The following is a 72,089-nucleotide window of genomic DNA, read 5'->3' on the forward strand; positions in this document are numbered from 1 at the left end:
ACGACATTAAATGATGATACAAAGTCAACTTTTGGATTGCTCATCTCCAGGAGAGTACGCAATCATACAACAGTTAATTCTGAGACTTTGGTTGCTGTTTTCTCGTAAAATGTTGGATAGTATTTCCAAGTATTGATAGAAAAAAGGTAAAATGCTTTTTGGTTCTTCACTTTTTGTGATGCCATTCTCCTTCACGTCCCTGTTCAATGTTAAAAGATCCATAAAGCTTTCTATTAAGTAAAAAAGTTTGTATTAGAGAAACAGAGCTGAAGATGTAAAAAATGGCTTAAAAGGAGAATAACCAAGAATATTATTGATCAACTCAACTCACAAAGTTGCAAGATACATGAATTATATACACAATAGAGTAACTGTGAAAAGAAACTGGCTAGAACCCTTTAACAGAACTTGTTATTTACAAAGTTAGTCCTAATGCCCATCTAAAGATAGAGTATGGATTTAAACAAACTCATCTTGCTTAGGTTGATATGAAAAGGGTGAGAGAGAGAGATTTTGTAAACATGTCCGAGAGCCGATGATTAGAGGAACGTAAGAAGAATTAAATATGTTTTTGTTTTTTTAAATTTTATTCAATTTATTCTTTCAATTTTGAAAATGTATGAATTTAGATCTTTGAATCAAATTTTTTAAAGTTTATTTAAATTTTCAAACATGATAGTATTTCAAATGTTTACACTTTTAAATATATTTTCGTTTCAATGTTAGCTAGCTGATAAACATGTTTGAAATGTCAAATAAACTTAACACAATTTGGTTAAAATGATTAAATTCACAAATTTCTAAAAATGGAAAATTAAATTGGTCCAAAATTTCAAAAAGGAACTAATTCTAATTTCACTTAAAAAGTTAAAGAACCAAAAATACATTTAACCCGAAAAAGAATAATGAGACCTTCAAGTACCTTGAATCGAATGAAGAAACAATCCATTTCTATCTTTTTCCACAAAAGGATTTTGATAATTTAAAAATATTTATGATAAAGATAATTTGGGACAAAGTTAGTCCTAATATCCATATTGAAAGGCTCTCTGCACCATCAATGCTTATTGTAACAGCTTATTACTGAATCGTTGGGTTGTTCTTCGAGACCCACTCTGACTCACTAGGTTGACTCGTTCGAAGTTAAGGGTTTCTAATTCGCCCCTAGACGAATCTCAATTGTTCTCAAGAAACTGAATCACTGGGTATTGCTGGCCTCTTAGCTCTTGCGAGTGATAAGCTGGTAGATGACTTAGCAAACCGCTCTCGACGTCACTGTATCACTTCTTTCTTCAATAGTTGTTGGTCAGTTTCTTCTTGGGCTCGAGTTTAGCTTGTTTAGTCCGTACTTATTGTGATACAATGTTAAGTATCACCATTTGTCAGTAGTCTAGCACAAAACCTTTGGACCTCCAACTTGTCTTTGGCATTTTGATGCCATCATAATTCACAATCTTTGTTACTCGAATTTTTCATCTTTATAGTGCTCAACACAATCAATCCAAGGATTTTAATGGTGTATTGGTTTCTGCCATCATCACGTTCTTTCTTTTTCTCTTTTATTTTGTGCCATAATTATTAAAAAAAGGAAAGAAAAAAAATGAAAAAAGTAAAAAAAAAAAGGAAAAGATGCCTTTGTTTCAGCATTGTTTCTTGATTATTTTGTTTGATTTGTTCTAGCTCTTTGTTGGTGGTAACTAGTGACCTTAGTCTCCTTCAATAATGTGCGTTTAACCTTGAATGTTGTAGCATATTCGATGCTCCTCTTGACTCATATCACAAAGTTACAAGTCTCCAAAGGGCAGCCATAATCAATTGTCACTGCCACAGTCGTCTCTACCATAGTCAGTCGTCGGTTCCATAGTTTGTCGCTGCTACCACAGTCAGTTGTCACTGCCACAATCAGTTATCGTCACTACTACAATCAATTATTGTCGTTGCCACAATCAGTCGCCACTGTTGCAGTCTGTCGCCGACATCCACAGTAAGTCGCCACATTTTCTTCAGAGAAGTTAAGGTTAAGAGTGCCTCGAGAAGTGCATGAGCTGTCATTTCCACCGTTTGCCGTGAGGGGAAATATCTTTCAGCCACTGCATGCCCCCATCAGTTGCATCTCTTGTGGAAAAGTCTTTTGAAGAGCCAGATCTTTCACCTTAATGTTCTATCATCGATGTGCAGTTATTTTTCACTGTTCATCGTGAAGGGGAGAAAGTTTTAGCCACTGTAGGCCCCATCAATCATTGATGGTTGTTTAGTCCCTGTAAGTTTGTTGATGTTAGCCTCTGCATGACAGTTTAGTCCCTGTAGGTTTGTTGGTTTTAGCCTTTGTAGGCCTCACATCTATTACTGATGGAAATCCAGTTCCTAAAGTTTTGTTGTTGTTCGCTGCTACTGATGGCAATCCAGTTCCTGTAGTTTTGTTGTTGTTCGCCACTACAGGCCTTCATTTGTTGATGGCAATCTAGTCCTAGTCTTTGCAGGTTGTTGTTGTTTGTTGTTGCAGGTTGTCATCTACTGTTGATGAAAATCTCACTTGTCATCATAGTAATCATAGTTGAAGTTTCGCGTTTGTCCATTGTTGTCCAATATTATTCTCCATATGTTGCTGAGGAGTCTCTTGGACTACACTGGTTTGTGTGTGTAGTTTGGTTTATTAACATTCTCTCATATTGAGTTTGTCTATTCCAAAATCGATTCATACAATCTATATGATCCAACTTGAGGAAGTGTTAAAATGTAATGTGTGCTTATCATAATTAGTTAGATTAGGAGGTGCTAATTATTAGGTTAAGATGTGCCTAACTATTAGGTTAGGAGGTGCCTAACTTCTACATGCACAGCTATGTAAGTATAGTAGTAAGTTGTAATAAGTTTTATGGAAGAAATATAGATTTTATATAATTTCATGTTGTACAACAACAATGATAGTCAATTAGGTATGAGGGAGGCTTTCTTATGGTTACTCGTGCAATAGACTCTGGCTGGAAATTGATCAGAATTCAAAGATGCATCATTATCAGAGACAAAAACTTGTCATGTATATGTGTAATAGTAATAGGATTCGTGTAAAATTATATAAAATTGTGAAATGTTGATCTATAATGTCGTTGACAGTATAGTGTATGGTAAATTAGAATCGACTTTGTCATACGGGAAGTGTGCCTCATAAGAAGTAACATTTCGTGATATGAAGCATTATAAAACATAACCTTTAACCCCATTTTTAAGACCCAAAGAAACACATTTAGAAACTCTTTTGTCAAACTTAGTAAAAAACCTAAAGAAACACATTTAGAAGCTCTTTTGTCAAACTTAGTGCATACAGGGATGATAGTAGAAGCAAAAGTTAAACAACCAAACACATCAGATCTGTGGAGTCATGGATCTTGTGATCCATGAAATCACCATTCTATTACAACGCTTTCAGGAATCATGTAAATGGTGAGAGATTGGAGGACAAGGAAAATCATTGAAGATGAATCTTTCTTTATTCTTGGTTTCTAAAGCAACCATCATTTCCCTTTCCTATTGATAATAGTTGTTTTTGTTAAATTATATTAATATTTAAGATTGGTTCATGTAATTTAAATTATAATTTTGATGTATAGATTCTAATGTAATGATTATTAGAATATAATATATTAAAGTTATAGGGATTATTTTAGAGTTATTAAAATTAACCCCTCTCTTCTCACTTCAATAAAGGGCATTGGTATTTTATTAAAGTTGATTAAATATCATAAAGAGGGAAAAGGTTGGACTACGGTTGACAAGTTAAGTTTCTGAAAAGAAAAAAAGAAAGGTTACGTTCTCTGAAAAGAAAAGAAACTGTGACATCCTTCAGAATTTCTATATCATCAAGAAAGCATTAAAGAGGAGTAAGAGAAGGGAGAACATTGACAGGAAGAAATTATACAATGGATCCAGGTAAGTTCTTTTCCACTGTGTATGAGGGAATATTGAGTATCATGAAAATTCAAAATCCTGTGTGTTTTTCATTCAATTGAAAATTAAAGAATTGCTTACAAGTGGTATCAAAGCCAGGTTCTGAATTTTATGATTCTCCATTAATGGTAATTTTTTCAATTTATTGAAACCCTAATTTTTGAATTGTAAAATTTGGGGATTTTAAGTTTTCATATGTTTAATTAATTTTATTGGCATGAAATCCAAGCCGTAGGGTTTCATGATATCAATTTTTTTTATTGATGAAAGAAAGTTCAATTCACTTTAACGTGAATTTTACCCTGGAAGCCGAAAGTTTAAAAGCAATTTTACTGTTGCATGATTGTTTCAATTCATTGTATCGTGAATTTCGAAGCCGCAAATTTTTTTTTTATTCATTGTTGCATTAAAGCAACTTTATTGTTGCACATCTTCAGCCGCGAAATTCCATTTTGGAAGCAACTTTATTGTTGCAGTGGAATTCCATTTTGGAAGCAACTTTATTGTTGCGGCAGTATTTTACTCTTGTGCTTATGTATTTTTTAACATTGTTGTGCATTGAATGTGAATTAAAAGTTTAAAGGTTTCAAATGCTTTTAATTTGAAAAGTGTATGGTATAATTTTTGTTTAATGAATTATATGTAATTATTTTTATTAATCTTGGATGAAGGAAATTCAATTAAGTTGAATTTCGGGTCCGTTATAATTCTAATCAAAATTAAAAGTTTTAGCAATTTCGCTGTTCTTTTAAATTTCTTATGTTATTGTGAAAATTATTCATAATATAAAGGATGTTAAATTATGAATAGATATAGAAATTAGTCATTGATATAAGGATATTATGGATTGCCTAAAGGTGAACCATTGTTTAGAATTGATGACATTAAACTGAGACATTTCATGTACTTAGTAAATATGTTTGTATATCCAAAGATAACATACATATAGGCTTAAGTATGATTGATTGTTTATTAAAGTATATATGGAATTTGTCAGTTTAAGAATCACCCAAAGGTGAACTTAAATGAATGACTTAAATGATTACCTATCAGTTTAAGTGTCACCCAAAGGTGAACTTGAATGTATGACTAATGTAGTAATTTTTTTGAATCCATTAATTTTATCAAAGCATTAATGTATGAGTTTGTGTATTATTTCCAGCTTACATGAATTTATCAGGTTTGAGCAACAATGTGGTCAAGTTTAATGGGCTCAATTATGTTGATTGGTCAGAACAAATCTAGTTCCAACTGGGTGTGTTAGACTTGGACATGGCAATTATGATGGATGAAATGCCCGAAGCCATTACAGAGACTAGTACAAGTGATGAAAAGTCTCTTTATGAGGCTTGGCATAGGTCTAACAAGTTGTCACTAAACTTGATGCGCATGTCTATGACAGAGAATGTAAAGCCTTTTATGCCTAAAACAGAAAACGCAAAGGAATTCATGAAACTGATCAAGGAGTACTCACAATCAGACATAACTGACAAGTCTATTGTAGGAACTCTTATGAGTGAGCTGACTACCAAAAAGTTTGACTGGTCACAACCCATACATGACCATGTAACTGGAATGGAAAATATAGCAGCAAGATTGAAGTCTATGGGAATGGAGGTGAATGAGTCTTTTCTAGTACAATTCATCATGAACTCTCTTCCTTCTGAATTTGGCCAGTTCCAAGTGAACTATAACACTCTTAAGGATAAATGGAACTTTCAAGAAATCAAAGCCATGTTGGTACAAGAGGAAGGGAGATTGAAGAAAATGAAAGATCATTATATCCATCTCACAACTCATGAAGGTGCTAGCTTCAGTAAAGCTAAATCAGGAAAGAAGAACAAGAAGGACAAAGCCCCAATGAAAGTGAATAAGGGTAATATCCAGAAGGACCATAAATGTTTCTTTTGCAAGAAAGTAGGTCACTTCAAGAAAGATTGTCCAAAAAGAAAATCTTGGTTCGAAAAGAAAGGTACTTTTTATGTTTCTGTAAGTTTTGAAGCAAATATAATTGAAGTGTCTAATAATACCTGGTGGTTGGATTCTGGAGCTACCACTCATGTTTCTAATATTATGCAGGGATTCCTTTCAATCCAGCCCATAAAAGGAACTGAAAAGTATTTATATATGGGGAACAGAATGAAGGCACGGATAGAAGGAATTGGGACTTACAGATTGATTCTAGACACTGGTTATTGTCTGAATCTTGAAAAGTGTCTCTATGTTCCTGGTTGTGCTAGGAATTTAATTTTTGTTGCAAAGTTGGATTATTTAGGTTTTAACTTTAAGATTGAAAATGGTATTTTTCATTTGTATAAACTTTCGTACTATTATGGTTCTGGTACATTATTGGATGGTTTATATCGTTTAAATCTTGATGTTAATTTTTCTGAATCCCTGTTTAATGTTGAACATGTTGTTGATAGAAATTGTGGTGCAGGAAAAGAATGTTCTGCTTTCTTATGGCATAAAAGATTAGGTCACATATCCAAAGAAAGGATGTTGAGGTTAGTAAAAAATGAAATTTTACCTCAATTGGATTTTGATGACTGGGATGTATGTATTGATTGTATTAAGGGTAAACAAACAAAACACATATCAAAATATCCCGCCACAAGAAGTAGTCAACTTCTTGAGTTAATACACACTGATATTTGTGGTCCTTTTGACATTAAATCCTGGAGTGGTGAAAAATATTTTATCTCCTTTATTGATGATTTCTCACGTTATTATTATATATATATCTATTACATGAAAAATCTCAATCAGTGAATGCCCTTGAGGTATTCATAAATGAGGTGGAAAGGCAATTAGGTAGAAAAGTAAAATTGGTGAGATCTGATAGAGGTGGTGATTATTATGGTAAAACTGATGAGAATGGACAATGTCCAGGTCCATTTGCAAAGTTTCTTGAAAGTCGGGGTATTTGTGCACAGTATACAATGCCCGGTACACCACAACAAAATGGTGTAGCAGAAAGGCGGAATCGTACTCTTATGGATATGGTTAGGAGTATGTTAAGTCATAGTAATATTCATTTATCTTTGTGGATGTATTCATTAAAGACTGTTGCATATCCAGTTAACAGGGTTCCTAGCAAAACAGTTTCTAAAACTCCTTATGAACTATGGACTGGAAGGAAACCCAGTTTGAGACATCTTCATGTTTGGGGTTGTCCGGCAGAGGTAAGGTTATATAATCCACATGAAAAGAAGCTTGATGCAAGAACCATTAGTGGTTACTTCATCGGTTATCCTGAAAAATCAAAGGGATATATATTTTATTGCCTTAACCATGGTACAAGAATAGTTGAGTCTGGAAATGCTCGGCTCACTGAAAATGGTCAATTTAGTGGGAGTGAGGAATCACGAATAGTGGATATTCAAGAGCATACTGATAGTGTTTCTACATCTAATGTCTCTTCTGAAGTTGTTATCCCTCTTGTTGTATCACAGTCACATAACAAGCAGAGACAACAAGTTAATGTTCCAATCCCACAAAATGAACATATAAATGTTGAGCCAATTGACAATGAGCAAGTCACAAATGAGCAAGTCATAAATGAGCAATTGATAGAGGAACCACAAGAAGCATCATTAAGAAGGTCTGTAAGGGAGAAAAGACCTGCTATTTCGAATGATTATGTGGTTTACTCTGTTGAACATGAATGTGACTTAAGCATTGATGAGGATCCAGTCTCTTTCAGACAAGCCATGGAAAGTAATAATTCAGAGAATTGGTTGAATGCTATAAAAGAAGAATTGAAATCAATGGATGACAATAAAGTATGGGATCTAGTTGAATTGCCTAAGGGTTCAAAAAGAGTCGGTTGTAAATGGGTCTTTAAGACTAAACATGACTCAAAAGGCAATATTGAAAGGTATAAAGCTAGATTAGTGAACAAAAGTTTCATTCAAAAGGAAGGCATTGACTACAAAGAGACCTTCTCTCCTGTTTCTAAGAAGGACTCTTTGAGAATTGTTTTGGCTTTAGTGGCTCATTATGATTTAGAGCTTCACCAAGTGGATGTAAAGACCGCTTTTCTGAATGGTGACTTAGAAGAGGAAGTTTATATGGACCAACCAGAAGGTTTCACAATAACAGGAAAAGAAAATTTGGTGTGTAAATTGAAGAAATCAATATATGGACTGAAACAAGCTTCCCGACAATGGTATCTAAAATTTAATGATATCATAACTTCATATGGTTTTGTAGAGAACACCGTTGACCGGTGTATATATATGAAGATCAGTGGGAGTAAGTTTGTTATATTGGTTCTATATGTTGACGACATTCTTCTTGCTACTAATGATGTTGGTATGTTACATGATGTAAAGAAGTTTCTCTCTAGCAACTTTGAAATGAAAGATATGAATGAGGCATCTTATGTGATAGGAATAAAAATATTCCGTGATAGATCACAAGGATTGTTATGTTTGTCTCAAAAAGGCTATATTAACAAAGTGTTAGAGAGATTCATAATGGAAAAATGTTCTCCTGGAATAGTTCCAATTCAAAAAGGAGACAAGTTTAGTCAAATGCAATGTCCCAATAATGATTTGGAACGAAAGGTCATGGAGTCTATTCCTTATGCGTCAGTGGTTGGGAGTTTGATGTATGCTCAAACTTGTACTCGACCAGATATCAGTTTTGTTGTTGGAATGTTAGGCTTATATCAAAGTAATCCCGGAATGGATCATTGGAAAGCTGCAAAGAAAGTTCCTAGGTATTTACAAGGTACCAAAGAATACATGCTCACCTACAGAAAGTCAAATCATCTTGAGATGATTGGCTACTCGGATTCAGACTATTCTGGATGTGTGGATTCAAGAAAATCCACATTTGGTTATGTTTATCTATTAGCTGGAGGAGCAATTTCTTGGAAAAGTGCAAAACAATCAGTCATTGCTACTTCCACCATGGAAGCTGAATTTGTGGCATGCTTTGAGGCCACGGTTCATGCTTTGTGGTTGCGGAACTTTGTATCGAGGCTTGGCATTATTGACAGTATTGCTAGGCCGATAAGGATTTATTGTGATAATTTTGCAGCCGTCTTCTTCTTTAAAAATGACAAGTACTCAAAGGGTGCTAAACACATGGATTTGAAATACTTGTCGGTCAAAGAAGAAGTGCAGAAACGTAGAGTGTTAATTGAGCATATTGGTATGGATTTGATGATAGCAAATCCGTTAACTAAAGGTCTATCGCCCAAAACTTTTATTGGCCATGTTGAAAGTATGGGCATTATGGATAAGTTAATATTAACATAATGATGTTATCTATCTATATGGATATGTATAGTTATATGCTTGTACTGTCATGACACTTGTGAATTCAATTAAAGTTATGTTTCTTTTTATTCTATTGTTATCCACATTAATTTATATACATGTATTATTGATTATGGTAACATGTTATATCTCTTTTAGAGACATGAAAGTTAAAAGATTGATTAAAGTTATGTTGAGTTGGTTTGATTATGTGATACATGGAAGGAATCTTGTCGTTCATGACTTTTGCCCGTCATGATCCGATCATTTCAATTCATATAAGGATGATGACTTGATAATTCTAATGAATGGTGCGCACTTAAAGTTTAGTTTTAGATCTTCAAGTCGTCACATGAACCAAGTGGGAGAATGTTAAATTATATTAATATTTAAGATTGGTTCATGTAATTTAAAGTATAACTTTGATGTACAGATTCTAATGTGATGATTATTAGAATATAATGTATTAAAGTTATAGGGATTATTTTAGAGTTATTAAAATTAATCTCTCTCTTCTCACTTCAATAAAGGGCATTTTGGTATTTTATTAAAGTTGATTAAATATCATAAAAGAGGGAAAAGGTTGGACTACGGTTGACAGGTTAAGTTTCTGAGAAGAGAGAAAGAAAGGTTACGTTCTCTGAAAAGAAAAGAAACTGTGACATCCTTCAGAATTCCTATATCATCAAGAAAGCATTAAAGAGGAGTAAGAGAAGGGAGAACATTGATAGGAAGAAACTATACAATGGATCCAGGTAAGTTCTTTTCCACTATGTATAAGAGAATAAGATCCTGTGTGTGTTTTTCATTCAATTGAAAATTAAAGAATTGCTTATCGTTTTCGATAAGAAGCGAAGCAACAAGAACAATCGCTGAGTGTTCTCTAGGATTCATAATGTCATTTGGGGTTGACTGGGAGAGGGTTTTGGCTAAGGGAGCATGCGGAAGATGCAGAGGTATTTTAATCGGTTACCATATTAGAGAAAGAGAGCTTATGATGCAAAGAATGACTTAAAGGAGAATAGCCAAGAATATTATTGATCAACTCAACTCAGAAAGTTGCAAGATACACACAAAAAAGTAACTGAGTATAACCATTTAACAGAAACTCTTATTTACAAAGTTAATCCTAATAGTTTGAAAATTTCAGTTCACGTGATTGTGCAAAATATAAAATTGTGCAAGCGTCCCCACACAGAGAAGAAGGGAAATTCAAATAGAAATAGTTGTTTGGGAAAAGAAAATCAATAATACAGAGAATATATTTTTACTTATAAAATAAATTATTATTATTATTATGATTAATTTAACTGTTTTCATAAATAATTATGGATATTTAACTCTTCTTTTACTCTGTATGTATATTTGTTTAAGAAATTAAAAAGAAAAAGATATACATTTTTCTATAATTTTAAAAAAATGGAAAAATAAAAAATATAAATAATTATTTTTATTCATATTTTTATTATAATTTTACGTTTTATACTTTAGAAATTGTAAGAACTATGAGGTATTAGAGTATATAAATGTTTTAAAATATTGAGACCGACTATTTTATTTTAAAATAATAAATAAGTCGATTTTATAAATAAAAACTTCATACAGTAATCTCATTACTTAAAAACACTTCATCTCTCTAGAACTCGCTCTTTAAACTCTCTCTACCTTCTCTCCACACTTTCTTCCCCTCTGATCATTTATTTGACGATCAGGAAGTTCCTATGTGATCACTATTGAGTTGTCTTCAATATCCACCAAAGTAAGTTTCTATCCCTTTTTCTCGGTCTATCTTGGTATTTGATATACGTATCAAATTTGTCCTACATGTATAAAGTGTGTTTCTTCTTTGATTCTTGGTTAATTATGGGTCCTAAGATTTCATCCCAACTGTCATCCCGTCAATTGTAAGCGTTTACCTAAAATTCTTCCTGGTAGGAGTGTCGGTCGAGTAATTATTGGACTATCCTAGTTTTCCCTAAGATAAGGGAAGCTAATTTGCTTTTCATAATTGTAGTAAGATGTTTGTAATATGCCATTTGGTGTGCATGTGATTATATGATTATTAGTGGTGTGAAATTTGAAAAAAATATGAGTAATTGCCCTTTTTTATGTGTTTTTTGAATAATTGTGAATGTATGATTGTAGCATAACTTATAGTATGATGAAATGGAGATGTTGTTGAGATAAAACTGTGTTATTATTGATAGTTGGAAGAATTGAGGATTTGATGTATAAATTGAAGATTTAAAGTGATGGATGTAAAATAACTTTATATCTAACTGAGCATCTTATTAACTATGTAATGTTTTTACTATGGTTTCTGTAGTTGGGATGTTACAAAAATTATTTTTCATTGTAAGAGACTGGTATATAATTTAAATTTGATTAAATTATACTTTCAATCCTTTAATTTTTTATGTTAAATTTGATTTTTTATTTTTCTTGAAAAAATCAACTTATTTAAATTTAACAGAAAACATGAAAGGAGTATAATATAATTATTGTGTACTTCTGTTTGATATTCTTAGTTTGGCATAAATTGAACTTTATTTAAATATTTAAAAATAAAATGTCTTCAAGTTAGAAAATTTACCTAATAAGTTTTTTATATATAAGTAAATTGTCTTATCCTATATTACTCCTACCCATTCATTTTGTTTCCTTTTCTTTTCTCTTACTCCCTCTTTTTCTTTAAAATTTTTCTCACCTTTTTCTCTTAAATCTTAAATTGACGAAGTATTTCTATCAAAATTAAGTTTTTATTTACTTTATAAATTTATTTATTTTTCAATGATTTGACTTTTAAATAAATTAAGTTTTTATTTATTTTATAAATTTACTTTATAATTTTTTTTCAGATGATTTTATCTTTAATCTTATTAAAATCAATTGAGAAAAGAATCTTCCCAACTTGATTCATTATATACTAAAATTTAGTTATATTTAGATATTTTATCGTAGGTCTTTTGAAAATTTGTGTAAAGGTTTCAACTATAATGTTATTGAGTTTTGTTTCTTGAAACATTATTTAAAATGCTTTTAAGTTGATACTTTATTGATATATTGATAAGATGACTAATGTTCTTACTAGGCTTGGATTTTGTATCGATAAGACATGTGGCAAGATCAAAAGAGAATAGTTTTGTCGTAGGTTGTGTTAGTTTGATAAGGGAAGATCCACCTACACAAAAATCTTTCTAATACTTAAGTCAATATGAAAATAAGAATCTTTTTTAGAGTGTAAGTGAGAAAGTACTAGATTGTTTAAATAAGTAATACTCCCTGATCGATCTTTCTATATCAAGTTTGTGTCAGTGTCCATTGAATCAGGCATCTAGGAAGTAATGACAAATAATCACCCATAAATGAGAGGAAACAACACTTATTATATGACTTAAATCTTCATTATGAGTGAAGTTGCCAAACTTTGGTGCATTAAGCCTCTTTACTGGGTGAGTAGGTACAACAACATTATGCATGTGAAGTATAGAATTCTACTGAATTGAGTTTTGATTGTGATTTAGATAAGCATAACATATTTATATATCTTTCATTATGATAGTTTATGAAATTGATATAAGCCTAAATATACATACTTGAAGTTAAGAGACCAAGATTTTATATAAAATAAGTAAAGAATGATGTTTGAGTAAATTATGGTTTTTATTAATCATTTGAATTGTTTAAAATTTGGTTTGATTTAGTTGTTGAGACTTTTTTTTCTTTTTTTCTCAAGTGAGGAATTTTTGCTCAAGTGAAAATAGAGTGAAGACTTAAATCTTAATTTCTATCCTATTTTTTCTTGAATATCATATTTTTGCTCAAATGAAATATTTTTTACTCAAGTAAAAATATCATTATATGAATATGGTTCTCAAAATTGATGAGAATTGTGTGTACTTGTGATCATTCGGAATGATGTGTGAATTGTTGTTTGATTTGAATATTAAGAATTGACATCTATGTTGTAAGAAAAATCTCAGAGAGTTTCGTTAATGGTTTGAGCATAAACTAAGATATAAAGTGACTAAAAGATAAAGAAAAATTATTATATATTGTGATATATGTAGATGTACGACTTAAGTTGTATTAAGTATTGAATATTGGATTAGATATCAGTTTTTTAGTAAAATTTACTTATAACATATTTTATGGAATATATAATTGATATTCTACTGTTTAATATCTTGATATATAAATTCAGGTATAATCTATATGGTTGTTGAATATTAGATTTTAAGTTAAAATCAATTGGTGTAACTTAATAATTTATATATATATATATATATATATATATATATATATATATATATATATTCTTAAGATAAAAATTATTTCAATAATTTATCTTTATTTCAATAAATATTATGAACAGATGACTGAACTATGTACATAAACATATATAAACAGTCGCAAGAAGAATAAGAGAGATGAAAAAGTTTTATTTCATTTTAATTATTTTTGTATAAATATATATATATATATATATATATATATATATATATATATATATATATATATAGTGTGTATATTAGGTTGTAATACATTTATTATTATAATTTTTTAAGAATTTATAGTTTAGTTGATAGATTATTTTTTAGGATATTATATATGAATAAGAATTTTAAAAAATACTAATATAAGTATATGAATAAAAATAGAATAATTTTATAATATCGAAATATTACAAAAATAACTTTATATAATAATAGTTGTAATAGATTAAATTATTATTTATAATTACTTAAGTAAGCCAATCTGTCATATTCATAAAATTTTATAAGTGACTTAATTATTTTTTAATTGACTAACCAATTAATTTAAAAGTGATTTATTTAATAAATAAGCATCACCCACCTAATATAAATCTGACGTAAAACAAACCACAATAAGCCTTCGATGATTCGTCTTATAAATGTGTCCACTCTCGTTCACATTTCTAATGATACACGCAAGTTTTGCTTAGGACCCGAGTGATTTTTGTAATTCAATAATTAGAAGATAAAGTTTAAAATTATTTAAGAATAATAATTTGTCTTTTAAGTTAAAATAACTTTTTTTTATATATTTTTAAATCATCATCTCTTTAATATTATTTTCTAACTTTTCTTTAGTTAGTATTTTTTACCAATATATATAAATAGTTAAAGTGTTCTAAAATTATTTTATATAATTCACATTTACATAAAATCCCAAAAAACTTTATATTAAAACCGTCAGAATCTATTATGTCATTCTTGTGTTAACTAAGTATTTTAACTAGAAATAACATTTTTTTTCTATTTCAAAGATCATTATAAGTGTTAATGAAAAATAAGTGATCACACTAACAAATGACAAGTATTATTCTTTTTAAGATTTGTGTAAGATATAACAACTCTCAGATTCAATAACCTGATTAGATCATAATGTTCCAAAAACACAATAGAAATTCTTTTTATATTTTTATCAAAGTTGGTATATAACAAAAAATTAACATAACTAGTGTATTTAGAATTTGTCGAGATTAAACTTTAACCACTTCATTATTCTCATGCATTTTAAATTATCTCAATTTCATATTTATGTAAAATCATTTCACAATAATATTCAAATATTATTCATAAAACCTTCTTTCAACAAGTGAAATCATACAATAATTTCAAGAGTCTAAAATTATTAATGAACCAAATTCTATTACTATATACAAACATTCACTAAGTATTTAATTTCAAGACTAGTTCTAAAGATATTTTTCAACAACTCAAGAATCCCAAATCAAACATGAAAACGATTCACATCAAACATTAAACTTGAAAATCAAATACTACAAAAACACAATATATATATATATATATATATATATATATATATATATATATATATATATATATATATATATATCACAATTTTACATAAAAATTCAATTTTATCTAATATCGGCAAATAAAAATAATTCTCTATGGTAAAGAATCTAAAATTTTAAAAAATTAAAAAATAAGAAAGAAATTTGAACCATAAAATAAAAACAATTTTTCTCCAATATTTTTGACAAGTGCTTTATACTCCAATTTTACCTATCATCGGCATCTTTAACCAAAAATTATGTTAGATGAAAGTTAACCCAAATCACAAATCTTTTTTTTTTCTTTCTATTTTCTTGAGTATCAAAAGACAAATTATTTATCAATTATTGTCGACTACTATTATATTAAAATTAATGTGTTCAATTGAATAGATTTTTTTAAAAATAAATTATGTTAACGAATAATTAATTTTAATTACAAGTTCACTAAATTTATTGATAACACGTGAAATGATTATTGAAATTTATAATCTCAAAATATTTATGAAATGTTGTGTTTTGAATAAATATTTTGGTATATTTTTTATAATTAGTAAAAGTATTTTATGAACTTTCACATAAATTTTTAATTTACCTCTAATTGAGTCATCTACTTCAACAAACAACAATCAGGTCAAGTTGAGTCAGATGTAAAATAGAAAAGTTATTTTAAGTAAACAATTGTTAAAGCATCAAAGTAATGAACTCGTGTTGAGTTCTAAGGTCTTGTTTACTTGAATAGATTTGAGGGAGAGTGATTGACAGGATTTAAAGGTAAATTTTTTTGTTGTTTATTTGAGTAGATTTGGAGGTAAGTGAGAGTGAATTTGAAAGTAAAGTTTGTGAGAATTAGTGTAGGATTTTATTGACGTGACACAATAAAAAAAATTACATTCACTCTTATTTACCTCCAAATTCACTCAAATAAACAACAAAAAAAAAATTATCTTCAAATCCTCTCAATCACTGTTTTTCAAATCCATTTATAGATCATGTTGAATATATATATATTGGTTTTGGATATGTGGAGTGATATTGGAAAAGAAAATTAAATAATTTCCCAAGAACAAAACAACATACATAATTTAAAACAGGTAAATAATAATAGACATGTGATACTGGAAATGGAGAAAGGGTAAGAAATTAAAAGTATATATTTTAAATAATATATATATATATATATATGGTATTTTAATCTCAATCACACTTCTAATTTCTAAATCCTGTTTTATTTCTTTCTTATAAAATGGATCCAAATAATTATAAATAGTAAGCTTATTATTATTTGACAAATTGTTCAAATCCTTCAAATACTATTACAAATTCTTCAAATCCTCTTAATATTTCCCCAATTACCATAATAAATTTAATGCCAAATTTTATTTTCCCTTCTATTGAAAATTCACAAAAATGTATGAAAACTATAGACAAAGAAAACGAAACACCTTCAAATCCTATCAAATTTTCAAATATCAATACTATGAGGAAAAAAATATTGTCATCACAAAAAGTTAATGAAATATAGAGAACCTAAAAAATGTTCTAGAATGATATAATATACTACCTCAAGTTTGAATTGAAATTTTATTAATTTTGAGTTTTATGATTAATATTGAAATGGTGTATTTCATTTTTAATTTATTAATTAGTCCGTAAAATTGTTTTATATAATTAATGTTTGAATTTTCATTAATTTTATTTATGGTTTAGTAAAAAATAAATTTATTTTAGTAAGAAAATATTTTTTATTTATAATTATATTTACATCAAATAATGATTTTGATTTATATTAAAAATTAAGTTTAAATATTAAAATATGAGATATAGTGTATATTATGCTAAAAGTAGATGAAGATCTTAAAATAAGCTTTTAACATGGAAGAGCAAAATAATAAAAACCTGTATATCCTATTAGGAACAAAATAAATTGCTAAAAAGCAGTATTTTGTTAATAGATGGAAATATTATTAAGTGATTTTATTTTAATTTTATGGTGTTAAATGTAACATCCCAATATATATAGTATAAACTATAATAAGGAGAAGCAACATACATGATAAAATAGTACAGTTATCCATCTAAACATAAAGTGATACCTTTACAGTCATCCAAAAACAACTATAAATTTAAAACTTTATTTACAAACTGAAGATTATTCCAAAACTATCTACAAGGATCTAAAGAACCCCAACACCACTACTCAGCAGCAGCATCACCTCCATCCAATGCATGCTCCAAGGAAACATCTTCTTTCGCTGCTCACATCCGAAGGATGGTCATCGCAGAAGAAGAACAGCAGAACATACAAAACATAAGCACACAACAGGGTAAGCTAGTTTAAACAAAGACTACTCATACCAAAATCAATAGAATTTATACAAGTATATTATGTATTCACATCACTTAAACCCTTCACACATAACACACACTAACGCTGACTGTCCGAACTTAGAATGATTGTCGAGCTATGGCGGGTCGTGCACTCGTGGTGGCTTCTACTGCTTTGCAAAGCCATTGCCAATGGGTTTCACCCTACCACACTCACGAGGTTAGTCCGTTATCACTCACCTTGGGCCATACTAGAAGCACCCAAGACTAGGACCTCCAACTACTCCTCACGACATGGATCAATCCTCTCTACTTGAGAATGAAAGACCATTGGAGTTTCAGGATAACCCCCAAGACTGAGCTCCTGCATTCATTCTAACCTTACTTGAATCTCGACTAAAGACTCCACTTTAAATCACAACATAGGGCACCACCATGTCTCCTCTCCTTGAGGATCATGGAATTACGTCCATAAACACCCTTGAACTTTACCATTTTGATTACCACATGCCACAATTATAACCTATATTACTTGTTGCCACTTCAACTTACTTCATACAACACTTCTTGATACATATCAAACAACATAAGAACATACAAGTCTTGAACTAGAACGTACCCCTCGCATAGCGCACACCTTCGCATAGCGAGACCCTAAACTTCTCGCACAGCGACCGAACTCGCCTTGCGAAAACCAAAGACAGATACCAACTACTCTGGTTCTCTCGCATAGCGACTAAACTGGCTATACGAATAAAATGGTAAAAAGCTACAGACCCCAAATCCTCGCATAGCAACCCAATTCGCTACACCAGAGTCTCATCTAGAGACTGAACCCCTCAAGCACTCGCAAAGCGAGACCCTCTCGCTGATCGAATAAATTGAATATTGGTTCCAGACCCCAACCCGTCGCATAACGACTACACTCGCTATGCGGATTGACAAACAGAGAGCAACCCCCTCATATCACTCGCACAGCGCGCCCATTCGCTATGCGAGTACATTAGCATAGAGCACCTCGCCAAGGTAACTCGCTATGCGAATCCATTCGCACAGCGAGTCTGCATAATCTGCAGAACGAAATTCTGCAGAATTACACAACTCAACCACTCCTTACCAATCCTACTCAACTTGGCCAACTTCTAACACTCCTAATTCGATGTATATGCTAAATTAAACCTAACTAAAGGATTCTAAACATTCCTAACACCAAACTAAAGGGTTTATGCACCAATCTCTACTCTAAAACCTCCAATTCATCAACTTATTGACCCAAAACCAATTCTACCACTTAGAACCTGTTTTTGACCATTTCAAAGACTCAAACCAGTCCCAAATGACCTATCTACACTATCCCAGCAATCACCAACAGCCCTTGCCCACTAATTCTCAAATTCACTACTTCACTTCCTCTAAAATACACTAAACCAGTCCAAAACACTTTACTCTTTACTTCCTTGTCACCACAACCACTCTCATACAACACACATCTCAAATTACATAATCACAGTCAATAACAATCAACAATTTGTACACCTCACAGCACCCAAATTAATCCAAATCAGTTCATCAATTAAATTTCACAGTTTCCATTAGTTTAACAGTTAGGAACATACATTCACAAGCTAAAATTCTAGCTGCACAGCACTCTGATCACAGAATTCATAACATACAATCATCAATTGATAATAAAAACACAACCTAGCTTTCCTTACCTCAGAGTTACACAGTCCCAAACACAGAAACCTACAAATCACCAATTGGTGATAGAGAGCCACACTTAGAACCTAAATTGAGCTAGAAATGGAAGGAATAATTACCAACCACATGCAAACAGAATGGTTGCATGCTCACAGCACAGAGAAGAACGAACAGAATGTCAGGAGCGGCTGCAGCGGAATGGTTAGCGTGGAATAACAAACCAAGAGGGGTTTTAATACAAACGTGTGCCTTTTAATTTCTACTCAATTAAACTTACTTAGCAATTAATATTGACAAATAAAGAGAGTAAGGTTGAGAGAAATTTGCACAGATGATTTTATCCTGGTTCGGATCTTACCAATCCTACGTCCAGTCGCTTATCTCAAAACAAGATAAACAGTTTCACTAACACAAAACAATTACAAACTACAATCACAAAGATACAATTTGTAGAAACCACCTCTCTTGATACCACAAGAGATGAAACAACACCTCCTTTGAATCTTCACAAAGGATGAAACACTTCCTCCGAATACTTCACGAAGGATGAACACCTCCTCCGAATACTTCACGAAGGATGAACTTCCTCTTCCAGACACCTCCTTAGACACACCAAGGATGAACCAGCTATTCCTCTATCACCGTAGCAGTATATCACCAACTCTACAGACAGAGTTACCTTAGCTGAGCAAGAGCACACAATTCTCAAGAGTTTCTGAGTATTTGAGCACAAGGGAAGAGTTTCTCAAGTCTTTGTTGAGAGGAAATGAGAGTCTATTTATAGACTCATCCAAAGACTCTTCCATTTTTCGTTTTCAGCCTTTCACACTGTGTTAATCGATTAACTACAGTGGTTAATCGATTAACAACCCAACGGATAGTTCAACGGCTCTAAAAACGGCTAGTTTTTCAAACGTTCACTATGTTAATCGATTAACACCCTTTGTTAATCGATTAACGTTAATCGATTAACACCCTCTGTTAATCGATTAACACTACATTGCTGGGCTTCTTCATGGCTCACTGGAATAATCGATTAACACCTTCTGTTAATCGATTAACACTGCACAGAATTTTGCTTATGGCTTATTTTTACATCACTTTTGAATGCATACATAAAACTACTAATTTTCCTATGTTCATACAATTATTACAAAAGATTTCAAGTCTTCAAAGATCATTCTTCATGAGTCTTGTTTGTTCTTGACTTGATTTGGACATCATCAAAACTTCATCTTCATCATTTTGCTAACACAGAAAAGGGAGACGACTTACCAGCTAAGGAACGGAAAAATTGATCGGTCCAAACTCGAGCCCTCAACGCCAGGATCGCCTAGGCACTTCCTGATCGTTGAACAGAAAACTCAGTAGAGAGAATTTGTAGAGAGAAGTCAGAGAACTCTGAGTAATAGAGTTCTAGAGAGATGAAGTGTTCTTAGAATAATTAAAAGAGTTTATAAAATCTCATTTTATATTATCAGATTATTTTAAAGTAAAATAATCGATATCATTATTCTAATACATCAATCTGCTCTATAACACTCTATTTTTCAGGTCTTTACATTAAATAAATCTAAATACTCAATATTAAAATTTACTTCAATACTAAATTTATTAAAATAAGTGTTTAACTTAATTGTATAGGTTATATAGATAACTCCACGTATTAATATTTCAAATATTTTCTCCATTAATATGTATTTACAAGATATATAAAAAAAATTAATGACATTACTTATATAAATAACGGTATTTATGTAAGTAACGTGACATATGTACTCTAATATAAACTTTATTAAAAAATATTACCCATGTTTACAAAAACCTATATATGATTTAACCTTGTCCAAATTTAACTCCTTGTTAACCTCCAGAAAATAGTATTTTAGAAGTGGTGGTAGTCTGAAAATAGTGATACTCGATTATTTTAATATTAAACGGTTTTATTATAAATAGTTTTGTTATAAACGAGTTTTATTATTTTAAAATATATCATCTCTCTATAAACCATTTTTCTAGAGTTCTCTATCTTCCTTCCAAGAGTTCTAACTCCTGAGTCATCTCATTAACGATCAGGAGGTACATAATCGACCACGACAACGAAGTCTACGTTTCTACCAGATCAATTTCTTCAATACAGCAAGTAAGTTTCGACTCATTTTTTCCCCTTCCGTTCCTAAATCTATTTTAGAGGAATATTGGACTATTGCATGTGTAATCATACATCTCCTATACGTTCTTGATTCATCTAGAGTTCTAAGGACTCTGTCCGTTTTCAATTTTATGTTTTGTAGGTTCGTTTAGGTATTCCTTGCGGTTCAAGTAATCGGCAAAACATTTTTAGAGTTGGGTAGTTTCTTTGAGAGATAAGGGAAGCTAAATAATTGTGTTTTAATTGAAGTGTGTGGTATAAGCTTAATGTTATGTGAGTACTAAATTGTTTGGATGAAAAATGTTATTCTGTGTTAGTGATAATTGAACTATTTGGGTGATATTGATGATTTGAGTCATAATGAATGTTGTATAACATGTTGAATATGTTGTATGTATGTTTGTGAGGTTGGATTTGATGTTGATGAAGTGAATTGTGTTGATTGAACTGTTAGAGGAAAAAGAGTTAGTCTTGGTTGTAATTTATTTGGTTTAAGTGGAGGTTTATGGTAGTGAAATGGTGAGGAAGGGGTGATGAACTGGTTTGATGCGGTTGGGAGTGTTTAGGAGCTCTTTTCTGACTTGCTTAAACATTTAAAATGGAAAGAATCTGAGTTATGAGTATGTGGTGGTAATTAGGTAGAGTCAATGTTGGTTTAGAACTAAATTCTTGGGGTTGGACTAGTGAAAACTTGAATTGGGAGTTCTGTGAGTAATTGGTCATTTTGGTTGATGTTATTGAGTCTTTTGGGACTTGTTAGAGTCCTTAACTTGTTTAAAAACAAGCTAAAACTAGTAGAATCCAAGTTGAGGCTATAAAGTGAGATTTTGGTAAGTTTTGGAGTAGAACCTTGTAGTAGTCACTTAAAAATGAGTTGATGATGGTTTGTATGAAGTTGTCTAAGTTTAATTGATGGTATAATACAATGTAGGAGTGTTAGAAGTTGGGAAAGATGCATAAAAGTGGTCAGGAAGGGTTGAGATGCGCAAATTCTGTAGTTTTGGTGCTGCAAAATTATGCAGTCTCGTTGAGCGAACAGACTTGGTGCGCTAAGTAAATGAGCTTTAGCTGAGCGAACAGATTTAGTGCGCTGAGCGAGAGGTGAGTGAGCAGAACCCACTGTTTCTATTTTCGCACAACGAGTTGGGTCGTTGAGCGAGAGGTTGGGGTTTGGAACCACTGTGAGTTTTATTCGCACAACGAACTGGGTCGTTGAGCGAGTGGTTTGAGGTCTGGGGATACTGTCTGTGTATTTGCACAACGAGCTGGGTCATTGTGCGAGGGAACTCTGTGGTCGCTCAGCAAGTGTATGCGATAAGCGACTGGTCCAAGTTGTTGGTATGCCCTTTTCTTTCGTTGTTTATAAATTATTTGAGTTATGTATTGGTTAAATTGGATATGATGTATGATTGTGTATGAGTTTTATGAACATCAAAGTCATGAGTTGAGATTCAAAGTGAAAGTATGTGGTTTCAAAGTGATGAAAGTAAGTTCCAAAGTGAATCTTCTTGGTGAGGTTCAAGTATTTTTAGAATGAATGCAGAAGCTCAGTCTTGGGGGTTATCCTGAAACTCCAATGGTCTTTCATTCTCAAGTAGAGAGGATTGATCCATGTCATGAGGAGTAGCGGGAGGTCTTAGTCTTAGGGGCTTCTAGTATGCTCCAAGGCCTGGAACAAACTAACTTTGTGAGTGTGGTAGGGTGAAACCCTTGGCAATGACTTTGCAAAGCAGTAGAAGCCACCAAAAGTGCACAACCCGCCATACCTCGACAATAATTCTAAGTCCGGATAGTCCATTCATAATAAGTGTCCTGCATAAAGTGTTTGATAATTGTGTAGTGATATGTTTGTTGTATTTAACATGTTTTAAATGAGTTATATATATATATATATATATATATATATATATATATATATATATATATATATATATATATATCGTTCCTCAATTGTAAACTAGCTTACTCTTGCTTTTTTGTTGCTTGTCTTTGTATGTTGTTTCTCTTTTACGATGATCACCTAATGGTGTGAGCTTAAAGATTCACCTTTTCAGTTATTCCACCTAGAGGTGAGGAGAAATAGATGAGTTGTTAGATAGATCAACAAAAGTAGATCTCTTATTTGAAGGATGTTTGTTTTACCTAGTTGTTCTTTTAGCATCTATGTAATGTTTCATTTTGATAATTTTATACTATTAAAATGGGAAGTTACACCAATCAAAACATGAATTGAGTAACAATCAGATTGTTTAAAGAGATGAAATAAAATCTTAAAAGAATTAGTACATTTTTATTTTTAAACCAATTTTATTTTAATCATTTCTAACTTTTTACATTTTATTCATATAAAGGGAAATAAAATATAAAAAAAAAGAATAAAAATAAACAAAGTTGAGATGGATTCAATCCGTTGTAATTTAGGCTTTATATGGTTTAGCAAATAGGAAAAACGGTTTAGATTAAAATAAATCGAATTATTTATTCATAATAAGTTTTTTTTACTCATGTGATATAATTTTATCATACATTTTGAATGATTTTTCCATGTTTTTTAATAAAATTTTTACATAAAGACACCGATGGCATTAACTTATAAGAAAAAGAAAAAGTTCTGGAATTAATTGCATTATATCCCGTATACTAATTTTGTTGTCTTTTCTTTATTGATTTATAATCAAATGTCTTATTTTTTTTTTCGTACTTTATGAACTATTGGTGATCTTTTATCCATTTCATCTTTTTCCTTGTTACTAACAGAACATTAAAGTAATAAAGATAAGATTTTATGATATTCAATTTAGTTTAATACTATTGTATTAAATATATATGTTGCATTGAACTGACATAATTTATTTATTTTTAATTTGTTTTGTTTGAACTCATGTAACTGTGATCACTGTGGTCTCTAGTTTGGATATCAATGGATAAAAAAGTTATTCACCAAACGGTGCGCAAGAAACATATGGAAAGGCCATGACGTGACCACTGCAAACACCTTCAATTGTTCCGTATTTTCCAGACGTATGTCCTTTTATTTATTTTTTTAAAATTAAAAATTATAATGTAAGCATAAAAACATTATTTCTATATTTTTTCTAATATATATTTATATATAGGGTTAAATGCTTCCTTAGTTCCATAAGAGGTGAATTTCCCGTTTAGTATCCGATTTTAAAAATATTTCTATTTTATTTTAAAGTAGTATAAATTGTATCAATTAGATTCCTTCTGTTAAATTGATATAAACGAAGTTAACTTCCTATACTTTTTTTTTCTCTCTCCTCTGTTTTCCTGCCATGTTCTAGCTTTTTCTATTCTTCTTCCTCACTTTTCCTGCTCTTCTGCTCCTTTGACATGTAATGAAACTAACTACCTAAATTAATGCTAAGGAAGAATGCACGTTCATGACTCATGAATGTTTTGCATTTGCCAGTTGTAGTCGTCACCGATTCTCTAATTATAATCTCATTAGTCCCATTGGCATTCCTACCTTTTGTTTGAGCTTGAAGCTTCTCTCTTTGATCTCCTTTGTCTCCATCACTTCCCTCACTCTCTTTTCTACTTCCTCTGCACTCACAAACCCATATCCTACCCTCTGATTCACGCAATAACCACCTTCATCTCTCCCACCATCACCTCCCTGTTCACGTGTTGCTCTGCGTACAGTGGCCATGCAACCATGGCAACCCCGCCACCACCCCTTCCAACACCGAGTTCTACTCGCAGTGACTCACAAACCCCCATCGATTCACGACTCAGCACCTCCACTTGCAGTGCCCAGGCCTTGACCACCATGCCTCGATCCTTGGTCTTCTCAAGGAACCCATATGGCAACACTAAAGCCAAGTCGAATTGATCCCCTGACTTTGCTGCTTCCTGATTCATCACCATCATCCTCTGCTTCCGAAACACAGATACACCATGCTTCTGCTCGGTTGTTCCTCCAGCCATCGCAGACATTCCTCGTAGCCATCTAGCAGGGGTTCCGACATGTTCACCGCCTTCAGAGGCGCATTGCCCGGCACGCGCAAATCCACCCTGACCATATCCTTAAACGACTCACTCCTCTCTTCGTGGAGTTTCGGAAAGTACGAGAAGAGCGCGAGAACGGCGGCGCCGGAACTGAAGAAGTAGTAGACTGGGATTCCCATGGAAGAAGCTGATTCCATGGTGGAAGTGCAGAAAAGGTCGATAAAGAAGGCTTTGATGGCGGAGGTTTGGGAGATTTGGGAGAGGTAGGTGGCCACACTGGAAGCATTTGCTTTGATGAAGTCGAAGGCTTTGGCGGCGAGGCTTACGGAGGTTGAGGCAAAGAGTGGGATGTGGGGTAGGCGGAGGAAGGAGATGGAGGGATGGGCGGCGGTGATGCGGCGGATATAGGCTTCAATGGTGGGGTGGTCGAGGAGGCCCGTGAGGATGATAGTGATGTTGAAACGGTGCGTTTGGATGAGCTTGGGGTGGCCTATGCCTGGTGTTGGATACATTACAATTGTGTCCTTTTCCACCTACCCTTTCTCCGTGGCCACCTTCGCCAGATCAATCTTCTCTCCCCCGCCAATCTTACGCTCCTCCATCACCACCACCTTCATCACCGCAATCTAAGCGAGAGAACAACCCTCCCCTGAAAAATCTAACATGAGAGGAGCAGAAGAAAATACTCCAAAATAAGGAGCATGAGAGTAGAAGAGCAGGAAAAGTGAGGAAGAAGAACAGAAAAAGCTGGAACATTGCAGGAAATGCAGAGGAGAGAGAAGAAAAAGTGCAGGGAGTTAACTCCGTTTATGTCAATTTAACGGAAGAGATCTAATTGATACAATTTATACTACTTTGGAATAAAATAGAAGCATTTTTAAAACCGGATACTGAATAGAAATTCACCTCTTAACATGGGAACGAAGTAAGCATTTAAGCCTTATATATAATATGAGTTTAATCATTTTAATTATTAATAAAATTTTAAAAAAATTAATCTAATTAAAAAATGTGTACTATAATTTTTTATTGTATTAAAAATTAAATATATTTATAATTTTATACGGAACCGAATATATATTATGTTTTTATTATAGAATTTTTAAGGTTTTATTGTTTTAAAAAGTTAGAATATATACATAATTATCATAGTTAGTTTATTTTATATATTATATTTGGTTAATATTAAAAAAATTCAATACCAAAAAATTAACTAAGATCCTCTTGGATAGAAGAAGCTAAGATCTCTCTTTTTTTTTCATTAGTAGATTAATTCAACTCAACGTATTTTTGTAATGTAGACTGAATCAAATTACGATGAGCTATTATTTTTATTAATAATAATAACACAATGCTTACATTTTTTGTGAGGAAAAAATTGAAATTTTGGATGAGAGAAGTAAGTAGCCATTTTTTGTTGTCTTGACGAAGTCAATTTGGACACACCTTAAAACTCAATCAATGGAGAATTCAAGCGTACGAAAATAGATTCACTACAGATTCGAAAAAAACATAATCACTAGCTATTATTTTACTTAGAAAAACTGATACTTGGAACATGGAAACAGATAAAAAAAAATAGTTTAATAGGGTGAAATGATTGAGGGTGGAGCCTGGGAGTAGTGAAGAATGGTGAGTAATAATAATAAGTGGTTGAGTTTCTTGGCTGAGGGTTTTGGCTTGTGCGTAGTGATTGTGTTAATTACGCTGAAATGATAGCGAATCGAGTATAATATTTATACTCTTGCGGAATTGGTACAACGTTACGTTGTTTCCAGATAACACATTTTCATCACCAAGCAACTCACACTTCATTACCAGATCCTCTTAATTAATTACTTAATTCATTTGTTTTTCCCTTCTTAAATAAATAATAAATGCCTACCAGTGTTCATATAATGTCAATAATAATGACCAGAATTATGGTGTGGCCACACCTATAACTAACTTCTTGTCTTTAATAATTAAAATGAAGAAACAAAGTTCTACGCACTTGAATCAACTGTGACGGAATGAGGCGTATTTGATAGGGTTGATCTAACAACTTTTGTTCTCTTTTCATATATATTCTCCGTGAGTATATTCTTAGGGTATAAAATATTATTTTAGAATTATAAGTAGAATTTTCCATACATTAAACCTACCTTTGTCTTTTCTTTATTTCTTTTATATCATGTTTATTATTTTTCTTTCTAGCAATATAACTTTTACTAAATATTAATGCAATTATCTGATTATATATAACAACTTGGGCAATCAATCCATGTTTGAGAATGAAATAAAGAAACACCATTTTGCACGTGCCGTATCCTTGAAGAGACCAACAACATAGGCGTCTCTGACTCTGACCAGGATAAGGACGATGTTTCATATATCGTTACTATAATTTTGTTACATAATAAAATATTGAAACAACTTTTTAATAAATTTTGTCAAACAAAAAGTATACGAAGAATTATATAAAAGTCATTTTGGTATGCATGGCCAAAGCCATATTTTCTTTGCCAACTCTTCTATCTTCTTCTACAATCCAAACTCCAAAAAGCATAATCATAATCCTCACCCTCGCCTCAACTTTCGTTTCTTATCTCGAAAGGTGCCTAATGAAAATCCACAACCTATGATAGCAATAATTATTTATTTATGGCACGAAAATCTGCGTAACGGATATTAGACTCCAAAATATTATTTAACTACCGTCTATTACTTTTTTTCGGGCCGCAAGATATACTATTTTTTTATATGCCAAATTCAAAAGAAACATTGTGACTAGTAGCGGGACAAGATTGAAAAGGGCAATGATAGTGGTTTGTTGAAGCGGGGTGGCCAAGTAAACCAAACAACCTCTGATGCTTCTGTCTCTGTTCTCTCCACTGTCCCTTCCTCTGCTTTCCTCTGTTTCTTCTTTGAGTTGAAAACAATATCGGATTTTTTTCTCTGTGCTACTCGGCTGCCTAACTTGTGTTTTACTCTTCCCCTTTCACTGTATTGTATCATCCAAGTTTCTGTGCGATTCACCTAGCGAGTTTCTAAGATGCTGTGTCGCTGTATGGATGCAGAGTAATCTTTCTGTTTCTGATACGTATGTTTTGGGTCTCTTCAAAATATGGTTTTCTCTTTCGCTTTGGCTTATCCCTTGGGCTTCTCTGATTCTTACACTTCAGGAAGCTTTCCTTGTCTTTCCCCTGTTTTTACCTAATTGGTTTTCTAGAGAGAAAAAATCAAGATACGAATTCCAAATTCCATTATTTATTTTTCTGGGATACAACCGTTTTGGGCAATGTCCTTCCGTTTGATATTTTTGCATCCTCTCTTACTCTCCTTGCTTGGGTTACCTTGATATTCCTAGAAAGCCTGCCTAATTTCATGTTTGATGGGTTGTCCTTGATTTGTCGTGTTGTAATTTATATTTACTTTGTAGAGAAAAAGGAAAGAAACATTGAAAAAAAAAATCCATTTTTTTGTGTTCCTAAGTTAGCCCTCATCATGAAATTTCTCACTTTCCTGGTGGGTGTGTGATATCTTTTCTTTTACTTGAGGGTTTCTGTGTTCGTTGGTCACAAAAAGAAAAATGAAGGAAAAGGTGGATTCCCCCGTTACAGTTCTGGAAGACTATTTCAGGAGCTCGGATTCAGAATCAAGTTCTTCCAAAGAGCCTGCAGTGGATTCTGAATCTCAAGACCTTTCAAAACATGGTTCTAGGTGGCATGCATTTCTTCACTTGTTTAGAAGTGGGTCGAAGAAACATACGAACACGTTGCACCCTCTCGGTGCCCTCAAGCTCTCCAAAAGAATGAGCACTAGCATGAGGGAGACCATTCTCCCAAGTTGTTTCTTGGATGCAAATGCATCCCCTTGCAGGTCACCGTGGAAGATCTTTACTCATCATGAGATTCAGGTTGCAACCAATTCATTTAGCCAAGGTATGCAACCACATGATTGGATTTCTTTGCTTGGTTTAAATTTTCAGTCTAATTACGTATCATCTTTTTTTGTGAAAAGGAATTAGAAATCACAGTAGTTATGGCTGCTGCAAGAATAAAAATTGTTATCGTATATACTAGTCTTCGACTACAGTGTGTTCCGCCTTGTGTGTCAGTTTTAGGAAATCGTTTCAAAATTTCACATTAATGGCGAATCAACTTCATGTAGCCTTTACCAATACCATACTATTTAGGCGCACATTGTGTTCTTAACGAGATTCCAAATAGACTGTTAGATGATAATGTGAAAGAAAAAAAAAGCTTATATTGTTACTGTATTTGAATTAAATTCAAAATTTATGTTGGTAGGTGCACTTTATATTATCAGTGTACTTGGATTAAATTATAAATTAACGTTGGTTGGTGCAATTTATATTGTTAGTGTAATTAAGTTAAATTCTTAATTTTATGTTGGTTGGTGCAGAAAATTTGATTGGGAAAGGTGGCTATGCTGAAGTGTACAAAGGGTGTTTGCCAAATCGTCAGCTAGTGGCAATTAAACGTTTAACAAGAGGAACAGCTGATGAAATCATAGGGGATTTCTTATCAGAGCTCGGTGTAATGGCTCATGTAAACCATCCCAATACTGCTAAGCTGGTTGGCTATGGAGTGGATGGTGGAATGTATCTGGTTCTTGAGTTGTCTGAAAAAGGAAGCCTAGCTTCAGTTCTTTATGGTAATGGTAGTTAATTTCTCCCTTACATTTTTAGAGTCAATATTTGTTCAAAATTATCATTTGGTTGGTCATTAGGTTCCAAGGAGAAGCTACCATGGTGTACAAGGCACAAAATTGCATTAGGAATAGCTAAGGGTATACTATATCTTCATGAGGGTTGTCAAAGAAGAATCATCCACAGGGATATAAAAGCAGCCAATATCTTGCTCACGGAGGACTTTGAGCCTCAGGTATGATAAGGATGCACAAATGAAGGCTTAGGATTCAGTTCTATATGTTTGATTGTATAACTGATCACAACAAGTGCATTTCTCTTTCGGGTTTTGAATTTACCTTATAGACAAACCATTTTTGGAAGATTCCCCATTATGTTATGGACGAAACTTCCCTTGGGTCACATCAATTTCAATGTTATGTACGTTAGAATAGACTTAAAAATACTTCAGGAACGTTACGATTTTTTTGAACAGATTTGTGATTTCGGGCTAGCAAAATGGTTGCCAGAAAATTGGACTCACCACACGGTTTCAAAATTTGAAGGAACTTTCGGGTTTGTGACCTTGGCAATTAGTTTCTGGTAAAAAAAGCTTTTCTGCTTCCTATTAACTCTGGTCCCATTTTTACTGCTACAGTTACCTTGCACCCGAATACTTGCTACATGGCATAGTGGACGAGAAAACAGACATATTTGCATTTGGTGTGTTGCTATTGGAATTAGTGAGTGGGCGTCGAGCACTTGATTATTCACAGCAAAGCCTTGTATTGTGGGTATAGTATCTTACTATTTACTCTTTTTACACACAAATTTCATCCCCTTCTCTCCAAATTTTGATTTTATTTTTATCCTAACAAATTTTCAGGCAAAACCATTGCTGAAAAAAAATGATATCATGGAGCTCATTGATCCTTCACTAGCAGGTGACTTCGACTCCAGGCAAATGAATCTTATGCTCTTAGCTGCTTCTTTGTGCATACAACAGTCCTCGATTCGTCGCCCCTCTACAAGACAGGCACGTTGTCTCTATCTTTTTCAAATCTCAACGTCGATTTTTTGCAGTGAAACTGTTTGTTTAATTGTCTTTACCAAACATGTAATTTATTAAACTTTGCTTTGAAATACTTCATTTTTACAAATTTGTTGTTTGTATACAAATTCTAAAACTGTAATTACCATTAGACTGAGGATAATTAGTGATTGATTACATAATAAAAAAAATTAGTTAGCTGAATCGAAATGATGTTTTATGCTTATGACATGTCATTCAGTACTGATGTGTTCCATATGTAATGTGGTCCACTTTTTTCTAGGGGCAGAACATCTGCGAGTCAACCCACTAACCCTTCTGTGTGTCTGTGTACCTTAACATGTGTGACAAGGTCCATTATGAAGCATGTGACTATGACAAAGTCCTTTATGAAGCATGTGACCCTTTGGTGCAGGTTGTACAGCTTCTGAACGGCAATCTTAGCTGCTTTAAGGGCATGAAGAAAACCCGAATGCCGTTCTTCAGAAGAGTCTTCCGAGAAGAACTTCATGATTCCGAATAGCTGAATTCAACATAGTACTCACACGATCGTCAAGGCTGAAAGGTGGTCTCTATCATCTCTTCTTTCTGCTGGAACTCAAAATTTTGCCTTTGCCTAGCCCATAAAACAGCATGCTTCTATAACCTTCAACCTCTGTACATAATAGATTCTTTATAGAAAAATAGGGTCTACCTAAATTATTTGTTGAATAAAAACAAATACCTTTTCTCTCCCTTCCTTTACATAATTCTTACAAATAGGTGGAAAAAGTTCATTACGTGGAAAGCACAAAAAGAAAGGCACTATAAACTTTCGGATGTAAACAAAATCTGTTTTAAGATTTGGGTCTCTTGGAAGCATTTGATCGAAAAAATTGATTTGTGTTGGAGAGTAGTGGAAGTGCATAATCTTCAATAATTGTTAGTAGCTCTTGGAATGTTCATACCAATCAACTGCACCACATTGCATACAGACACGATATATGCTAAGTGAATTGAGGCCGCACAATTCTTATTAAATAGTCATCATATATATACTTTTGCTTTTATCATTGTCTTCATACCCAGATACTAATTCAATATTCATAATCTTGAATATTAATGTTTTGGAATGGATAAATATACGTTCAATAGTATTAATCACAGTTTCGCTCGTAAATAATCTGTATAAATATTATTATTATTATTAACAAAATTACTAATAAGACAATAGTAAAATTAAAAAGAAAAATGTTGAAAGAATTGGATGGAAGTGTAATAAATTTGAGCAAAAATATCCGACAAAGAATAATTGTATTTGGGTCGGGATAAAAAAGTGGGAGGGAGGGTGAGATGACAAGTATAATGTGGAAGGAGTTGTTGAAGGAGTGAAACAGAAAAATTATATGAATCCCCACAACCACGTGTGGGTCGAAGAATCGGTCGCTCCAGATATTATTCTCCCTTCTTTCATTAACACAAAAATCAGATCCTAGTTAATAATGTCAATCTACACTTAGTTGTGTTTGTTTCGCTTAAATGGATGGATTTGTTAGTAAATAGTTTGTTTTTTTTACGGAGGATTTAAAGGTATTTGAAAGAGAAAAATTGCATGTGGATGTCATATATGTATCCTTCCATTCTTGTACACATAAGCGAGAATTTGTTGTGTCTCGAATATGAGATCACACCAATTATTTTTATTATATTAATTACAATAATAATTATTTGTTAATAATGTTAATTTTATTATAATGTAATATTTAATTAAAATTATTCAACCAATAATAATATTAACAATAATAATATATTATTAATAATATTTATTAATAATAATATATTTTAAAGGTTTAATACATGATTTGGTCCCTACTTTTAGGGGTTTGGTTCAAAGTGATCTTACCTTTTAAAAAGGTTCAGTTCCATATTTCGTTAAACAATATTCAATCTCGTCATTTTCGCTCACATCGTTAAAAACATAATGGTGCAAATGTCATCGACTAAACCTGAGTGAGCTCTGCATCTTGATGAATACGTGGCTGAAAGAATTAAATGCAGAGAGAGAAATGTAAATGGCTATTTGAAGAACTAAATGTAGAGAAAGAGAAACGTAAATGGCTTTTAATGGTTGAAGAGAGAGATATTGATCTATTGATTAGACAGAGAGAGAATATTTCTCTCAACACTATCCAACAATGCACCAGTTTTATATACCCACCTCCAGATTTCATCCTATATCACCCTATATACTATTCCACTCAATAATAACTCAAAAATAATATAATTTTCGAAACCCATAAAACTAGATATTTCACTGTTAGGACGACATCAATATAACTAAAACAAAGAATCATTGCTTATTAACAACAAAACCGTGACCATCAGATAACCTCTGCACCTCTCTCATCAATCTTTATATCTTTAAAGAAAACTCCTTTAGCTTCTCTAAACCTATTTTATAGACCCAAAATTTAAAATCTGCACAACGAAAACCTTAACCTGTAACCCTTCACCATTCTTATAATCCACCCATGCAACCCCAGAATATCATTTGCGTACTTTACCTATCAACAAGGGACATAGCAGCATATGCACAACAACAATTTCATGCACTTGGTATTAACCATATTATGATTTCCCTCCCAAGGTAGGTACCACGAAAACCATTAAATGTCAATATCAAGAACCCCTTCTAACTCTCTGGATTCCAACGTCTACACTATACAAGAAGAAAAAAAATATAATATTTCTCTTCACCTTACTGTGGCTCTCATATGCATTGAAACTCTTCACTTGCAAAAAGATACCTAGCTAGTAGCTCAAGAGAGAGGATTTACACAATGCAACCTCTTCAAACGTGCCACATATTCATCAAACTATATAGCTCACTCAGTTTGGCCACGGTGGCATTTGCATCGTTATGTTTTTAACGGCGTGAGTGAAAAAGACCGGATTAAACATTTTTTAACGAAATATGGGGTCTTACTGAACTTTTTAAAAAGGTAGGATCACTTTCAACCAAACCTCTAAAAGTAGGAACCAAATGATGTATTAAACCTATTTTAAATTACTTTTATAATCAAGAGATACTATTTTATTTTATCAATTAAAATGTTTTTTTAATCTACCAAAATTATTGCATGACTGATTAACTTTCACAAACATTTATTTAAAATCCTTTTATTTATCATCATCTCTCCTTTAATTCAAATAATCTCTCATTTTCAACTCCTTCTTTCCTTAAATACACTTTACACAATTCATTTTCAAATCCAAACATTACATTATGTTTGTAACTATATTTATATGGATATAATATTATATTTGGAGTTTTGATGGTGACAAAGTGAGTCAGCTCAACCTATTTTAGTCTGATCCATCCTTGACTGGTTTAAAACGGATCGGATTGGGCTAGTCCACCAAATGAAAATAGACTGAAACACATAACTTGTCTAGTTTTAATTTTTTTTTTATTGATTTGATAGTCGATATCTAATTTGAGATATATTTTTCTTGTAAATGCAAAACTAGTTGAAGTGTTTTGTGTTGCAATAAATATTTATGTTTCATATTCTTATGTACTAAGCAAGTATTATCATCATGATTCATAAAGCTGCAAGGCAGAACAAAGATTCTTACTCTACATTTCACAATTAAAAAATTTGACAAAAAAAAAGAACATGAATCAAGACTACAACTAAGTATGATTGTTGTGGCATTATCACTTAGATCTTAGATGAACATTTTGATTCTTAACAACATCTCAAATAAACACTTTCAGAAATCATACACAATCACAAATCTATTACAACATGAACACTTTAAGAAATCATACACAACAACAAATCCATTACAACATGATGATAAGTATATTTATGTTCCATCAACACATGTTCATGAAAATAGGGCAAAATGCGAAATAGGACAAAATGTGAAACATGTTCCTCGAATCGGGTGACCACTACTAATTTGAAACCACCTTCATTCATCAAGTCGTGCTGGTGGTGGTCATTGCTCTCCTTTAAGATGTTTATGTTTGGTGGTGTCAGCTCGCGTATGCACTGATGTTGTGTTGTTGGCTCGCGATGCACCTACACCCATGGTTGTGGTTGCTTTATCGACATCGTGGTGGCTGAGTGAATGAGTACGAAAACAAGATGAGAAAAGTTTAAGATATGACAGTGTCTGAGCAAGAAAGTTCGCAAGCAACCAAGTATTGAAAGAAAACACTATAACACTTTTTTTTTAAAAAGTTGCAAGCTATTTGGTTAGACTTGCAAATTGGTGCGTTAGGTTGTGAAGAACTGACAAAAACAATTTAACGAATTAAAATCTTTATCCTAATTATTTTTAATTATTGACAGGCTGCTCCAAACCTAGCTCATTTTATCATCTTAACCATGTTTTTTCTAACTATCACATTGATTTTGTAAAATATATATTAAAAAATATATTTAGATAATGAAAAGTTCAAAATAACTTAAAATACTAAAGAAAATTGTAATGGTTTTCAAAAAGATATAATCTATTGCCTTTTTATTAATTTTAAAAATAAATTTATTATAATTTTATAACGACAAATATTAAATAATATGACATCACCCATAACAGTATGAGTATGAATCTGTAAAATAATGTTAGACAAATAATTATATTTCTCTTTGTTGGTTATATATTATTTAATATTTTATTTGATAAAAATAAATTTTAATCAACATCATATTTAATAAATATATTAAAATTTTATTTAGTAAATATATTATAATCATATATTAAACATAAAATTGTATAATAAAATAAATATATTACAATTTTCTTAAGTAAAAACATGAATATTTTATTTGTAATCACATCAATATTTAAATTTATATAACAAAATTAATTGAATGAAAGACACTTAACCAAATCTAATTACATTTATGAAGTTTATAAATCTTTACAAATTATTTGTAATACTGTTTAGAGTCTTAATTATATAATAATAAATTTTTAAAAAAATATTTCAAATTAATAATATTATATATATATATAGTATATAATTTTCAGCTATTAAATTTGTTTAAAAATATGAATTATTTACTATAAATAAATATTGAATTATTTATTATAATTAATATATAGTTAGTTCAGTTACCCTTAATTCTTTAACGTTTAAAGTATACCGTTTAGAAGTGAAATTATTAACTATGGTTTCATTTATATATATTTTTTATTTTGATTATTTTGTATATAATTTTCAACTATTAAATTTGTTTAAAAATATGAATTATTTACTATAAATAAATATTGAATTATTTATTATAATTAATATATAGTTAGTTCAATTATTTATTATGAATATCCGGACGTTTTTCCACTTGAAATCATACCTTTGTGTAGACAAGTGAAGTTATTAACTATGGTTTTATTTATATTTAAATATTTTAGTTTTTTAATTTTTAATTCGATTGATTTAACTATTACAAATAGTTATATAATAAAGTACATTTTATTAAAAAAATATATACATAGCTTAAATACATTTCAGTAATAAAAATAATAAACTACTATTATTCAATTTTACAAAATAAAATATTTATATTAAATTTTAGTTATAACTAAACATATTTTATTTTATTTTTTTAAATTCCATGCATTGACACGCGTACAGATAGTACAAAGAACATTGGATGGTATTTTGGAAAAAAAAGAAAAATAATAAAAGAAATTGAAAAGAATTAAACAGAAATTTAAATGTATTTATGAACATTTAAAACTAATATACACGGCATTTATAACTGTCACGGAATAAAAGAGGGTGTCCCTGAAAGAAAGAGAGAAGCATTCGGAAGGAAGAAGGCGTAGTAGTGAGCAGCGAGTGTTCAAATTGCGAATCAGGGTTCGCCAATTTTCATTCTGAGAGACACGGAATTTTCTTTCAATTTTGAACTTCAAGTCAAGATCTGACACCATAGAAAATGACCATGGATGTTAATCAGTTGCGGGCCAAGCTGTGCGAACACCAATCTGCCATGTTTCATCAGGTTCGTTTCCTTTCTCTTTTCTCTTTCACTCTAATTGCTTTTTCATTGCTACTGTTCATTCTTCTTTACGTTCAAATATATCATAATACGACGTCGCCGTTGGTCCCCATGTTTGTATCCTATTCTACCACTGCCAAGTCATTTTCCGTCCACGAAACTTAACCCTTCTTTTTCTTTTATTAATATTAAAAATAATTAAATTTTAATTATTATTTTTTATTCACAAATCTGGTCAAAACCCTGATTATTACTGTTTTCAATTTGTATTATTTGATTGGTGATTTTGGATTTGTTTTTGTTGGCATGGAGAAGGGGTTCTTGGATGATCAATTCAGCCAGCTTCAGAATCTGCAGGATGAGAGTACTCCAGATTTTGTGCTGGAGGTTGTCACCATGTTCTTTGATGATTCTGAGAATCTCATAAAAAACATGGCACGTTGTTTGTAAGTATTACTGTGTGATTGACTGATTTTGTTTATGTATGAATATTGTGAATGATGGTTGGGTTTGACTGGTTATGCAGAGAACAAGTGCCTGCTGATTTCAAACAAATAGATGCTTATGCCCATCAGTACAAGGGAAGCAGTGCCAGGTGTCATGCTATGTTTAATTTTTTTATGTATTACTGTGGAAGTTTTTCTTTTCATGTGGGATAATATTTAATTTGTTCAACAGTGTTGGTGCTGCAAGAGTTAAAAGTGTTTGCGCTAACTTCAGGCCTTTTTGTGAGACTAAGAACCTGGACGGGTGAGTGTGTTCTTACATATTTCTCTTGAATCCATCAATCATATCTTATATCATGTGAATTATCTTGATTTGGAATTTATTCCTCTGTTCTGGAGTTTATTAGGTGGTCAAGTCAATAGACAACTTTACATGTGATTTCTGAACTTTTGTTAAAAGTTTCAGAGATCTACTAATAGAATACATCTTAAATTGGTGCTGGAATTGATTTTAAAATTCCTCTAAAAAATTTGAATGACAGAATTCTGTGCTATGTATTGCAAAAGTAGGAAATATAGTTTCTTCTACCTATTCTGATTTGGAGATCTTTTAAGAGGTTTCTGATTTTCATTTTAATTTAGGAGGAAGAATTTCCTTAAGATACTTTTCTTGTTTGATGATTTAAAAAAATTTATAGTAACATACTTTTAAAGACATGGCAAAAATTAAGGAAGAATTATTGAGACTCTTCAGGACAATTTTAGAATTTAGCTGTGATTGTCTAAATTTGTATATTAAAAGAAAATGTTTGCAACAATAGAAAAATTTAATTGTGGTTTGCCTAAATTTATAGTAATATAAAATGATTATAGAATATATATACAATCATATACAGATGCTTCTAAAGAAAGAAAAAGGCATTTCTTTGGAACCAAATTTTCTTTCATATCTGATCGCGAATGTAAATAAATTATGAATGCCGTAAATTATGATTTTTAAACATGATTCAGTTCGGTTTAGTTAATAAACTATTGTTAGAAATATTTATATAATTTTTTTTGGAAATAAAAGAGTAATATATTATATCAACTACATTTTTTTAATACATTTTCATATTAAATTATTTAATTTAAGAATGGTAATTGCTCTTACAAAAAATTTTACCTGTTGTCCAATAAAAGATATTCATTAAGTATTTAAGTAAAAAGTTAGGATTAAGTTCCATGTATATTTATAAACTCAAAATATAATAACATATTAATATATATATATATATATATAATAATAATAATAATAATAATAATAATAATAAATGATATTAATATTTATAATAACTGGATTTAGTTTATTATAAATTTAAATTATGTTAATGTTTTATATGGATATTATATTTTGAATTTCATATTTATTAGGTCATTTTAGATCTAATTATATATATATATATATATATATTTTTTTTTTTTTTCTTTTACATTTGAGAAGTTAGATCTTGCCCATTTAGGTAAATGTTTTCTGTAATATTTAACAAAATTATTTGAAGCCTTTATTTTTAAAGGTAAACCAAATACTTTTTATTTAGATTGTGAGAAACTACCCAAGGAGATGGAAGTGTAATTTTAGTCAGTGAAAAAAATTCATTTACAGTAGTTTGATTCCCAGGTGTCATCTTAACCACTGAAATCAAATTAAACTGGACATACTGTCACTGAAGATTTGTTTTTTTCCATCTAATCTTATAGTCCGGAAGAACTAATTTTGCTGTTAGATAATTGTAGAAATTCAAATTCTCCTATTAAATTATAGAGACAGGAAGATTTGAGAATATTATCATCTATAATTTTGTTCATACTCATATTTGAAATGATTGAGTTGTCAGTTTATGTTGGCTTGACTATACTGCAAAGTCTATACCCCACTTTGATTCAACTGCAGATAAAATATGCAATTGCTCTTACAGCTCATTGATTTTCCCGTCTGTGTTTTGGTGAAGGAGGATAATCTATTACATTTACATTTTTCATATTTTCTACTAAATCTTTTAATTTCTTAGTTCAATATTTCTGAGATAAAAATGATTCTTAATAGTGAATGTGAGCTGTTTTTCACAACTAGACATCTTCCAGGAGATATATTCACTAGTTACTATAAAATTAGTCTGTGTAGGAAAACAGTTTGACAACTGGTGAGTTATACTGTATACCTTTTTTATTTGAGTCTTAGAATGATATTAAAATCTTAAAATGATAGCAAATGTATATAATATGGTTACTGCATATTCATTATTAGCAGTTCATACTAAATTATGTGTGTTGATATTGCTTTTACTAAGAAAAATAATGTTGGTGTAGGTGTATGGAATGTTTGCAACAATTGCAACATGAATATTCTCTGTTGAAAAACCATCTTCAATACTTATTCAAGGTAAGTACTATAATATTTTATTTTAATTTTATCCGAAGATAAAATTAAACAGCCTGAATACCATATTTTCTATTCTTACTGTTACTTATTTGAATCATAATATAATAATATTTAAATATGTTATTTTTTTATTATTGCAGCTCCAGAAAGATATTAAAGCTGGTGGTGGTTCTTTCTCATAATATTCATATAATTGTCACAACAGAAGAAAATATATTGAAGTGAAGTTTTTCTATGAAGTTGGGTTTCTTTTTTTCTTTTTTTTTTTTTCATTTTCTGGGCTATTCGTTAGCAATTACGTCAAAAGTTTGAACCATGAGATACCGGTGATATGAATAACATTTCTTGTTTGTCTCATAATACACTATACTATTCATTCCCAATAATATGTGAGACCAATTTTAAGTTGTCAGGATTAAATAGATGGATCTTCAAAAATGTTTTGAATGCCAAAATTTTAGTTATAGGAGTATAAAAATTTGAGGAGATTAAATATAATAAATTAAAAATAATATTTTATTTTTATATTAATTTTTATGTAGCCTTAAGCTCCCCCACTGCATGTATATTTTTTAGGTTATAAATGCAGAACCAAACTTATTTTAAATAATATATATATATATATATATATAATAGAAAAAAAAAATATATATATATATATATAATATAGAAAATATTAACTTTTTGTTTCCATGAAGTTAGAAAGAAAATTTAAAAATGTAAAATTATATATTTTACTTTTTAAATATTTTAATTTTATATACAATTTTATTTTTCTGTCACAAAATAAAATCTTTTAAAATTACTTTTATAATATATAAAATTTTCATTTAGTTTAGGAATATTTAAATTAAATTACTATATTTAAATTATTATTTGATAATACTTTTAACTTATTTTTTTATAATTTTGTTTACATTGATATTTATATTATTATTTCTTTTAGTTTTTATGAAAGTAAAATTTAAAATACAAAAGTATATATTTTATTTATTTTTTAATTATTTTAATTTTATATGTTATTTTATTTCATTATCATATGTAACATCCCAAAAATATAGTATAAAACTATATAAAAGAGTCATCACAATACTTATGTAATAAAACAATTGTAGCTAAAATATAGAGTTCCATTTACAGTTATCCAAAAACAACTATAAATTCAAAACCTTATATACAAACTAGATAACTCAAAACCATTTACAAAACTAACGTAAAGTTACTCTACTCAGCAGCACATCCATCACCAAAAGCCTGCTCCACAGATAACTTTTCGCCCTTTGCTCACATCCACCGGATGATCATTACCAGGAAGAAAATGCAAAAAACATTCAATTGACACAACAAACAAAAAGGGTAGGCTAGATAAATAAGAAAAAGTCATATTAAATCAAGTAATTAAACAAATTTCAGCCCTCAATTCAAGAGGACACAATATACTACGATCACTCCAAACCTCTCATATTCTACTAGACTCATCTGGATTGGATATGAATGTCGAACTATTGGTAGTCTATGCACTTGTATGGTACTGTTTGCACTCTCCAACACCATACAAGGTTAGTCCATTCCAGTGTCTAGACTAAATTCAAAGCCTATAACAAGAATCTCTCGCTACTCTCACCACGTGCATCATTCCTCTCTATTTGAGAATTTAATGATCATTAGAGTGTCGAAATAGACTACCATTTCAAAGCTACATTCATACCCTAACAACTACAACTTCAATCAAATTACTTCCATGAATCTCACCCTGAGACATGGGTTTTAGTTCAATACTCTTATTTAGTAAGTAAAACATGTCAATTCACAAGAATGCACCACTCAAGATACTAATCAAAACTATAATTGCATCAACATAAACAAAAAGGAAAACATACATCACTACTAGTACTAGTCGCTCAGCGCACCCTCTTGTTGAGCGAAAGTCCTCAGATAGAAAACCAACCTCTACAACCACTCGCTGAGCGACTCCACTTGTTATCCGAATAAAACTGACAGTGCTCCCAGACCTCAACCATTCACTGAGCACACCCTCTCGCTAAGCGAAAGTCCTCAGACAGAAAACCAACCTCTAAAACCACTCGCTGAGCGAGGGAGTCGCTCAGCGACTCTGCATAATCTGCAACACCAATTATGCAAAATTACGCAACCTATACCAATTTTTACCAATTCTAACTATTTTTTCCAACTTCTAACTCTCCTAGATTGTTTTATATACTTAATTTAACTTGTACAATTGTTTTTATACCTTACAAACATCATTCCAAAGTGTTTCCTAAACAATTTACCCTTCAAACTCTTCAAAACACAAACTTATAGGGCCAAATCCCAATCAACCACTTTTGGTGCATTTTTGAGCAGTCTAGGGACTCAAGCAAGTCCCAAAAGACTTACCTAAACAATTGTAATTGACCATTTGAGTGTTTAAACCCTAAATCAAAATTTCACTACTCCACTTGCTCAAAACTCACCCAAAATCACAATTAAAATGTTCCTACTTATCACCAAACTTTCATATCACAAATTCCAACATCATAAACATCTAATAACAGAGCAAACATCACTTAATATAGTTCACAATCCCAGATCAACATTCCATACTCAAAACAATCAATTTACATCATAATTACTTACCCTAAAACATGATTTCAGCTCAAACAGTTCAACAAGTTTATCCTCAACAACATACACGATTAATTACAATTCAGACATTTCTAGCTTCTCTTACCTCAGGTCCAAAACGCACAACTCAAAGAAATCCCGACAATTTGCTTGCACCGCAAGGAAATTCTAGAAACGCCTACAAATCACCAATTGGTGATAGAAAACAACTCTTAGAACTTAAATTGAACTAAGAATCAATAGAAGGAGACCCTAATCACATGCAAAGGCAGAATTTCTTTGCACAACACAAATTCAAGAAAAACCTAGAAAAGAGGGACGACACTCACCTGTTCAAATCAAGAAATTGTTTGGACATATAAGTAGACCTTGACGCCACGATCGCCTAGGTACCTCCTGATCGTCAAACAGATGAATGAGGAGCAAGAAATTGTAGAGAGAAATGAGAGAAAGGGAAGAGAATAGTGTTTTAGAGAAATAGAATGTATTTAGATAATGAGACGAGCTTTAAAAATTTCTATTTATATTATATGATTACTTTTAAAATAAAATACTCAGTCTCATTATTTTAATACATCTATCTACTCTAATACTCTATTTTCTAGGTTCTTACATCATATAAAATAAAATATAATTTATAGATATTTGGCTTAAATGCTTATATTTAAAATGTTGTGATTTGATTTATGGATATTTGACTTAAATTCTTATATTTAAAATTTTATTTTATAGTTAATTTTTATACAACTTTTTTCACAATACTGCTATTTAATATTTTTTTCCTTCATTATGTACGTATCAAAATATGTCTAATTATATATATAAATATGATAATTTTTATTACAACTTATTATATAATTAAGGTTATTTTCTCTTTATAAAATTATATAATTAATCGAATGATCAACTGATTTAAAATGAGATTGATATTTGTCTTTCACTATTGTTGTAGGTTTTAATTTATTTCAAGTAACTTTTATGATTTTTTTGAATATTGTTTTAAAATGGCTAAATTAATTTTATGAAACTATAAAATAAAATTTATTTTATTTTATAAAAAAAAACTATGTATGCACAAATATCAAAATGATTTTTATAAGAACATTTAAATTTACTTTACTAAATCATTTTTGTTTGAAAAACTTAAAATAATTTTTATGTAGTTAATATACTTTAGTTACATATAACATATAATATAATACACAAATATTGATTTTTTCTCTCTACATAAATACAAATTATTTAATTAATAAATATAATAACTTTTTTATTAAGATGTAATGAAATATTTACAAGATTGGTTGTAACTAAATATTTAGAGAATTTCTTCTTGCAACTCCAACCATTTCTCTCTACATCTCCAACTTTTTAGAAAATGTTAAAATTTTTAGATGGTTCTTATTTTTGTATTGGAATCTCAATTTGATCATCAAGTTTCAAATTATCTCAATTGGGTCTTTATTTTTTAAAATTTGTAATAAATAAGCCTTTTTCATTAAGTAGACAAAAACAACGTTAAGATGTGTTAATATGGCGCAGGTGATGTCAGATCATGTGGATGAGTTTATAACGTGGAATTCGTATTTAATTTATTTCGTGGAGTTGTTATTTAATTTAGTTTGTGAAATTTGTATTTAATTTATTTTGTGAGTTAATTTATTTCTAAACATTTTCTTTATCTCTCTACTCATGATACACATGTCACATCATCATTTTCAACCTCAGAAACTCTAATTCTCCTAGCCACCATGTTCTATTATGTGCTGCCACCGGACCAACCAACCCTAAACAGAATCACCACGAGGCCACCAAAAACCACTGCAAGAACGAATTTGAACCTTTCATCGCTCACATAGAGATAATCCTAAAATTGCGAGTTCCATAATCTCCTCTGTGAAAACCTCGCGCAACCACTATGAGAACCACCATTGTCAAAAACTTACAGAAAAATCCAGTCACAGATATGTGAATTTGAACCACTTAAACCCCAAATCTCTCTGCGAAGCCCAACGCTTTCATGGAACCTGTAAAAACATCCAAATCACAGAACCCAGATTGCAAACACGTCTTCTCCTTTGTTGCTCCTCCATAACCTAGCGTATCACACCTACAATCAAAGAATCAACCATAAAATCCTTCATCGTAGACCAGACATATCTCCAAAATCACGTCACCGCAAACCACTCAGGTTCGTTCCTCCGTAATCCACAAAGCCCAATCGCAAGTTCATCGCGAATCAAAAACCTATCGTCTATGAAACCCAAATCCAGAATAGGCTCGCACCACCACGATCCACTTCGCACCTTCACTCGCGATCCATACTTGCAAGGAAGAAAACCCAAAACGCAAACCAGGGGACACCGCGAAGGAAACCAAAATGCGAGCATGTTCATCATCTGCTTCCTCGTGAAGTCTTCGGCGCCACTAACACACCGTGAAAAGAAACCTTGTTGCGCGAAATCCCTATCTTTATATAGCATAGGATCATATGAATGAGGCCTTACAAATAACTCATGTGTCTGTTGAAGAACATTCACCGAGCAGTAGAGGTTGTCGAAATGTACATGGTAGACGATCATCTTCATTTGGATAACATTATCTTCAATTATGTATTCATTTTATTAGGACTTTTTATGTCATATTTTGATTGAAGGAACACTTTATGAATATGATTTAACATTTTAATACATATTTACATACTTGTTCATTTATATGTACTTCTTTTTATGATGGAGAGGATGAAAGATTTATATGCATGAGAGTGGAAAGCTTTGTAATTAATTAACAACAACTCTCAAGGTTTATTTATATATCTATTCACATTGCATAAATGTCGTAGCTCAACTAAGTCAATATAAGAAGTAGTAACGTCCATCAATTGTGAAAATGCTTACATCTTACTTGCATAAAAAGATGACCACGCTCACGCCTCAGGATAATAGTGGGTTGAGGATATGATATCAACCATAGGCAAATGACAACCTTTTTGTAGGTGAACTTGTATAATTAATACTAGTATATACAAGTAATTTTTAAATGAAAGTAGAGAATAATAACATTACCCACACGAAATGACATCTATGAACGTGTCCTATGCAAATTAATCGTTGTTGTCTTATATCAGAATGCGGTTTGCTACATAGTGAAAATATATTATAATTATGACATATGACAGATAAACTAAGATGACATTATATCGATTAACAATCACATAGTCAATGTTTGGTATAATCATCCACTTGTTCGCATTAGCTTGTAAGGAATGAAAGAAATTGTTATGAAACAAAAAGGAAATAAATAATAAATATGATGTTAAATATAAGAATGCGTACTACCGATTGTGACTCAACTATCAAAGACCTCCTCAATTCTTTGAGTCACTCACAACTTCCGACTAGTGTTGCGTATTCATCATGTTATTGACCAAGTTCTTTGTAGAGATCATATCGGATAAGGGGCCATGACTCTTCCCCAAATCCCAATGATGCAGCAATGCATCTATATCCATAATATCCATCAACCACGACATCAACAACATCGAACTTGTATGGGTGATAAATAGGATGAAACTGCTTTATCATGGGTACTCCCCTTCTTTACATAGATTTTGCCTTTGATTCCAATTGTTTTTTCCCATATGAAGATTCATTTGTTGAGTGCAAGGTGTCTACGTGCTCAAAATATGACAACTCTAGCTTTGTAGACCTTTTTGTTCGCTGAAGTTCACTCTTTTTGTGCACCCTTTGTCTTTACTTTATGTAATGGAGGTACCATAGATTTCATTGTAGGACAAAAAAATTCAAGTAACTTTTGCTTGATGGTGACTTTACCTCTAATGCCAACCTCTTTGAATTGTTCCTGAACCATATCAAGTTCACATTCATTGGATAACTCTGGCTGGGATTCATTTGATACAATATTTGAAAAACTCAATCTGGTCCACATTATATGAATTTCAGCCAAAGGAATCACCTTAGTGTCATATCGTGCTAATTCACAAGCATAGGACAAACTATATATCTATCTCAATATGCTTCCACAACTTCCACTTCTAATCCAATATGTTGTACTTGTTCTAATTCTTTAGCAATGAGTCCCAAAGGATATCTCGATACGTGTCCAACAAGTCTTTTGTATCTCATTCCTTTATAAACTTTAGTCATAAGATTAAGACTTTTTTCTAAGGATATCGTTATCTGATTATGTTCGAGGATAATGACGTTATGAATAACATTCCAACAAGAACAAAGATCTCTCATACTGCTTTCCAAAACTTTCTTGAGGCTCCAATAAGTAAACTCAACCCTAACAGAAATGAATCAACAATATCATAAAATATTTAACAAAAAAAGCTAAGTAAAATAACATTAAAACGTACCTCTATTCTCTAAATGCATAAGTCTATTTTTTCAGGCCTTTACAAACTATGACTTTCATGGAATAATCCAAGTATGATTCACACATTTGAAGAATAAAGACCATGAACTTTAAGTGTACTAAGGCGATTCACATAGTTACAAAACATTGACTGATTTTCACAATCAATGACACTTTCCCGTGCTTCCATGACCACATCTCACGCCTCAATAGAATCAATTAATATTTTGCACTTGGCTTTCACATTTTCTAGAATGTGAAAGCAACATAGCAACTGATAAGACTCAAGAAATACATTGGCAGTTGCATTCATCAAAGCCAAGTCTTTGTCACTGACAATGACGTGTGGATCATCCTCAAATGTCAGAAATAAACCTCTAAGCCTTTCCAAAGCCCATGTGAAATTATTTTTTCATTTACTTGATAAAAATGCAAATGCCACTAAGAAGGTCAACCCTGTAGATGTCACACCAACAATTTCAAGCAAAGGCAACCAATATTTGTTAGTTTTGTATGTCGAATCCATCAACAAAAATGTAGTTATCATGATCCAACATCATCATCAGCATCTGTTGTAGTTTAGCTCTTGGCCCTTTCAATGATTATTTGTATGTATACCTTGCATTATAGATTTGTTTGATTGTTGTGACATTACGATTGTTATTTTCTTTATGAGTCAATAAAATATTTGCATGCGTTACTTGAGTCTTAGTCATATCTACAAATAATTAATGTTCACTAGGATTTAACCTACCAGTAAAAGGGTGACCCACTAAACTTTATGTCAAATCGTGGTTGTGATATCGACATATGAACTTCAATACTCACCCATCGCCATTAGAAGATGGTTTACCCTTTAACTTAAAAGGACACTCACAATTTTGGGTGTCGTATATACTGGGCTAGACATTGGGTTTGTATTTCATATACTTTCCATATCCTACACATCCTAGCAAGACAAACGTCTTCCGTCCCGATTCACCAGTATCTTTGTCTAATCTTATAGTTACCATAACAAATCCTATATGATGTGAATCCCTTTCTCCCATTAAATTAAGTCATCCCGAGAGAGAAATATTTTATTTGTTAAAATTATTTGTCAAATTTCCCTCTGTCACTTCATTTATGAAAGAAGAAAAATCTGATATGAAGCTAGAATTTACTTGAGAATCCATACCATAAGGATATTTTTCCATTTTACAGTATAATCACCTATAACATAATATTCACCCTCAATATCTGGCATGATTCATAATGATACTGCCTACAAAATTATTATAAAGCATCGAACAAATTATTCGTAAATTTAAAATAATAAAACCTGAAAAAAAGTTAATAAAACACATAACAATTTAATAATAAAACCAAAATAAAAATAAACATGTGTAATAAATTCAAAATACTAAAAATTAAAAACTAATAATCGAGGGCTTTCAACGAATTTCGAAATTCATTGAAGGCCTAGACGGATTTGGAAATCCATTGTTGCCTTCAACAGATTTCGAATTTCGTTAATGCCTTCAATGACTTTAGAAATCTCTCGATGTCTGCGAATTCTAGTTCAGGAGTTTCATGCTCCTGTTTTTGCACCGAACAAGTTGTATAAGTTCCACAAAATTGATTTCACGAACAATTCACCAACAATTTTCTTCCAATGTGTTATCCACGAAGAACACGAGCAACACCAATCACACTAACGAACAAAAAGAACCAGGAGAACACAATGGACCACAAATACCAAAACAATCAACACCAAATAGGAAGGACCATAAAAACCATAGAGAGGACCACACCAAACAAGGGAACTAGTAAGAATCACACTAAACAAGGGAACTAGTGGCAAACAACAAAACCAGTGCAATGAAAATGAGTGAATGGTGAAATGAGTAAATGGTGAAGTGAGTAAAATGGGATGAGTACAACATATAAGCAAAGAATAAGAATAGGAGAGTGAATGTAGTGGTTAGGAATTGAGAAATTTGGTAAATAGTAATTTTGCTTACCAACCTCATTTCTTTTATTTTTTTAAATTATCGAGGGCATATTGGGATATTGGAAGTGCAGGAAAAAATGATTGGAAATGCATAGAAGAGCACTCAAATATTTATAATCCATTTGAAACATTGGCAACATTTCCCTAGCCCAACAATAACGATGCATTGTTGATCGATCTAAAGAAAATGGGTGTTTCATCCTACACCTCCAAGAGTTTCGCCATGCACCTCCAAATTCCAGATTTACCCTCTAATTAATAAAGTTTGGTGAATATTATCACAATAACTATATTATTGATTATTATTATTACTCATTTATGACCTTATTATCATATATTAAAATTAGCATTTTGTGTTTATTATTTTGATTTGTGCTGAAAAATTAAAAAATGTAATGGCAATAAAACTAATAAAACGTATGTTTAATAAATGAAAGTATATATTATCAAAAGCAAAATATCCGATATGAAAATTCGAAAGGAGAAGCATCAGATCTCAAAATTTGATTCTCCCTTAATCGGTTTCGAGATCCGATGTTTCTCCTTTGGATTCCATATCTGGTATATTGTTTTTGATTGTTTTTTTTAATTATATTATTTGTAAATGTTTATTAGATTATTTTAAAATGTTTTGTTATATTATTTCTAAATGTTTAATTAGGTAATTTGTATGAATTAATTTAATTTATGAAAAAAATAAATTTATTTTAAATTGATAAATTTACTTAAAAATGATATGAAAAATTTAAAATATTTTTTAGGTAGTGTTAAGTATTATTAATTCATTAAAATAATTTAAAATAAATATTAAATATTAAATATTTACAAACAAAATTATTTAATTCATAATTAATTTAATTAATTCAAATATTCATATATTTATAAAATATTAATATTTCATTAAAAAATAGCTAATATCTTAAGTTAAAAAACAAGATATTTTAATGGAGATGGAGAATTTTGGATAAAAAAATCTGATTAAAAGATTCTTCTATTTTTATTAAAAATTAATCATTATAGAGGGTATTACAAATATTTTAAAAAAACTTAGAGATGTAAAGTGAAGCCCTTAGAAGTGGAGGGTGAAACACTCAAAGAAAAGTCTCAACACATAATTGGGTTATAAAAGCATAAAGAGATTACAAATACAATTCCAATTAAAACTACTATTTATAAATAGAAAAAAAAATTATGCCTATATACACATTTTCACAACTATTTATATTTTTACAAAGTAAAACATAAGATTAAGTCTTGGACCTTGATCCACCTTATTGTTGATGGATTGGTAAGTGTACCAAATCACACAAGTAATATAAAATGGTAATATCAAGTATCGTATCCTAGAGGACTCTCGACACTAAACAGTCATGTGATAAATTAATTAATTAAGACTTAAAATAAACAAGATCATTGGTTTAAAATGAAAAGACAGAAAATTAAATATGAATGCAAATTGATCAATAGTAGAGTAACACAAAGATGAACGAATGTTGTTTAATATGAGATGAATATGTTGTTGGGGTTAGATTTCACCAAGTTCCCTCTCATGTATAGAAGAATTCTTCTTTATGCATTAATGTTAACGTCACTCACTAAAGTACTTAGAACCCAATCCCTTGGCGCAATAAGCCTACCTTAATTCTTAGTTTGTGCAATTCCTAGCGTTTCTAGAAAATTAAGTCTGAAGATCAAGAGCTTAAGACGACCAAGTACTCATACCCTCATCCCTGAGAAATATTACCCTTGGGAGAATTCAACAAGAACCTGAATTGTAAGGAACCTCCCGGCACTCATGCAATTCATAAATCATGCAACTAAATGAGTTAAATAGAGCAAGCATTGAAACAGATGAATTCCCTAACAATTAATGAATAAAACAAATATGATTAAGAATCAATTCAAATACATGAGAGTTCACAAGGTTACATCATTCCCCAACAACAAATAGAGTTTAGTTCTCCATAGACATGGAGAAACTATATGAATAATGGAAAAGCATGAGATAGTGAAACCCTAAGAGTAGAAGAGGAAGCTCCCGCCTCCAGATCCGCCTTTAGAGAGTAAAAGAGTGTGCTGTTGTGTTGCTCCAGCCAGAGATCCAAAACCTAGAGCGCCTGGGTCCTTTAAATAAAGTTGGAAAAGAGTAGAAACAAGGTCCGATCCAAAGAGTCGAAACAGAGCAAAAATTGGGCCGGATCAGCAATGCGCGACGCTCGGGCGACCAATTTGTCCGCCCGGGCGGTGGACGTCGATTTTCGGAAGGCTTGAGCCTCCAATTTCGCCTAAGCTTTAGGGGTCCGATGCTCGGGCGGGGAGCGTCGATTTTTCCACACTCAAGCCTCCTGCAGGTCACCCAAGCTTCGTGCGGTTTCCTCTTCTGGTGTTTTTCTAGGTCTTTCTGAGCTCTATATCCTTAGCACTTCATCTCTGCTTCCTGTATTAACTCATTTTCTATCAAAACAAAGGGAATTAGTCATAAAATCATCAAATTCAACCTCAACTCTCTTATTCACACAAGTTAATGAAAAAACATGAGTCCAAGTAAGTTTTTAAGCCATAAAAGATGTATTTAGTATCAAAATTACATCACAGATAACGATATTTTAAATCGTTATCACTTATGAGATGACTTTCCATCATAAATTTGTCATCAAATTGAAAAGATACATCAAGATCACAACTTTGGAGGTTGGCATGTTTACTCATTAATTGATAAATGCAACAAATTAGTTTATATATATATATATATATATATATATATATATATATATATATATATATATATATATATATATATATAAAAGCATACATTGAAACTTGAAAATAAAGACATTGTTATTATTGTAGTTTCTGAGTTTGCGAGACAGAGTGTACTCAGGTTCAAATAAAATTCTTGTTTTCATTGTGACGTAAAAAAGAATTGGAGCTTTTAGTTTGGCTCGTTAACCTTATTGTTTCACAAATATGTGGCCTAAATTAGAAGGTGGCTTCTTCCTACAGCCCCATCAAATTTCTCCATGCACCCCGTCTTCATATGTTTCCGACTTTGCCCATTTTGGATTGCATATTCTGGATGGAAGTCAAAAAATAAATTTCAGTTTTGCAATTCAGAAGCTAAAACTGAGATTTGGATTATATAATTTAGAAACAGTTTTTTCTCTTGAAAAAAAGAATTAGATTATTCTGGAAGTTAAATATAACTTTCGGATTGTGTAATTTAGTAGATAATTTTTGTTTTAAAAAAAAACATTTTTAAACTGTGTAACTTAAATGTCAAATGACTTTTGAATTATGCATTTCAAACAAAAATCAAATTACACTATCCCTGGTATCAAATTCATTATACAAACACCTAATCTGAAACATTTTAAACATGAGCAACGATTGTCCATCCAATCCAGAAAGGAGTTTCAGAATTATCAATTTAGAACATTACATTAACAAACACACCTCTCATTTCCAGATTGCGTAATTCAAAAACCTTAAGAATGGAACACTATGAGAATATTTGGGATTAAGGTAGATGCAAATTAAAACAAATGGAATTATGTACCATAATCTAGTGATTTGAGACAAAGAAGAAATATTTTTTTGGAGAGTATTACGTTATATTAACGTGTATGTAACTACATGTCTTATGTAGTATATATATCATTGTACAATCTCCTTTTACACTTAATAATCTTCTTCGTGTTCCGGAAATTACAAAGAATCTAATTTGTGTATCTCAATTTGCCAAAAATAATTGTGTTTATTTTGAGTTTTATGCTGCTAAATGTTTTGTTAAACATCAGGCCAATTAGCAATGGATTATACATGTTTCCTACTTTTATTAACCATGATAATTGTACTGTTAACACTACTACATGTATTCCTCAAACTACATTACATTTAAGATTAGAACATGCTTGTTGTCTCTAATGTGCTTAAAGTGTGCAACCTTTAGTGTAATAAATAAAAGTTATTATGTGCTTAAGATTTGCACTTTTGGTTTTAATTACAAAAAGACATTCAGTCCTATAATTTGTTGTATAAGTGCTGACAAAATCATGAACAGTATTTCCTGAGGCGTGTAGATTCATTGTCCTTAAGAACTTATCTGCGGTGTATTGCGCAAGTCCTCCAGGATACAACAGGAACTTTTCGAAAATATTCGAGGATCACAGAACTAGCAAGAAACTCATAGAGTTTATACCCAAGATAATTTTAGCAAAGAGAAGAAAGAATGAATTAAGAGAAAATAAGAGAAGAATATTTTGTGGTGATTTTTCCGTGATCTGGAAATGAGCAAAGGATTCATTTTTATAGGTAGCAAAAAGAACCATTGCACAGAACGTTGCCATTGGAACGTTGCCAAACTTGAACTTTGCAAAAGTCTCTACCCAACATTCCAAAACCAACATTATAAAACTAACGTTCCAAAACCAACTTTTGCAATATAATATTAATATATTACAACAATCCCCCACATATTGCAAAAGTTGCAAAGAACAAAATGTCTTTAATTCAAACAACTTTGTCTCAAAAGTGATTTCTCCTTTTGCAGGTAATCCTCTTAAAACATGTTCTCTTCTTGTAAACTTGGAAAATGTTGTTCTGGAAATTAAACAGAGATTAAAAGAAAATAAGAAACTTTTATTCTGGATTTCATAGAATGTAATGCATCAAAGCTGGTATAGTAAGCTATATGAACTAGTATTAGATTGAGAAACTTAGCACACAGTGTAGTTTGTATAGCAAGCTATATGAACCAAAGACACTTGACGTGTGTTAGAGGTTTATCAATCACAATACACCCCCACAATCTTTGCTGTTATCACTGTGTTGCGCTTACTAGGTCATGCACGTGCTCGGTGTTCATGAGTGATTTAGAGATCATGCAAAAATCTCATGCAAGCGACCCTACTCGACACTTATATAGGTGATTTTATCAAGTGTATGCTGCAAATCATACACCACCCATAAGAGATATGAAAATCATTAAAAACTTTGTTTAAACTAAAATTCTTTCACCACATAGAATTTTAATGACAAAGTTTAGCCTCTCAATAATGCAGTCTTTAGCGCTTAACCTTATTCATTGGATCTCCAATTACAAAGGTTGGGTTACAATAACTTGTTTGTTTGCAAGTAGCTTAAGTCTCATTCCCACTATGTCAAAAAAGACTTTTTATACCTGTTAAAAAAGGCTTTTTATATATATTTTTTAAGTAGGTATAGAAGTAGGAGGTATAGGAAGTTCTAATTTTTATATCGATTCTTAAGAAGGTATAAAAGTTTCATTTCTACACTGGTTCTGCTCAAAACAGGTATAAAAGTTTCTAAAAAAAATCTCATTTTTATACCTATTGGTATTGTAACTGGTATAAAAGTGAAATTTTTTCACACTAGTTTTGGCTTTAACATGTATAAAAAATGTCGTTTTTTTTAGAATATTTAATTTGTATGTGCTATTATCCATTTTCAAACCTGCATAAAATTTATTCCTAGAATATTTAATTTATTCCATATCATATTTTAACGGTTAACAATTTCTGACATACCGCAGGGAAGTATCCGTTCTCAATATGAACGATATTTACTCTTTTAATAACATGAACGATATTTACTCTTTTAATAACATGAACGATATTACTTATTATTTTTATACTTAAACTATATTATTTAGTGTGCTATTTAACAAGTTTGAAACATCTTAACCCATTTTATACTTAAACTATATAATTTAGATGTAAAATGTAAAATAGAAGGTTAAATATGTTTTTAGTCCCTAAACTATCAAGCGAATTTGTTTTTAGTCCCTCTTTCAAATTAAGCTACATTTTGATCCTTCTTCTTAAGGAAATCATAACTTTTCGTCCTTCAAAACTAACGACGTTAAAACTAAGGTGAGTGGCTAACGGTGGTATGCCACATCATTTTTTTTACACTAGTCAATCTTTCCCCCGTTTCTCTCCTATTGTCGTTCTTCCTGCTTCTGCGTTGGTTTTTGCTGTTGGTTTCACGATAGGGTTTCTCTGAAACGGAGCGTTCGGCGAAGTGAGGGCGAGTGGGAGTAAGAGGAGGGAAAAGGAGGACAATTCGAATTCTAAGCTGTCTTAAGAAAATTTGCGGAGTTTGATGGAATGAGGTTCACAAATAATTGCAGCTTCTCTTTGAAGATGGATTCCAGCAGCATAACAGACATGTGGGAATCCCATGACAATCTGCTTGACTCTAAGAGCTTTAAAGTCAGAATGAAAGAGTTGCCCAAATGAATAATTTTGCTTTCAATCCTTGTTTCCAATTATTTTATATCTGCCTGACTTGGATCCACCACCAGAAACAGGTATATTTGCATAAGTGTCATTGAACACAAAATGCTATGGTTCTAGGGTCCTTGTCGTCTCTGTATTGACTCTACCTAGAACCAGATACTAGCAGGCATACTAACAATTATAATAAGGATAAAATGTAAAGATACTTCATTGATTACTGCCACAGCAAAGGGTCTCCCACCACGATCTCAAACCTGAGAATCTCCTTCTCGACGACGACGAAAACATCAAAATCTCTGACTTCGGTCTGTCTCTGTCATCAAGCGCGTCCCCTGGTTCGGCAAAGGCCTTTCGTTGTCCTCCGTCGCCGACACGTGTCAGGTCGACAAGCAGGAGATGGTTACGGAAGAGGCTAATAACAATTCCAAGGTTCCCAAGTTCTTCAACGCCTTCAAGTTCATCTCCTCCATCTCATCGGGCTTTGATCTCTCCGGTCTGTTTGAGACCAAGCGGAAGTCGACCGTAGTGTTCACTTCCAAGTGTTCCGCAGTGTCGATTATGGCCAAGATTGTCGGCGACGGCCAAGGGGCTGAGTTTCACGATGGCGGAGGTAAAGAACTTCAAGATCCGACTTTAGGGGACGGTAGTAGAAAGGAAGGGGTGACTCGCCGGCAGAGGTGTTCAAGGTGGTGTCGGAGGTGGCTATGGTAGAGTCGGAGGGAGAGGGAGGATGAGAAGGTGGGAAAGATTGACCAGTGTAAAAAAAATGATGTGGCACCACCTCAGTTTATTTTTAATGCCAATGATTTTGGAGGGTGAAAAATTATGATTTCCTTAAGGACAATGATCAAAACGTAGCTTAGTTTGAAAGAGAGACTAAAAATAAATTCTTTGATAGTTTAAGGATTAAACATATTTAACCTTAAAATAGATTATAATATGAAAGACTTTGTTTTACCATGATAATATAATTTAGATGTAAAATGTAAAATAGATTATAATATAAAAGTAAAATGTAAAATAGATTATAATATAAAAGACTTTGTTTTACCTTGAAATTGATGTGGCTAACCTTCCAATAAATATCACATTTATATTAAAATGACAATTTTATTGAAGAGATTTTTGGCTATGTGACTAACAAATTATACATTGAAGTTTGAACCTGAGAATTTGTAAATAAGCTATCTGGCAGATATCATTGACATTGTGATCTCATTATTGGAGTAATATTTATGTTGCTCAGTCTCTTTATCTGGCATGAACCATTCACTATTCTGTCAATCAACTTTAGAGCTTCCCCTTCGTTCCATAATTGCCATGCCTGAAACAAATTATTACCCTCTTAAATTTTAACTGGATCAATTCAACTTACATATCCTATCAGTGAAATATCGTCACTTAAATTATTACCATTTGCCAATTTCCCCTAAGAAAATACATATTTCCTTATTTATGTGTATATAAAAATATTTAAGAAATATGTGTAAAATAGTATAAAATAAGTTTATCTGACACGGTCAAATAATAATATTTTGATTATAATATATTAGTTTTTAATTTAAAATCATAATATATTATTATATTATTAAAAGAATTGATTACCTTGTAAACAGGTCCAAAATCACCCTCTCCAATCTTCAATTTCATGGTTCTATACAAGCAAAATTTATAGTGCTGAGTGGATATTATGTTTCAAGCTGGACAACATCAGATTACAAAATGGTAAATCAACTGAAAAGTAGAACTGTAGTTATCAGACAACTATTTGGCAGGCCATTATAAGAATTACATTAAAGTAGTAGGAACACCGAAATCTAATGATAAAGAATATCAGTACCTAACAGTCAGGAATTTCAAATACTGCCTTCAGATTTAACATTGGTTCACCCATTCCCATAAACACTACATTTGACACCCTATGCTTGAAGACCTCCTCAATGGCCAAGACTTGTTCACATAAGATGAATTTTATCTCTGTCTTGCAGAAAACCAGGTCAAGCTTGTTTCAGAACATTAACAATCCTAAATCAAAGCCTCTTATCTTTACTTTATACATTCTTTTTACTTTCTCTTTTATAATTTCTTTAAATTAATCACATAAGCATTATCTCATCAACCCTGCTATAAACTAAAATCGAAGTGTTTTGATGGACAAATATGGATGGATATGACACAAACCTGTTCAACGATTTCATGTCTCTGAAGATTCCTTGAAAACCTCCCTTTTCCAGTGGCACAAAAGGATCAACGTAAAGGGCAATTAGCCTAATATCCAAACAACAGATGGCATTAACAACAAAATGGAAACATCAACACTTAGGTTGTGTTCATTTGGAGTTGATTGGGGGAGATGATTTGGGAGAGAGTGATTGAATAGATTTGAGGGTAATTTCTTTTGTGTTTATTTGAGTGGATTTTGAGGTGATTGAGAGTGAATTTAGAGGTAAAGTTTGTGAGAATTAGTGTAGGATTTGATTGATGTGACAGTTTTAAAAAAATTGTTTAATTGGTAGAAATTAAAGATTACCAAAATGCCCCTAAGTATTAAGGTGATATAAAATGATATTTGTTTATGTTATATTTATTTGTAAAAATGTTTATTAAGAGTAAAAAATTAAAAATAATTATTAAAAATAATTTATAAAAATTAATTAAATTATAATTTAGTAAAATGATTTTTTTTAAATGTAGTATTTGTTTTGAATATAATTTAGTTCCAAGTAGTATGAATTTATTTGTTATGTAAGTGAGATTTATTAATTTTTAATGAAGGCGATAATTAAATGAAGTTATACTATTACATAACATAATATAAAAACAACGAACCTAATAACAGAAATATATTTGTAATAGATCATGATGAAATTGTTTGAGTGAGGTTTGTAAGCAATCAATCACATAAGTCAAGTACAAGAAAAAGGTCATGTAATACACTGACGGAATAGTAAGCAACTTAATCATCTAAATGGTGAAGAATTAAGTTAACATTTTGATTCAGGTGAGCAAATTGTCGGTTCATGTCGAGAGATAGGTTTGTCAAGTTATCTTCAATATGCTGAACCCGCACCTACATTTGTTCCATACCCTGCATTCTGTGTTGCAAGTCTTGTACCCCCTCCCACATTTGAGTCATCATATTAGGATTTGAAAGATGTGGAGGAGGTTCCACAGGGTTGGCATGATGGTGTGGTTGCTCTTCTTCTTCATCATCGCCGACATCGTTTTGCCAAACACCGTTGACATTAACAATATTCAACCTCTTCAAAGAATTAATTGAAAAATGATATCTAGTCCCAATATGAGTGCTGGCATCGGCATCAACATTCATTCCACAATATTGCATGATTTGGGTGATAAGGACACCGTATGGAAGGGGTGTGTCACCGGCCTTGCATTTAAGCATATGCTGCATGATGTGATGAGGCCAATTGATAGCTATATTATTTTTAAGCACCCATATCATAAAGATATCCTCCTGCAATACCCTTGCAAAATTTACAGGTCGTGGAGTCAACATATGCACAATAACATAATGCAGAAGTCTATCATTAATATTCAAAGATCCAACTGTTTTAACACGTTCACCCTGCATTTCTGGTCTAACCATAGTAGCTAATGCCATATCTCGATCATAGGGAAAGTCGTCTGGGATAGTTGAATAACACAATTGTTGGCCCTCATACTTCATATTAGCAACATTCAACCAATCAGCATGTTTCAATCTAATTCTTGTCTTGTTGACCTCACTGACCAAATATCCATTACCAGAAATCTTCAGATTTGAATAAAAAACTTTGATCAAATCCGAATAGAAGGGTGCTTGCACGTCACAAATTCAACCACTCCTTGAAACAGAAGATGATGAGTAAAAAATAAGTTTGAACCGGAAAATGATTCGAAATTCATTATTTTTGGCACAACAATATTCCTTGTGTAGAAATCAGCTGCGTAGTTTTCCATCTGATGGTTATGACTGAAGAAACGACGCTGATCTAATTGTTCTGCAATAAATGGTCTGACATCGGCTGCATCTTCTGGCTGAGTTACAGATTCTTTTCCCTTACGATTTTTTCTAAGCCTTTTGCTTGATGATGAGGCCATTTAACAATTTCTTCAACAAAACCATACATAAAAACATGCACAAGTTAAGTCATAACAAATTACAGAATATTAATAATTATAATAATTAAAGACAAATCATTAGATCATAACCATAACATTAACTTCAATATTGAACATGGATGAAGGTCAAGATGTAATAGTATAATTGAGAAACATGACTACAAAGTAAGGAAAACATTCTAACATTCACCACCCGATATCATTTTACATAACTTGTTCCACCTCTTGTGCGGTGGAAGTCCCATTAACCTCTTTGTACATGTGGGGTTTGAACATAAGAAATCATAACATTGATCGAGCAAGTTTTCATCAGCAATACTCGTAGCACTCAACATTTTATAAATGTCGCCCTCTATGTATGTGTATGTGGAGCTGCGACGAGTATTTGATTTCTATTTTCCATTGCTGAGACTTGACGCACCGCAGCACCAGAAATTACACCGAAGTGAACATTTATAGAGTCAAGTACATTTATGAATCCATCGAGGCTGGTGGTCAACTTATCAAATTGCGCATCTATCACATCGACCATAGGTGTCTTCCTTTTGGAATCTCGTGAGGATGATGTTCCTCCAGATGGAACGGATGGCACAGATTGAGTCTGCCCTGGACTATACTCATCCACGGATGGAGGAGGTGATGGTGGAGTTGGGTCTCTATACTCCTGATAGGTAGGCTCTTCAGGAATGTACTCCATATTCTGATTCAGATCAATCTATACACGAGGCCCAACCCGCTGACGACGCGCTTGTCGAGCAGTCCTTACACCACTCCTAGTTGCTCGATCCGTAGTCCATAACTCCACCATTAAATCGTAGTGTTTGATGCTATTTACTCTCCACTTTATTGCACTTGGCCTCGACTGAAACAACATACGTCAAACAGATAGTGGTTGAACTTATGTATTTGAAAAATCTATCGTGTCTGAATATTTAACAAATACCTGAATGAGGTCAGCCCACACTTCGTCCTCAGCTTCAAATCTCATAGTTACGGCGTTCCAACCAAATCCGCTTAATCCACCAAAGAGGTCATGAACCTCACGCCATCTGTCTTTCAATACCTTTTGACGATTTTTGACATTATTTTTACTACCATTAACATAACCACAGCTATGAAGTTATTGAACCATGTTATTATACGCTTGGGTGGTCCAGCTGTCATCAATCCTATTACCCAAACGACACTCCTCGATCATAGAATGCAAAAGCCTAGAATCCATGTCCTCAGTCCATTTAATGAACTCTCGTGTACCAGCAGATGACTCAATGGTTGTTCCCTTACCCCTGTCCATATTATTCCTATTTCATAAAGAAAATGGTAACAAGTGAAGTTCAGTTAATCATAAAACCAAGTACATGTCATATTCAAAGAACAGAGTCATAAAAAAATATCAATTACAATAACTATGAATTTTGATAATCTCGCCACATTTCATCAGCAATGGCATCATTAATAGTACTACCAACCCTATAATCATCTTCTCGAACTTGAGAAGATGACATATTATGCTCTTCCCTTTCATTTAACTCATTATCAACCTCATTAAGCAATGGGTCATCGTTATCAACTCCACGGATAAAGTTGTGTAGGATACAACAAGCTAAAATAATGTCTGTCATTGTCTCAAATCCATAATGTGGTTCAGTGCCACTTGCAATGATAAGAAACCTTTTCTTTAACACACTGAATGTTCTTTCAATAACATTTCTCAATGATGAATGTCTATGGTTAAAGAGCTCGTGTGCATTTTGTGGTCCTTTACGTGTGAATTCTTTAAGATGATATTTGACGCCTCTGTATGGTGTCATAACCGTACTTTAAAGCATAAATCCAGCATCGCCAAGATAGTACTTTCCTACAATAATGCACAACATCAGCATTTACTAACTAATAAACAACCAATCATAACATCCCAATGGGATAAAATTACCTTGGGGGATGACCAACAGATCATCTCTATTAAGATCATTTTTTAAGATTCCAGAATCAGATGTTGTGCCTTCCCACCCAGCTAGAACGTATGTGAAGTTCATTTCAAAGTCACATGCGGCAAACACATTTTGAGTTGGCCAATCTTTTCTTCCACGAAATCTCGGAGCATCTGTTCTTGGTACCCTTACACGAACATGAGTACCATCTATGGCCCCTAAGCAATCCTAAACATCCAATTAAGAAGTCATCATACAACTGCATAACATAAACATCATTTCGTAAATTTACATCAAAACTGACAGATTCATATCATTACCTTAAAGTAAGGATAAAACCGATTATTGTTTAAGACATATGGATGAACCTCGTCTCCTGATGGCTGAGTTAAAAATTCTAATTCTAGAGATAAAATAGCATCCAACACATTGTGAAAGTGTTTGCTAACCGTCGCCCAGATCGATGGAAGAAAAATGCGACACTTTGATTCTTAACATTATGGCCAATTATATGAAGAAATTGCGCTACTTGTCCCTCCACTATCGAGCGAATGGCGTGTTTAACTAACCCAATTGTCCTTAGTCTCTCACAGAGACTAATAAATGCCTCTGGACCCATCTGAATAATGTCACGACATCGATTAGTATGCACCAAATACGACATTAACTGTTGCATGTGACGGTCTTTGTCGGGAAGGAAAGTGCTAACACTACTTACATCACTCGAGCACATATTCAATATATTCAAGGCATGACAAACAATGCATAACATTGTTAGTGCAGCCAGTGACGTCGTTATTTGTAATTATTGATGTAGCATTGCGACTATATTAAAGTCTACACCAACCACATCATCATCTATATCTTCACGGTCCAAGTACGAAAAATCTAATTCTTCTTCCATCTATTTTTACTTAAACAAATAATCATACTATAATTAAAATCATGCATTCATATATTCATCAAACATATCTTATTCATATTATCATATATTCATATATAAACAAATTTAACTAATACATTCATATATTACTAAAATTAAAGGACATATATTTAACTAACACATTAAAAACGTATTCTTATATTAATTAAAAATAAACAAACAATCACACTTACCTGTTGAAGATCTGTGTATGTAGATTTCCAAGTATGAATTAGCCAAAACAGTCAAACCCCAACCACAAATGTACTCAAAGATTCACTGATTCTTGACTTGCCAAGTTCGATGGAAAGTTTCTTATGTTTTTCAACTATGTCACACGAAACCTGTGAATATGATAATATTAGATCATGGTTCAAAAGCAATGTCAAAAATTTTTTTAATTCATAATCTACCTTGAACGAAGTAGATCCAATTCGTGAACCAGGTGTAGAGAAATGAATACAGAGAAATGAGTCAAAATCTTCAATGTTCAATGAATACAGAGAAATGAGTCAAAATCTTCAATGTTCAATGAATACAGAGAAATGAGTCAAAATCTTCAATGTTCAACTAAGAAACTAAATTATCTTGGCTGCTCGAACAACATTCACAGATAAGCTTCTTCAACCAAAGAAATAACTCGTGCTTGGTGGACAAAAACATGCACAGAGAACCTTCTTCACCAAAAGCAACAACTCCAGTCCAGCACCTTCAAAATAGTAAAAGAAAGCATGATCAACTTCTTCCCTACACACAACACACACCCTGCATTCATGAACTTACACGACAGAAGAGCTTGCAATTGAATGTTCAAGCTTGTCCTTCACCACTCTAACAAGACCTGCATCACAAACCATCACAAACAAATCGTTAGTCCTATCATATTTGACCCAAAAACACCAGATCTGCGTTCTTCTCAGCATCCTCATGTGTGCCCATCCTCCTCCTTCATCCACTGCTTGACCTGTCAAAGCAGCCTCAGTGCATCCTTCACCAATCACAAACTGTCGTCGCTGGTTGAAGGACTATCAAATGTTGCCTCCATCCTCCATCATCACGGACAGCTTCGTCCACTGGTTAAACCTCCATCAGATGCGCGCTGCGACCTTCTCCACGCCAAACTCTGCCAACGACGAACCAAATCGGAGGACTTGCAGGGAATGACGACGGGCTCTGTAATCGGATCCAAGCCGGAAAGTGCAAACCATGTCGTATCCGAATACGCATGACTGTAACCGGATACGATTTAACATCAATTTCTTCATTGACCATGTAATCGGATACGCCATCTCTAATCCGAATACGTTGAAACCGTTCTTGTTCTCCACCTTCACGCACACTTATCTTCTTCATCAACGACTGTGTTCTTCATCTCCTCCACCGATCCAGCTAATGTCTTCATCTACCTCCATCACTTGCAACATAAAAACGATAGACAGAAGCTCTAAACAACTACAATCAAAGCTCACCTTAGCTTTCTCTCTTCTAGCAGCACTGAAACACACTTGCACTTGCAGCTCCTGAACTTGCACAACCCAATGCTATTCTCGCTTCTTCAATTAACACAACCACACAATGCTCTTGTAGGTTCTGCAATTAACACAACAACAACCACACCTACCACTATTTAATCCTTCTTTGACACGGTCAAAAGCTATTGCAAAGTGTGTACTGTGACTAATGCATGCGCGAATCTTCACTGTTGAACGTTTGAAGCAAAGACTCAGGAATCTCTTCTGCAAATTACAGCTTTGAGTTACTCGCGTGAGTGCACAGTAGCTTGTAGCTTCCAATATTATATAAAACATTAGCTTCCAATATTATATAAAACATGCAACAGTGGAGTTGGAAATTTTTTAAATGTGGGGGGCACATGAGTAATTATGGTACGGATCCCTCCAAATCTTCTCAACAATGCTGGTGACCAAAAAGATGCACATCCCGCAATTCAATCTCGTTTCTTGCTCGCAAATTCCATCAAGTGAACACGACTTTCATTGCTTTCCATCGCTCGCTGATACTCGTAAACAGTAAATTACGTCCAAGTGAAGACAACATTAATTATCACATGAACAAAAATTAGTTTCCAGATCAAATACTCCAGGAAAGAGGTAAAACATCAACTACTTATTTAAATATTTAGAAACCAGTGAAGCACCTGTGATGAGACACATGCCGTGAGGCGACTCAAACCTGTATCATCCATAGCTGGAATGCCAACAGTTTCAATCAATCTATTGTCCTCCAACCACATGATAGACGAGAGGACTCGAGGAGAAGTCCTATTGGAGCTACGCAAGCGCGAATCTGACCACCTCAAAGCTTCTTTGATGATGAACGTAAGGGAATGATGAAAATGATGAAGAGAACTCAGTTTTAAACGGTAGAAAGGAATTATAAACAGTCGAAAGAGGTTTAAAACGGTGCAAAACCCTAAAAGAACCAAGGAACCCTAGAATGAACCGATTGATCGGTGGAAAAGGGGTTTTAAACGGTGGAAAAGGATTATAATCGGTAGAATGTGATTATAATCGATGGAAGATGGAGATTGAAGGTGAAATAGTGTTTAAATGAAGTTTCAATCGGCCAAAGACGAGGAAATGAGAAAATGCGGGAGAAACCTGTGATGGGGACAGATGAGCTCTCGTGAAATCTTGAGGAAGACGACATGCACAATGAGAAATGCTCTCTGGCTCTCTAATGTTCGAGAGAAAAAAATAAGGAAATGAAGATGTGAATGGTGCTTCGTGAGGGAGTAAATGTTAGATACAAGATGTGAAGAAGAACTTCAAACGCCAAAGATCGGCTTCACCAAACCACGTCGACGAACGAACGAGAACAATGGAATGAATTTCTGCACAGAAGAGAAAGTATCGCGAGAAGAAGAAATTGAATATGTAAAATAATTTAATATTTAACCGGTATAAATCAATAATTTATACCTATTCTAGGGTTAACAGGTGTAAAAAAAAATTTTCTATACCTATTTGGATTGCAACCGGTATAAAGTATTTGTATTTAATTACAATATTGTCATCACACTATTTTTTATACCTGCTTTTTGTTATAAGCGGTGTAAAAAAGTTTATCATATTTACAAACTTGCCACCACACCACTTTTTATACTTGATAAATTTTAATAGGTATAAAAAATTGCTATAAAAAGTATATTTTCCACTAGTGTCCCCTTGATGTTTCTAATATCATTTGTCTTCTTAGGGGTTTTGTCAGAGGATCTACTAGATTCCATTCTGACTTCACATAATCAATGGAAATAGTTTCACTCTTTAGCAGCTGCTTCACCAAATTGTGTCTCAATTGTATGTGTCTATTCTTTCCATTGTAATTCTTGTTTTTAGCTATAGCTATTGCCGATTGGCAATCACAATGTATTGATACCGATGGGGTTGATTTCAATCCAAGTGGAATGTTCACTAAGAAGTTTTTCAACCACTCAGCCTCATTACCAGCCATCTCAAGAGCAACAAGCTCAAATTCTATTGTTGATCTAGCAATAATTGTTTGCATGGTTGATCTTCATGTAATCGCACCACCCCCAAGTGTGAATACATAACTACTAGTGGATTTTATCTCATCTGAATCAGAGATCCAATCAGCATCACTGTACCCTTCTAGTAGAGCGGAAAATCCACTGTATTCAATGGCATAATCCATTGAACCTCTTAAGTATCTCATAAACCTTGCAAGTGCATTCCAATGTTCCTGATTTGGACATTGAACATATCTAATCAGTCTACCTACTACATAAGCAATATCAAGTCTACAAAAGCTCATCAAGTGTAGTAAGCTCTCAGTTATCTAGGCATACTGAGGCTAAGATATAGATTTTCCTTTATTTTTCATTAATTTAGAATTAGCATCATAGGGATACTCACTGGTTTTAGGAAATAAAACCCAAACTTCTTAAGAAGTTTCTCAACATATTGTTCTTGGGATAGTAATATACTATCTCCCTTCCTTATGATTCTAATACCTAAAATCACATTAATTCACAACTCACATGTACACATTCCAAGATTTATATTTGGACAACTAGGTAAATTCACACACATACACACACATACACACACACACACACACACACACATATATATATATATATATATATATATATATATATATATATATATATATATATATATATATATATATATATATATATATATGCACTTCAATACAAGGATGTATACTAACATTCACAACCCAACAAATATTCCATGAAAACACTCAAATCAAACTGGACTACATTTAGTCATTCAAATAACATTATACACATTACCGAAAAATATACCTTAACCATAACCCATACAACTATAACAACCAAGTAGTTCATATAATTACGTTCAACAATTTTTACCACATACTAATCAGAAGCCATAATCATTTAAAACTAATCGAAATCAATATTAGAATTATATATTCAAATAACCAATTCTGCGGTACTTGGTATGGTTAACCAATTAGTAATAATATGTCCAAAAATCCATTTTAACATCAAGCAATCACCCCTGTTACCCATTAATAAAATCTGATTAAACTCTAACAATTTTAAAGAAGAAATAGGAAATCAATGCTCAAGCTTATTCAACACATTACTGGTCACTATAAACAACCCCTTATTTAAGTCATAAAATTTTATTCAACTTAAAATCCACTCCCAAAATAATCCAAATTATAAGCCATTAATCCATTCCCTTTAATTCTGGATTAGCATGCAGTATTTTCAGACAAATAACTACTTCTCGTGCAAAAATAACCAAAAAAAAACATGTAGGACAACACATTTTTAGTGCAGATTTTTTAGTCCAAAACACTACAAAACAACAAAGCTTCTCTTATGCACACTTTTAAATAAGCAGCAAGGTTTTTGGTGCATATTTTTACAAAAAGCAGCAAGATTTTTGGTGTTGATTTTTAAAGAAAACAACAAGGTTTTTAAGACCAAAATAGCAACCAAAATGCAACATCACACTCAAACAAATAATATCAATCTCACAATGAGTTAGCTCCTCCATACACATCCATTTCATCAGAATATTAATAAAAATTAGTTAAATCCCCAAAATCTCATAAATAAAACCCAACTTCCATGCCCAAAAAACAAGTAAAGCAATTTAAAACTAGATTAGCTCCTCATACCTTTTTAATTTTGGATAGTAACAAGATCGGAAACCAAATGACTAAGATTTTAGTTGCTTGTGCATATATACTCACGTTTAAGTCCTTAAGATTGTTGTATAAATGCTGACAAAATCACAAGCAATATTTCCTAAGGCGTGTAGATTCACTGTCCTTAAAGACTTATTCGTGGTGTATTGCACAAGTCCCCCAGGATGCAATAGGAACTTCTCGAAAATATTCGACGATCACAGAACTAGCAAGAAACTCATAGAGTTTATACCCAGGATAATTTTAGCAAAGAGAAGAAAGAATGAATTAAGAGAAAATAAGAGAAGAGTATTTCGTGGTGATTTTTCCGTGATCTAGAAATGAGCAAAGGATTCATTTTTATAGGTAGCAAAAAGAACCGTTGCATAGAACGTTGCCATTGGAACGTTGCCAAAATTGAACGTTGCAAAAGTCTCTACCCAACGTTCCAAAACCAATGTTATAAAACTAACGTTCCAAAACCAACTTTTGCAATATAATATTAATATACAACATAGTAAAACATACAACTATAAGGGTTATTCTCCTTATAGCTCTCTCAAATTAATGACATATGGAAAATCGATACCAACAATGCATTCCTTAATGTTGACCTTGAAGAAACCATCTACATGCAACTAATGGAGTAAACTTGGGTCTGTAATTTTTATGTTCATTAAGTGTAAGCCCTAAGTACCCAACATAACATAGTATCCAGTTTTAAAAGATTTATCCAGTTGTGTGACCTATTCGCAAATGCACCAAATATATCTTTTAAACTTACCTTATGTTTGACATCTGTTTGAGAGCAAAACAGAAAATGAAAATACTTGTGTGACAACAAAACAAAAAATTAAAATTGAATCTATACAAAAGTTCAAAAATGAAACGTTACAAATATATGTGTTTATATAGTTGTTGGTCAAAAAGCATCTTTTGTGGCTCAAGTACAAAATATCTATATATTTAGAAAAAGAATGGCAAGAACTACCAAATACTATAACTAAATCTCCGACAACGGTGTCAAAAACTTGATGGGTGTAAACTTGAGTTTTGATTTTAATGTTCATTAGGCTTAAGCCCTAAATCCCCAATATCACATAGTATTAATTTTTAAAAGATTTATCCAATTGTGTGACCCATTGGCTAATGCATCAAGTCATTTGTAAGGATTATTGTATCCATAGGGATTTATCAAGCATATTAATAGTTTGTTTATGAATTTTGTATTTGAAAAATATTGATAGTAGTATATATTATATAGATTGAGTGAAGTGGAGGATATAAGTGGATTTCATCTCATCCTCTTCCACTGTAACATTATTGATCTTGTCTATGTACTTATGCAAATCATTCACTGTCTTGGGAGTGCTCTTTAAATGTAACTCTAGAACCAGCTAGAGTCTTAGATCTATTCCTAACATCTAAAAGGAGGAAGAGAATTAGTTGAATCACAACTTGGAACCAGTTCTCACCCAATCCCAAGTCAATGAAATAAGACGAGTGATCAGTTTATCCAACAACAAGCACAAACTAATTTATAAAAAGATTCAATGGAAGCATAAATAAATATTCAAGAAGTAGAAGTACAGAGAGTTAGAATTGATTACATCCAACCTCAACACAAGAGAGTTAAGCTACTCATAGAATATTGCAATGCAATCCCATCAGCATTTGGACATAAGATTTACAATGAAAGCATCTCTCTTGAGTCTCACAAACTCATTCTTACTTTATTATTAATTGATGCTTGAGCTATAGAGGTTTTATTTTAGATTTTTCTAAACTTTCTTTCTTAGGGCTTAAGCTGCATAGTTTTCGGCTCAAGCTGTAAAAGTTATATTCCATATCTTTCCAAAAGTGGGTGTTTTGGGTTCTTCCTCATGAGGGTTTGTTCTTGTGGTGTAAGCCTCGTGCTGTGGTGCTCCAACCCTTGAGATAACTTCTTTGAGAAGGAGTCTTCATGGCTTAACCTCACGTTTAGTGCTTGAGGTTTCCTTTTGCAATAAGTTTGTTTGTGTGGTTGAAGTCCTAACAACTCTGCTCAGTTGCATCAGTGTCAATTTTGTATAAAATTGCTTGAATTTCATCTATTTTGTTTTTTTTTTTCATTTTAACTTTGTTGATATCAAGAATTGCAAAACAAACTAAATACAATTGAATTAAGCATAATCTAAACAAAATCAAAACAAAACAAATGTCAAAATTATCTTAAAAATCACTTAAATTAGATACTCAACAATAACCCGGAGGTTTTGTCACCTCAAACTCATCTCATGTATGCAAACTTGACATAGCTATATATGGTGTTAAACAAGCACTAGTGTATTGGTTTCTGAACGTTAGTTCCACTCTTCTTTCTCTTGGTTTCCACTCCACTAAAAGCGACACCTCTATGTTTGTTAAGTTCTCCTCTCAAACTACTCTCTTTGTTCTGATTTATACGTAGACAATATAATCATGACTGGTAGTACATTATCTGCTATAAATACTTTAATTAAAAGATTTAGGTTCTCTTCACAAGGCTGGTATGTTGGATGCAAAACCTCAGCCCACATCCATGATGTCTTCTCTTCGTCTCATTAATTGGAAGGCTGTGAAGGGTATTTTGCGTTACCTTGCAAGCACCACTCATCATGGCATTGTTCTTTGTCCCACCAAACACATTTTCATTATTGGTTTCTCGGATTCTGATTGGGGTACTGACATAGATGACCGAAAATCTACATTGAGCAGTTGGGTTTACCTTGGTCAAAATGTTGTCTCATGGAGCTCTCATAAATAAAACGTTGTCTCGAGAAGCAATACTAAGCAAAATGTCCAAGTGTGGCAGCTGTGCTTACTGACATCCTATGGCTTACCTCTCTTCTTAGTGAACTAAGGTAAAGAATTAAGGTTAAAGACTAAATTATACATCAATAGTATTTTAATCTTTTTGCTTTAAGTATATGCTCAAATAATAATTATGGAGTGCACGTAGAAAAAGCCCACGAATCCAAAAGATTCACCAGCCCAAACGTTTTTTATTTTCTTCAATTGATAAATATGTTTTATACATTTATATAGATAAAAATTTGGTTTGTTATTCAATTACAAATTTTCATATGATAAGTTTTTTTTTTAATTTGTTATTAATCACTCTAAAAATTACAATAAAGTAGATTTTTAATTGGTTTATAATAAAATATCCTTTGTACTATGTATATACATTAAATTTCTTATATATAATATTGTTTTTTTCCTAAACTTTTTACATGGTAATATTTTTAACTTTTTTTTCTTATTTTTTATTAGCTTTCATTTATTTCACCTGAATGTGATGTTACGTTCTCCAAATATCATACAAAATTTATTTTTTATTTATAATAACTTGAGAAAATTGCATTTTCACTTTTCATTTAAAAGACTTCAACATAGTATATATTTTTATAACTAAAGTAATGTCAAAATAATCTTGAAGATATAAAAAGAATAGTTTAAAAATAAATTATAATAATTTGATATATATATATATATAATATGAAATTTTACATAAATTGAATATTGTTCTTATGATACACATATTTTGAAAAACTACAATTCAGTACACTTTGGTTTTATACAATGTTTCCATTTTAACATTAAAACAAGACTTTTAATAAGTTATTTCCATTTCTGATGTTATTTTTCCACTCAAGTCTTTATATACAAATAAATAAATTATATTCCGCTTTTCCGAGAATCATTAAATTAGTTACTCGTTTAGAGTGATTTGATCACTTATTACATTTTTCCTTAAAAAGCAGAGTATTTCCATTTTTCTATAATACTAAATTTATTTATTTATTTGTTGAAAGTTTTATATATTAAAAATTTAAATATAAATCTAAATTTTACGATGTCTAAAAATAAAAAAAGTTGAACAATATAAAAAAACTTGTAAACTTATTTTATTTTAAATTGTATATAAAAATAATATAAATTATTTATGTAAATTAGACTTATACTTATGTTTCATGTATCTCTTCAAATAAATCTATTAAAGTTTAATAATTTGCTATGTCTTTATTTTTGGTGACTTGTCTTAAATTGGTCTTTCACTCATTTTTGTCTCAATTGGGTCTCTTATTGTGAAAGATTGATGCAATTAGACCTATGTCGATAAATTGGCTAACAGCGTTAAAACTATACTAACGTGGCACGTTGACATGACTTATTTAAATGACGTGGTAGAATGAGAATATATTTTAGGTGAGACATATGATGACATGTCACCTCATCTTCATCACCATCTTCTTTGTCAGACTCAAACCCTAGGCAACCATTGAAGCCATCATAGTGTCGTCAGCCACCACCCATTGATGTCAACGACGCATTAGATTTGGCAACCCACCTTGCGAGTCATCTTAATCGCAACACACCACCATAAATCAGAACCTTAACCCGTGCCACCATGTTCGTTCACTCAACCACCCAACAAAGAGGAATCACCACGCAAAATCCCTACACCTACATCGAAACTAAATCACGAACAACAATAGTCCTCTGCGCACACACCCACTTACAGTAAATCGTGTCTCCATCACACTACAAAACGTGAAGCAACCTTGCACCATAAAGATGACCATCACGATACACACCTGTAACAAAATGGAAACAAAGATCTGAACCACGAACCACATTGCGTAAGCTTCGTGGCATTAGCATCAAACCAAAACGCGAATCACCAGCCTAAAACTCCTCCCTACATCACGAAAGCAGTAGAGCACAACGATGAAACCCTAATCGTGCCACCATTGTTCGAAAAGGAATCTCCATGTAGCCACCAAAACATTCCCAATTTCATTTTTTAATTAAATTTTATTAATCTTTTAATGTTTAAAATATCAAAATCCACATCACTCCCTATGTAAAATGCCCTAAGTGTGCCACACCTTTTAATTAAACCATGTCATCGTGCCACGT

At 32.1% G+C, this 72,089-nt stretch overlaps 2 protein-coding genes and 1 pseudogene across 3 annotated transcripts; 2 read left to right on the forward strand and 1 right to left on the reverse strand.

Annotated features, from left to right (window-relative positions):
• Positions 1-24,677: 24,677 nt before the first annotated feature.
• On the reverse strand, positions 24,678-28,189 carry LOC108324618 (UDP-glycosyltransferase 88B1-like; annotated as a pseudogene).
• Positions 27,897-31,923, forward strand: LOC108326687 (receptor-like cytosolic serine/threonine-protein kinase RBK2). 2 transcript variants are annotated; one of them, XM_017560300.2, is made up of 7 exons: positions 27,913-29,115; positions 29,600-29,851; positions 29,927-30,081; positions 30,322-30,401; positions 30,484-30,619; positions 30,712-30,861; positions 31,292-31,923. In XM_017560300.2, the coding sequence occupies exons 1-7, from the start codon at positions 28,764-28,766 to the stop codon at positions 31,397-31,399; spliced, it is 1,233 nt and encodes a 410-aa protein (XP_017415789.1). In that variant the 5' UTR covers positions 27,913-28,763; the 3' UTR covers positions 31,400-31,923. The 2 variants fall into 2 exon arrangements, with proteins under 2 accessions (XP_017415790.1, XP_017415789.1); XM_017560301.2 differs by lacking the exon at positions 31,292-31,923 and having other exon boundaries at positions 27,897-29,115; positions 30,484-30,615; positions 30,712-30,860.
• Positions 31,924-36,619: 4,696 nt separating this feature from the next.
• LOC108325362 (histidine-containing phosphotransfer protein 1) lies at positions 36,620-40,148 on the forward strand. Its single transcript, XM_017558426.2, has 6 exons — positions 36,620-36,878; positions 37,191-37,321; positions 37,402-37,470; positions 37,554-37,625; positions 39,671-39,743; positions 39,884-40,148. Exons 1-6 carry the CDS (start codon positions 36,813-36,815, stop codon positions 39,923-39,925), a joined length of 453 nt encoding a protein of 150 aa, XP_017413915.1. The 5' UTR covers positions 36,620-36,812; the 3' UTR covers positions 39,926-40,148.
• The last annotated feature ends 31,941 nt before the right edge of the window (positions 40,149-72,089 follow it).

The sequence above is a fragment of the Vigna angularis genome, chromosome 3, assembly GCF_016808095.1.
Source record: "Vigna angularis cultivar LongXiaoDou No.4 chromosome 3, ASM1680809v1, whole genome shotgun sequence".
Classification (NCBI taxonomy): Eukaryota; Viridiplantae; Streptophyta; class Magnoliopsida; order Fabales; family Fabaceae; genus Vigna; species Vigna angularis.

Excerpts from the sequence above, each read along its gene's own strand:
- LOC108326687 (XM_017560300.2), top strand. The coding sequence starts at position 28,764 with ATGAAGGAAAAGGTGGATTCCCCCGTTACAGTTCTGGAAGACTATTTC. Across the intron at positions 30,402-30,483 it reads AAATTTGAAGGAACTTTCGG|TTACCTTGCACCCGAATACT; the intron begins GTTTGTGACCTT and ends TTACTGCTACAG. Across the intron at positions 30,620-30,711 it reads AGCAAAGCCTTGTATTGTGG|GCAAAACCATTGCTGAAAAA; the intron begins GTATAGTATCTT and ends ACAAATTTTCAG.
- LOC108325362 (XM_017558426.2), top strand. The coding sequence starts at position 36,813 with ATGACCATGGATGTTAATCAGTTGCGGGCCAAGCTGTGCGAACACCAA. Across the intron at positions 37,471-37,553 it reads TACAAGGGAAGCAGTGCCAG|TGTTGGTGCTGCAAGAGTTA; the intron begins GTGTCATGCTAT and ends TTTGTTCAACAG. Across the intron at positions 37,626-39,670 it reads GAGACTAAGAACCTGGACGG|GTGTATGGAATGTTTGCAAC; the intron begins GTGAGTGTGTTC and ends ATGTTGGTGTAG.